General features: G+C 37.9%; 2 protein-coding genes across 2 annotated transcripts in view; both read right to left on the bottom strand.

Moving 5' to 3' along the window:
• Positions 1–3257: 3257 nt before the first annotated feature.
• Positions 3258–29527, bottom strand: LOC142833298 (putative selection and upkeep of intraepithelial T-cells protein 1 homolog). Its single transcript, XM_075944594.1, has 7 exons — positions 29449–29527; positions 25914–26261; positions 25174–25455; positions 22505–22612; positions 18908–19015; positions 12187–12309; positions 3258–3444 (listed from the first exon to the last, which is right to left on the bottom strand). The coding sequence occupies exons 1-7, from the start codon at positions 29525–29527 to the stop codon at positions 3383–3385; spliced, it is 1110 nt and encodes a 369-aa protein (XP_075800709.1). The 3' UTR covers positions 3258–3382.
• Positions 29528–52541: 23014 nt separating this feature from the next.
• The window catches only part of LOC142833297 (selection and upkeep of intraepithelial T-cells protein 2-like), a 20053-nt gene continuing 18125 nt past the window's right edge, over positions 52542–54469 (bottom strand). The window contains exons 7-8 of the mRNA XM_075944593.1: positions 54021–54143; positions 52542–52627 (exon numbers count right to left, since the gene is read on the bottom strand). Of these exons, the coding sequence (XP_075800708.1) occupies positions 52542–52627; positions 54021–54143 (209 nt within the window). The remainder of the gene's footprint in view (positions 52628–54020; positions 54144–54469) is intronic.

Genomic DNA, 54469 nt, shown 5'->3' with positions numbered 1-54469 from the left:
GCAATGAAATCTTAAATCTTCTTTAGCCCTTAAGATCAGATTGCAGTCTCAGCTGGGGAAGGATACAGATTTGAACTAATACACACACACACACACACACACACACACACACACAATTGAGGGGTTCTTTTGATCAAATTTTGTTCTGTCTAAAAAGTGCAGATTTTTAAAAATACATTTTTAAATCAACATGGAATTACATTGCTTCCCTCTTTTTTCTTCCCTAGCTCTTTTCATGTACCCTCCTTCCAACCCATCCCAAGCCACCCCCTCAAATTGATAGACTCTTTTTCTTTTTTATTATGTTAAACACTCACAGATGTGTATATGTATGTGCAAATATATAAATACAACATGCTGAGACTGTTTTTGTTTTTGTGTATATATATAGTTTCAGGGCAAAAATATTGATTTTGATTTTGAGCTTTGTCACAATATAGGTACCAATGAGTGTCCATTTGGTCTGTGGTCCATATGCTCCTCCACATCTTAAACTCGGTAAGGATGGAATCAATATAGATTTGTTGAAAATAATTTTTTGACAAATTTTCTTCAAATGTGAACATAGGATTTTATTTTTGAAGAAAGGATGATTGAAGGCAATAAAAGCAATGATACAAACTTTAGGGAAAAGTATTTTAGAACAAATAATGTACTTTTGTGTATAGTTAATGTTTAGCAGCAAAATAAAATGCTTTCTTAATTATTACAAATTATAAAATTATATTACCTATGTATTATTTTTGAAATTTTCATAAAATGGTATCAAAGTAAATATAATAGCACCATAAATAATAACTATCAGATTTATAGAAAGGCAATTAGTAAACATAAAATGAATCACAAAGTCTATATATTTCCTGAATGAATTAAAATATATCAATGAGAATGGCTGAAGAGATGGCCCAATAGTTGAGTATTTGTTGCTCTTCCAGAGGATCAGAGTTTGGTTCCCAGTACCCATGTTAGATGGTCCATAACCGTGTAAACTCCAGTTCCAGAGAATTCAAAACCCTCTCCAAGATTCTTTTTCAATATGCACTCACATGCACATACCCGCACACAGTCATGGACAAAATATACACACAATTAAAAGTGAAAAAAATCCTTAAAACACATCAATCAGAAATATAAATGGACCCAAATATAGTATTCAAGATGATGCTGAAACTAAATGAAATAAAAAATAGGTGCTTGGCTATTTTAGAATATATCCTTAAACAACGATAAAAAATAGTTTCAATGTAAAGAGATAGTAAAGCAATCAGTAAACGTGAGCCGTAGTCTTTAATGACCAAGCCGTCTTTTCAGCTCAGATCTGAAAGCTAGCTTCCATGTTAGCTAGCTTTCATAGTTCTGGAACGTACCATGTATGCTACCAGAGAGTAAAAGCAATCATTAATTATACCTAGCTGCAAACCCTGCAGGCCTGCTGCTGTAACAATGGCACAAACATCAAAAGATTAAGCAACCACTTATTCATTGGATTTAAGTTTCCAATCCACAAGATGAATGGCATATCTGGCTCCATTATCAGGCAAAGAACCTGTGATTAAACAGGATGTAGACTTCAGGGGTGGGGGAAATCTACTACCATAATACTGATAGATGGACGTTGCGTTAAACCAATACTTAATGATTTGTTATTATAGATCACTGCATCTCTGAAAACTCACCTGAGAAGCTCAGATTTGTAGTAGACAATAAATAGCACAGAGATTCACAACTGGACAAGGTAGAGGCAATAAACAACTACGGAATGGTCAGCCTTAAAGGGTTGTATACTCCAATTCCCTCTCAGGGATCAAGGAATGGTCAGCCTTAAAGGGTTGTATACTCCAATTCCCTCTCAGAGATCAAGGATCACTATAGAGGCATGTAAGAGCCAGAAGTGGTGAATAACTGCAAGGAAACCGTATATTCTGATACAGCAGGTTAGTTACATACACTAACTCACAAAAATTTTAACAGCCTGACAAAGACCTATGCAAGCCTAAACCAGACCAAACCCCAGCAAGTAATGGGGACTGGACATGAAATTTTATCTTTAGTTTTGGAGTTACTGGCAATTGTTAGCTTCTGGGAAAAGGAGAGATAGATTTCTAAAATTATGACCCCTTGAAATTTCCTATACCAAAGAAATGAGTCCATTACTTCTAAGTTCAGCCTTATGAAAATTAGCAGGATGTGGACAGAAGATAGCCAGACTTTATGCCAAAATGTTCTGTGAATGGCCTTTAGCCCAGTTGTCTTCAGAGACTTTATTTCCCTTGGAAGCTGTTGAGCTGGGCCTATTTCAAACACACTTACCTTAGCACTGTCTTCCAGGCTCCTAGTAGAGTGGCCTGCTAAGTTCTTTCTATAGGGTTCATTTACTTTTCTAGTCCAAAGTTCCAAAGTCTTTCACATTTCTCCAAACCCCAGCAGGGTAGGATTCTTCACAGCAATACCCAACTCTTTGGTAATTTGGTAATCAACACCTTTATTAGTTACTTTTGATTACTGTGGTAAAATGCCACAATCTAAAGTGACTTACAAAAGAAGCTTTATTTTTGATTATGGTTTCAGGGATGTGTGGGGTCCTTGATGTATAGACAGAGAAGTAATATAGCAGGTGACTGGGTCAGGAAACTTGAGAGATCCCACCTGGACAATACAGAGGGTCGCAAAGTCTGTGGTGCTGGTAATGATGTTGACATTCAGCAGTAGACATAGGAAGGAGGCTTTTTATCTGAGATTGTAGCTATGCCTCCTTCATTCCTACCACACCCTTGCTACAATAGTTTTGGGAGACTCTAGAATATACAAGAAAGGAAAATTTAACTGAATAGGGGCTACTTAATACAACATTCATGAGGTTGTCATTAATGGAATTTGCTGTGATGAAGCTGCTCAGGGACCACCCATGGACTTGTGAGCAGCCTACTACTCATGTTCCTCAAGTACCAATAATCTCAGTGCCTCACCATGTTGGACTTGGGTGGAATTTTTATTTGGCCTGTGCCTGATGCTCAATATGGAGTGAATAGATGTTCACATCTTCGTAGGAAAACTTAATGTAACAGTGCCCCAAATAGCATCACATGTGTGGCACCAAAGAATGTTGCAAGCTCAAATAATAAGTACACCGTCTTGTATAATGTCTGCAGAGGTCTCTGTATGCCTGGACTAAAGGAAGTAAGGATATTTATTCTTATGTCCCTGGGTTCACAGGTTGCCCTGAAGATTTCTTCTAAAACACTTCTGTGAGTTAATACCCTCAGTCGGTGATGTGTGGGGTGTGGCCTATTTCTGAGATGCATTCAAGGTAATTCTCCATCGTCTAATGACCCCAGCATCTTCAGGGCCATGGTTTCCTTGGCCAAAACTTCAAGTTCCATTCTTATTTGCACAAACTGCAATTTTTCAAAAATAAACTTGCTCTGCTTTCTTTCATATGTCTACCTGTAAATGACAAAAGGCAGACGTTAGTTCATGACACAGTAAAGCACGGCAGTAACATTTCTTCTGCAAAATTAATTAGTTCGCCAGTAGTACATTCACAAAATGTCAACAATGACAGATTGTAACATGACTTCTCTCTGGTCCTGATATCAAAAAGTTCCTTTTCTCCCCAAACACCTATGAGCACAGTCTTTACTATCCACATTGCAATAAGAATCCCAGATCCCACCTGAATCACCCTAGAAATGTTTTAGAGATTTTTGAACTAGAATCTCCAAACTTTTCCAAATTGCACTCAGAAACCAGTTCCACAGCATGCCACGGTACTCACTGTTGTTACAACACTGATCCCACTTTTCTGTCAGTGAGCTTCCCGTCATTGTAAGAAATACCCAAGTTAATCAATTTAACGGAGAAATGTTTTACAGGTGATTTTGGAGAGTTTACTACGTGGCCATCTGCATGCATTGTCTGGATAAAGTGAGGATGTTTCTTGTGGGCCCATATTTCGATATGGCACAAAAGCCATTAGCCCGGTCCAAGCTGACCACGTAGCTCTGCAGACAAACTGTCTCTGCCCTTAACAAAGGCCAGGATGCCTGCTCCTAGCTTCTTTTGTTAAGATGTGGATTACCTGAGAAGAGATGTTTGACTGAAGCTGATGACTTCAGAGTTCAGATATTTGGTGCTTCTTTCCTTTTGTAATTTGGAAGGATGTCTTATAGAGATGCTAATTCAGGGCCTACCTGACTGCTAGATGCGGATGTGATTTGAGTCCAGGCACTTGGCTGCCTAAGGAATGGCGTAATGTGTTTTCCCCCTTCCCCGCTCAATTTGGTGTGGGTATATAAAATGTTTGGAGAATAAACGGCGAGCTGGCCATTTTCCATGATGACGGTGTAAGCTGTGTCGGTTCTTTTCCTCGCGACTCCGTTCCAGCTGGTTTGAGGAATTAGGGAATTTATGTTGGACCCTCACGGGCCACGACATAATTGGCACCCGATAACGTGGGGCTAACCACTGAACCCCAAGATTAAAGACAACTGGAGCTGACTACTGAACCCCTAGACGAAGGCCGGAGGAAAAAGTAAGAAAAAGGAACACAATGCCGAACGCCATGACCCCAGAGAAGATACAACACGAGAGAGATGGTGAATGCTGTCTACTAAACCCCAAGAGAAACCGGAGAATGGACAGAGGAAAACGTGAGGCTTATCGGTGCTCCCCAAAAAGCAAGAAAGAGGTGACCAGACGTGAGGAACCCGCGAGAAAAAAAAATCGGTAGATGCGTGAGTAGTGAGCACTCAGAACTAGAGATGTAAGATAGAGAAAGAAATGTAGAAAAGTGGGACAAAATTTAAATTGGGAGTAAAAATTTGTAAATAAGTTAGGTGTGGGATAAGGAAAAATTATTCAGTTATATATTTTTTGGTAACTAAGTTAAAGTGGAGCAGAACAATGGCAGAGTTATTGAGAATCTGCAAGCATGATAGACCCAGAATTGTAACTTTTATTGATGGCTAAATGAGTAGGAAAGGTAAAGGAAAAACGACTTTTGGCCCAAGAATCACGAAGTTACCGCTGAGATTGAGGTGCCACGTGTTCACAGTAGCCAGTTAATCTAACCCACCTGTAAGTAAAAGGCAAGGAGGAGCAAAAGTAAGTTTAGAGAGCAAATTTAATCTCACACAGTCTATAGAACAGAGGAGAGGATTCAGAAATTCTTAATTTTATGATTTACAAGTTAAAAAAAATAGTTAAATCCACCCACCAGAGCTCAAAAAGGCAGTCTAACAAAGTGAGCCTGTGTCCTACCCCCTGCCATACAGCGCAGCTTCAACTGAAAGGAAAAAGCCAGGTTTAAATTAAGGTAGCCTCTGAGATAAGCAGGTTAAAATGCTTTTTCATTTCACAATTTTGCCTTTTTGTCAAAAGTCTGCTGTTTGTAGGCAAATGAATTTGTATCCAAGGTGGATTGATTTCAGTACTGTGGCTATAGTAAAGTTTAAAGTCAGAGATTGTGATGCATTCAAAAATTCTTTGATTGTACAGGATTTAAAGATTGTTCAGGCTAGCCTGAGTTTTTGTCTTTTCTCACAAGGTTGAGGATTGTTTTTTCAAAGTCTGAAGAATTTTGTTACAAGTTTAATGGTCATTTGCATTAGATCTGTAGATTGCTTTCAGTAACATTGTCAATTTTGCTACGTTGGTGCTATCTTTACAAGAGAATAGGAGATCTTTACATTTTCTAATGGCTTAAATCTCTTCCTTCAGAGATTTAAAGTTCTTGTTGTACAGGTTTTCAATTTGTATAGTCAGAGTTACTCAAAAATATTAATGGTATTTGTGGCTATCTCATGATATGTGTAGAGGAGATACATTTGAGTTGTTTCCAGATTCTGTGTATGATAAAGTAATTCTGCTGTGAACATGGTTAAGCACATGTCCTTGTTGTATGGTTGAGCATCTTTTGTCTATAGGCCCAGAGAAAGTATAGCTGAGTTTTAAAGTAGTTTAATGCCTAATTTTCTGAGAATTCAACAGCAATGGAAGAGTTTCTCTTAAACATAAGTTGTGAGTAGTGAATTTTTGATCTTGGTCATGTTACAGAGATAAGATGGAGTCTCAGAGTTGTTTAGATTTACAGTTTTCCAATGGTTATTGATGTTTGAGTAGTTTTTAAATGTCTTTCAATCATTTTAAGTTCATCTGTTGAGTTTTCAGTTTAGGTCTGTTGCATATATTTTTAGTGGATTAATTATTCTTTTGGTGACTAATTTCCAGAGTTCTTTGAAGTGGATTAATGATTGGTGAGGATATTTTCATGTTGTATAGGCAATTACATCTTGTTGATTATATCTGTTGCTATACAGAAGCTTCTCAGTTCAAGGGATCTTATTATGTCTAAATGTGTATGCCACTGAGGTTGTGTTAGAGTTGTGCCAGTGCATTTAAGTGTTAATTCTAAAATTTTTTTCTTATGAGGTTAAGTATTGTTGGTTTTATGTGGAGGTCTTAAAAATAAAAGAGAGGAGAAGATAGATTTGGTTCATCTGATGCATTTTGGGTACAGACCATAGGTCCTCAGAGACCAGAACTCACTTTATTTATAAATGGAAAAAGATTTTCTGGTCTCCTGGACACTGGTGCGGATACTTCCGTCATAACTGCCAGTCAGTGGCCTTCTAAGTGGCCAAAAACGGAGACTATTACACAGTTACAAGGAATTGGTCAGACTAGAAATCCTGAGCAAAGTAGCAATGAACTGCATTGGAAAGATGAGGAAGGACATGAAGGAACCTTTAAGCCGTATATTATTCCTCATTTACCTGTGAACTTATGGGGCAGAGATATCATGTCTAGAATGGGAGTATATTTATATTCTCCCAGCACGGCTCTTACTAATCAGATGTTTCAACAAGGATTATTACCTAATCAAGGTCTAGGAAGAGAGAATAAGGGAAAGATTGATCCTGTCGTATCAGACAGTAGACCTTCTAGAGCAGGATTAGGGTATTTTTAGGAGAGGTCACTGAAAGACCTGCACTCCATGCAGACCCTATAATATGGAAAAGTGATGACCCTGTATGGGTGAGTCAGTGGCCTCTAACACAAGAAAAATTGCAAGCTGCCCAGCGGTTAGTGCAGGAACAGCTGGATAGTGGACATATTTCATCATCTAATTCTCCATGGAACTCTCCAATTTTTGTTATTAAAAAGAAATCGGGAAAGTGGAGATTGATTCAGGATTTAAGAGAGGTTAATGCAACCATGCAGGCAATGGGAGCATTGCAACCAGGATTGCCATCCCTGGCAGCCATTCCAAAAAGGCACACATAAGATTATCTTAGACTTGAAAGATTGTTTTTATACAATTCCTTTAGTGCCACAAGACTGTCAAAGATTTGCTTTTAGCATTCCTTCAGTTAATTTTAAAGAGCCAATGAGGAGGTATCAATGGAATGTCTTACCCCAGGGTATGTTAAATAGTGCTACATTATGCCAAAAATTCGTAGCCCAAGCAATACAGGAAGTTAGAAATCAATTTCCGCAGGTGTACGCAATTCATTACACAGACGACATCTTGTTGGCTCATAGAAATGAAGATACTTTACTAGAGACATGGATTATTACAGCAGTGTCTAAGCCAAGCAGGTTTGGTTATCGCTCCTGAGAAAGTACAGAGGCACCCGCCTTTTCAATATCTAGGTCATATGTTATACCCCAAAGAAATTAAGCCTCAAAAGATAGAAATCAGGAAGGATGACTTAAAGACTCTTAATGACTTTCAAAGGCTATTAGGAAATATACAATGGCTAAGACCTTATTTGAGGTTTCCTACAGGAGACCTTGAGCCTTTAAGTGAGATACTTAAAGGAGACAGTGATCCAAATTCTAGCAGGCAACTTTCAGAAGCTGCCAGGCAGACTCTCTCACAGAGCGGGCTATACAGGAACAGCAGGTGTGCTATATTGATTACAGCAAGACATGGCAAGCGTGTATTTTACCTACAAGGCTGACTCCTACAGCAGTCTTATGGCAGAACGGACCACTCTTATGGATGCATCTGCCTGTATCACCAGCAAAAGTATTAAATCCTTATTTTGAAGCAGTAGCATGCTTAGCACAGAAGAGCAGAATGGAATCTAGAAAATACTTTGGCAAAGAACCAGCTGTAATCAATGTTCCTTACACTAAGCAGCAAATTGAATGGTTATTTCAAAATAGTGACTCATGGGCAATTGCGTTTGCTCAATTTCAAGGTCAGATTAATAATCTTTTCCCAGCTGACCAGTTACTGCAGTTTGCACAATAGCATTCATTCATTTTTTCCTAAAATAGTAGCAAAGAATCCCTTAAAGGATGCTTTGTTGATTTTTACTGATGGCTCATCTAATGAAAAAGCTGCTTATGTTGTCAATGGCAAAGGACATGTGGTACAGACAGAACCAGCTTCAGCTCAAATAGTTGAACTGCGGGCTGTAGCTCTGGTATTTAAGAATTTTGATAATAAGGCCTTTAATTTATATACTGATAGCCGGTATATTTATGAAGCATTAGGAATCCTCAACAGTGTCATATATAGCAACTAGCAATGGACAAGTTAAAATATTGTTTCAGCAGATTCAGAATGCCATACAATGTAGAAAGTTACCATGTTTTGTGGGACATATCAGAGCACATTCAAGTCTTCTGGGTCCGTTAGCTGAAGGTAATGCTCTAGCTGACGAACTTACAAAAGTAATTGCTGTATCTCAAGTTGAACTTGCACAGCAGTCACATGCTTTGCATCATCAAAACAGCTTAAGTTTAAGAAAACAGTTTAAGCTGACCAGAGAAGCTGCTCGGCAAATTGTTAAGCAATATGAAAGATGCCCACAATATCTACCTGTGCCTCATTTGGGGGTAAATCCTCGAGGGCTCCTTCCAAATCATATATGGCAAATGGATGTAACTCACATTACTGAGTTTGGAAAATTGAGATATGTGCATGTGACAATTGATACTTACTCAGGATTCATAATGGCCACAGCACAAACTGGAGAAGCTTCCAAGCATGTAATAACTCATTGCTTAAAATGCTTTTCATGCATGGGAACCCCAAAGGTAATAAAGACGGACAATGGATCCGGATATGTTAACAAAGCTTTTCAAAGATTCTGTACTCAATGGAATATTGTTCATAAGACTGGTATTCCATATAATCCTCAAGGACAAGGAATTGTGGAGCGGGCACACAGCTCCTGGAAAACACAACTCCAAAAAATAAAGACAGGGGAGTTGTATCCTCAGACGCCACACAATGCCTTAAATCATGCATTGTTTATGCTAAACTTTCTAAATACAGATGTCCATGAGCTATCAGCTGCGGACAGATTGTGGCATAATGGTACAAAAACCACATTTGCTAAAGCCAAATGGAAAGATCCTTGCAATGGGACTTGGAAGGGACCCGACCCCATTTTAATTTGGGGTCGAGGGCATGTCTGTGTTTTCTCACAGGATGAAAACCAAGCGAGATTGCTTCCAGAACATCTAATTCGATGCATTCAGCAGAAGGACAACGGACCTAAGGACAGCGTAGCTGACAACCGCGCAGCAGAAGGAACAGAAAGAAATCGGCTCCAGGAGGAATCCAGTAACTCAGCCCACAGAGAGGAGCCTGATCCGGACCTGCAACTCACAACGCTACAAAGAGACTTCGCACAAAGAGATCCTGCTGAGACGAGCTGACCGCTGTGTCTGCTGCTGGCGGTGGTGTGAAACCTGTTGCTTCAGAACTAAGATTCAAACTGAACATTTGAGTGTTCTCGGTTTATGGGACAAAACTCATTTTGAATAAGGTATTAAACCTAAGAACTAAGACCTAAGCTTTCCCCTCAGGGAAAGAAAGATGCAAAATAAAGTATGTCAAAACCCCCCCTTCACTTAACAAGGGGACAGACTGAGGTTTTAACAGCTACACAAAGACTGAAAATGAGATTTAATAACAGTGAATGGTATTATGCTCTTAACGGTAATGACCTGATATTTACAGCTGCATATAAGGTGATGGGAAAAATCTGGTAATAACCAATGGTGCTAAATACATCGGTAATGACCGAAAGGAATATGAATTTATGGTAAAGAAAATTATGAAATTATAAATAATTGGAGAGCTGGTACTGACCGGCTAAACATAAAGTTACGAATAATTTGGAGAGCTGGTACTGACCGGCTAAATATGAAATTATCAATAATTGAGAAAGCTGGTATTGACCGGCCAAACACGAAATTATGAAAATTGGGAGAGCTGGTTTTGACCTGCTAAACATGAAAATACGGTATTAGAAATTTAAAGATCGGTATTGACCGATGATGTGTCTAAAGATCGGTATTGACCGATGATGTGGAAAAATCATGATTGTAAGTTGCTGCGATTGACAGTTGGCTGAAAGAGAGGTTGTGACGATGAATGTTGAGAGTTGATACGCATGCTGAGAAAGTAAACTCTGAGTGATGTTCTGTACCAGCGGAAGAAACATTTTCGACTCAGGTGATTCTACTCTCCTTTAAGATAGGAGAATATAGTCTTTGGGAGCATAATTATACATAAAGCATTGTGATGCATCCTGACAAGATATGGCTGATACACAGGGCCTAAAAAGAATATTTCTCTCCACTAAACTCTTCTCTTTACAGAGGTCGGCAGTCAATGACGGGTTTGAAGCTTCTTCTCCCCAGATGCCTAAGACAGGGGCTTGCATAAAAGATGCCTGTTCCAATGACGGGAAAATTTGGGTAAATGAAGAGGACTTTCCCCAAGTCAGGCGCGACGTATCTGTCCTGTTGTAGAAGCACAGGAGTTATTAAAATTAATAAGAGAGAGTGGATTGTGGGCCCATATTTCGATATGGCACAAAAGCCATTAGCCCGGTCCAAGCTGACCTCGTAGCTCTGCAGACAAACTGTCTCTGCCCTTAACAAAGGCCAGGATGCCTGCTCCTAGCTTCTTTTGTTAAGATGTGGATTACCTGAGAAGAGATGTTTGACTGAAGCTGATGACTTCAGAGTTCAGATATTTGGTGCTTCTTTCCTTTTGTAATTTGGAAGGATGTCTTATAGAGATGCTAATTCAGGGCCTACCTGACTGCTAGATGCGGATGTGATTTGAGTCCAGGCACTTGGCTGCCTAAGGAATGGCGTAATGTGTTTTCCCCCTTCCCCGCTCAATTTGGTGTGGGTATATAAAATGTTTGGAGAATAAACGGCGAGCTGGCCATTTTCCATGATGATGGTGTAAGCTGTGTCGGTTCTTTTCCTCGCGACTCCGTTCCAGCCGGTTTGAGGAATTAGGGAATTTATGTTGGACCCTCACGGGCCACGACAGTTTCTGATAGAATAGTGCAAACTTTGAAACCACATGTGAAGAAATTATGTAAATATGGCAAAGAGCCCAGTATCCAGAAGCTCCAGAGAATGAATGGATGAAACCATAGTGGGCTTTCCATGTTTATCAGGGACAGTTGTCCTAATGTACTGTCAGAGCAATATGTCCTTGGCATTGAAAGAATTAATACTGGGGCTAATAGAGGCTCCAGGAGTGCCAAGAAGGTTCTGATTTAGAATTCTTTAAATAACTCTTGTTGTCTTTCTTAATCCAGCTATTAAAACATAAGGAACACTGGAGCATTGGACTGAGCTCCCAAGGTCCCAATCAGGAGCGGAAGGAGGGAGAAGATGAGCAAGAAAGTCAGGACCACGAGGGGTGCACCCACCCACTAAGACAGTGGGGCTGATCTATTGGGAGCTCACCAAGGCCAGCTGGACTATGACTGAAAAAGCATGGGATAAAACCGGACTCCCTGAACATGGCGAACAATGAGGGCTGATGAGAAGCCAAGAACAATGGCACTGGGGTTTTGATCCTACTGCCTTTTCTGGCTTTGTGGGAGCCTAGCCAGTTTGGATGTTCACCTTCCTAGACATGGACGGAGGGGGGAGGACCTTGGACTTTCCACAGGGCAGGGAACCCTGACTGCTCTTTGGACTGGAGAGGGAGGGGGAGAGGAGAGGGGGAGGGGGAGAAGGGTGGGAAGAGGGGGAGGGAAATGGGAGGCTGGGAGGAGGGGGAAACTTTTTTTCCTTTTCTCAATAAAAAAAATAAAATAAAAAAAGTTAAAACATAAGGAACAGAAAGTCAATTTCCTGGATATCTAGACAGCTATCATTTGAGCTCCCCACCTTCCCCACGACATTTACCTCTTAGTATGAAGTAGAGAGAGAAAATAAGCATGATGGCAAACACCATCAGCATGCTCAGGATCGTAGTCATGTCATCCAACCACATAGCATCCAAGTCAAACTGCGCATCTGAAACAAAGACTGGGTGGAGATGCAAGAATTAGGAAGTTCAAAGCATAGAAAGGAAGGCTGCATTACATATTTAGATCGATTCACCTTTCTGGTGCCAATTGTTCTGTATTTCTGAATATATGAAGTTGGGGAAGAAATAGTTTGAGTCACATGGATTAATCTAAAAATGAATGCTCTTGGGCTAAACCTGGAGGAATTTATAAGAAAACAGATGTACATTATACTATTCAAAGGAGCTTGACACATGTTCTGACTGGCCAGAGTCTGAAGTGGTGAGAGAACCCAAGAATCCAGGGTCTTCTAAAGGGTATGGTAAAATAGTGTGCACTTAGAATGAAAAGACTCTCTGAAGTTGAAGGTATAACTTTCAAAAGTAGTATGCTCATGTATAGCATAAACATCCATGAAAAATATATTTTCTAGTTAAAGTGGAAAACCTCAGATCTTCAAATTTATCATTATTCTCTGTAATGGTAGTACCCCATGTCAAAAATTAGGGGTAATTGTTTCATTGCTGCATAATTATGTTGATTAGAATCTACATTCCTGGGTGAGCCAGCTCCCACATTGCAAGCATGAAAGAGGTGTCCCCATTACCCATCTGTCTTGTGGATGTATGGTTGGGTGAGAGTTACCTGTCACCCCACCCTCAGCAATTACCCATCAAAGTCTGGGGCAGGTGAGAGAGCTGTCCCTGTGGTCATAAGAGCAGGAAAACCAACATTGTTAGCTTAGGTGTGGGTGAGTCAGTACCAAATTGTAAGCGTGGGAGAACTGTCCCCATTTCTCATCTGGCGGACCAACCCTACAGATGCCCAGGCCCAAATACATGTTTGTGACTTGGCCTGCCCCATCATCCACCCCATCTATGACCATCTGGAGATGTGAAGAGAAATGGTCCACAGACTCAAAACTGCAGGATCTCCATAACACAGGACAACATATAGGAAGAGTCCTAGTGAGAGCCCAGCATCAACAGTGTAGTAGAAACCAGAGGCCTTGAACCAGACCAATGTCTTTGCAATGAACACTTACAAGTAGAGATACATGGACAAAGAGGTTTACTGCATGACTCACTATCACACTGCAGCTTCCATGATGAGATTTAAATTTTTTTTCCTTTAATATCATTTCCTAGTTCTTATTTTAAATTTTCTTTTACTGGGGACTCTGGGGGTATAGTGGGAGAGGGTGGATGTGAGGAGATGGGAAAATGGATGGGATCAAGATACATGATGTAAAAGACAGATAGAAATAATTTTTAAAAAACCTACTTTCCGTAGACGGAGGCTGCATTTTTTTGTTTCCCCACCACCCAGACCCAAATAATCACACAACACTATGTTAATTATAACAATGTTTTGCTTATTAGCTCAGGTTTCTTATTAACTAACTCTTATATCTTAAATTAACCCATTTCTATTAATCTATGTATCACCACAAGACTGAGGCCTACCATTAGGCTTCATCCCAGAGATGCAGGGATATTTCAACATATGAAATCTGTAAATGTAATCTATCATATAAACAAACTGAAAGAAAAACAATCTGATCATCTCATTAGATGCTAAAAAAGTCCTTTGACAAAATCCAACATCCCTTCATGAGAAAGCTCTTGGAGAAATCACAAATACAAGGAACATACCTAAATGTAACAAAAGCAGTATGCAGCAAACTTACAACCAATACCAAACTAAATGAAGAGAAACTCAAATGATTCCACTAAATTCAGGAACAAGACAAGGTTATCCAGTCTCTCCATATCTATTCAATAAAGTACTCGAAGTTCTAGTTAGAGCATTAAGAAAACAAAGAAGATTAAAGGGTTACAAATTGGAAAGGAACTGGTACATTTACACAATGGAGTACTACACAGCAGAAAAAAATATCGACATCTTGAATTTGGATGGAGCTAGAAAATAGCATTTTGAGTGAGGTAACCCAGACACAGAAAGACATTTTTCACATGTACTCATTAATAAGTAGCTTTTAAACATAAAAGCTACCAGCCTACAAAGCACAATTCCAGAGAACTTAGACAACAATGAGGACACAAAAGAGACAAACATAGGTCTAATCTACATGGGAAGTAGAAAAAGACAAGAGTAAATTGGGAGCATGAAGACATTGAAAGAGGGTTGGAGGAGAGGAAAGAGGCAGGGAGGGGAGCAGAGAAAAATGTAGAGCTCAATAAAATCAATAAAAAATTGGAAAGGAAGAAACCAAACTTTCACTATTTGCAGGTAATATGATAGTATGTATTTATATATAAGTGACTCCAAAAATTCTACCAGGAAACTCCTCTACCTGATAAATACCTTCAGTGATATGCCATGATACAAGACTAACTAAAAAAAAAAAAAGTAGTCCTCCTATATACAAGTGACAAATGTGTTGAGAAAGAAATCACAAAACATTATCCTTTATAGTAGCCACATATATTACAAAATACTTTGGTGATCAGTCTAAGCAAACAGTTGAAAGACCTGTATGATAAAAACTTTAAGTCTTTGAAGAAAGAAATTGAAGAAGATATCAGAAAATGAAAAGATTTCCCATGCTTTTGGATAGGTAAGATTAACACAGTAAAAATGACAATCTTATTAAAGGCAATCTATAAATTCAATGAAATTTCCATCAAAATCCCAACACAATTTTTCACAGACCTTGACAGAACAGCATTCAACTTCATGTGGAAAAACAAAAAACCCAGAATAGGCAAAACAATACCGTACAGGATCGCAACTCAAACTGCAATCTCAAAATGACTTTGAGATATCATCCTATGCATGTCAGAATGGCTAAGATCATAAACACTGGTGACACCTTATGGTGGAAAGGATGTGGATTAAGATGGAAGTGCACACCTGTACAGCTTCTTTGGAAATTTGTATGGCGGTTTTTCGGAAAACTGAGAATCAATCTACCTTAAGACCCAGCAACACCACTCTTGGGCATATTCCCAAAGGATGATCAATTATACCACAAAGATATTTGCTCAACTATGTTCACAGCTGCATTATTTGTAATAGCTAGAACCTGGATACAACCTAGATGCCTCTCAACCAAAGAATGAATAAAGAAAATGTGGTCCATTTACATAACAGACTACTGATTTTTTGAGTTAAACCTGGTATGTACTCACTTATAAGGGGCTACTAGATGTAAAGAAAAGAATAACCAGACTACAACCCACAGTTCTTGAGAAGCTAGATGACAAGGAGGACCCTAAGAGAAATGCATGGATTGCCCCAGAAAGGAGTATTAGATGAGATCTCTTGGGTAACCTGGGGGCAAGGGAGGTGGTAGAGGAAAGGGGATAGGGGATGAGAACATGAAGGAACAAGGTGGTCCAGTTGGGTAGGGATGGAGTGGGAGAGCAATAAAAAAGAGCTGTCTTGATAGAAGGAGACATATGGTATTAGGGGGAAACTGGGTGCTAGGGAAAATCTCAGAAATCCACAAGGACCACTCCAGATAAGACCCCTAGTAATAGTGGACGGGGTGCCTGAATTGGCCTTCCTCCCTAAACTGATTGGTGCCTACCCTAACTGTCATAATACAGCCTTCATCCAGTAACTAATGGAACCAGATGCAGAGATCCGCAACAAAGCACCAGGCTGAGCCCCAGCAAAAATTCTGAAGAGAGGGAGGAGGGCTTATATGAGCAAGGAAGGTCAAGATCATGGCTGGAAAATCTACAGAGACAGCTGAACCAAGTTCTGGGGAATTCATGAACTCTAGACCAACAGCTGCAGAGCCCTAATAGGACCAAACTAGGCCCTCAGCATGTGGGAGACAGCTGTGCAGCTTGGTCATTCCAAAGGGCTCCTGTCAGTGGAAGCAGGATCTATCCTTGGTGCATGGTCTAGCTTTTTGGAGTCCATTCCCTAAGGTGAGATGGAGTGCTTGTGCTCATCCTTTGGTGCGGGAGAATTGTCTGTATTCTGTCAATCATTTTTTTAAAAGATTTATTTATTTATTATGTATACAACATTCCTTCCATGTATGTTTGTATGCCAGAAGAGGGCACCAGATCTCATTATAGATGGTTGTGAGCCTCCATGTGGTTGCTGGGAATTGAACTCAGGACCTCTGGAAGAGCAATCAGTGCTCTTAACCTCTGAGCCATCTCTCCAGCTCCCTGTTAATCATTTTTTAAATAAACGCTGATTGGCCAGGCAGGAAGTATAGGCGGGAAAACCAGACAGGAAGTAGAAATGATGCAAAGTAAACAGAAGAATTCTGGGAAGGAGGAAGTTGATTACTCCCACTCCCGCCTAGATCACGGAAGTAGCAGGATGTGATCTGCCCCACTGAAAAAGGTACTGAGCCACATGGCTAACATAGATCAGAAAAATGGGTTAATCAAGATGTGAGAGTTAGCCAATGAGAGGCTATAGCTAATGGGCCAATCAGCTTATAATTTATGGAGACTTATGTGTGATTTTCTTTGGGGCTAAACAGTTGTGGGGTACCAGGTGGAAACCCTAAACAACAAGCAGGCCCTTCATGAGCCCCCATTCATATTACAATCCTTGATGCGGGAGGAAGGGACTTGATCCTACCTTAACTTAATGGGCCAGACTTTGTTGACTCTCCATGGGAGGTCTTACCCTTTGGGTGGAGTGGATGGGATGTGTGCTAGCAGGAGGAGACAAAGGGAGCCTGGAAGAGGGGTGGGAGGGAGAACTGTACTTGGAATGTAACATGAAATTTAAAAATTAAATAAAAAATATTCAAAAAAGAAGCTGGGGCACTTATACACTATTGAATTGTGGGACTGTCAAACACTGTGGAAAATGGAATAATAATTCATTAAATGTGTGCAAACAGAGGTATCATAGTATTCTGAAGTTCCTCTTCTTAGTGTACAGCTTCAAAGAATTAAAATCAGAATCTAGAAGAAATACTTGTGTCTTTATCTTCATAGTAGCATTATGCATAATGTTAGTGTGCAACATGCACTTCAACCACTCGGGGCTGTGTTTCATCAATATAAATATACAGTCTTTGATAAAATAGTAGAAAATTTAACAGAAGCTTAATCTTAACTTTCTAGTGAAAAATAAATGTTTTACATACAAATTATTTGTTAATTTTTTCTAAAATACTTTGCAGCAATCAATGACTTATTTTAATTTTTAAATGATTTTAACACTAAATTTATTTGTTATGCTAAAATGGACATACATCAGTTTTACTATGCTAGCAATTTTTAACTTCTCTATTTGAATAGTGAATGTGTTTATATTTTTATGTGACCACTAGTACCATCTATTTCCAGAATTCTTTTTAATCTCACAAACTGAAACATTAATCTGTCAAACAGCTTTTCTACTTGCAACTCTAGCAACCACAACTCTATTTTATACCTGCATGGTGTTGATAACCAGAAAAATATTTTTAAAAAGCTGGAACACTTGTTCACTATTGAATAGTGGGAATATAACGATAAAAATGGAATGGTAAAATACTTGTCTTTTATGACTAATTAATCACAATGTCTTAGATATTTGCCTATGTGTGGATGTAGTAGACCCACAGTGTAAGATGTCTGCAAAATTCTCTTTCAGCTTAATTTTATTTAAGGCAATTTGTGTCTTTAATCCATCTAACGAATATAAAAATGTCCTCTAATTTAAGACTTCTGCAGTGGGGCTTTTCATGCATAGTTGCACTTATTTTAATTAAATGCTTTATCATGCAAATTAAAGGTAAAGTAGAGTACACATTTTAATAAGTTACATCCAGCTATCTCTAAAGATTCACAATTGCCATTTCAACTTCTTTCTCAAAGAGAAGAGGAGTCCATTATGGGTGTTAATGTCCATCATGATCGGGAACTCACCAAGGCCAGCTGGCCTGGGTCTGAAAAAGCCTGGGATAAATCCGGACTTGCTGAACATAGCGGACAATGAGGACTACTGAGAACTCAAGAACAATGGCACTGGGTTTTGATCCTACTGCACGTACTGGCTTTGTGGGAGCCTAGGCAGTTTGGACGCTTACCTTACTAGACCTGGATGGAGGTGGGCGGTCCTTGGACTTCCCACAGGTCAGGGAACCCTGATTACTCTTAGAGCTGATGAGGGAGGAGGACTTGATCAGGGGAGTGGGAGGGAAATGGGAGGCGGTGGCGGGGAGGAGGCAGAAATCCTTAATAAATAAATAAATTAAAAAAAAGAAATTGAGAAAAAAAATCTGAGAAAATGTGAATAATTTTGAGGAGCAGGTCATTTTTTGGACATCAGTTGCAAGAAGAAATCTGTCATTTAAGACATTTAAGCTCTGTTGGATTATTATCTCCTCCTGTTGGATATTATATATCTATCCTAAAGATATGGGATGATCAAATTAATTTATTAAGTAAAGTGGTGATGTCAAAAATAATATTACCAAACTGAAGAAAACTGTTCAGGAGCAGATGTACCATTACTTTGTGTCTTTAAACCAATAAAACCCCAGAGACTTGAATCCAAACATCATGTGTTCCAGAACCTATCGTCTTTCAATTCAAACTGATATGTCTCTATTGACTAAGCTGTGACTAGGCATTTGGGGAAAAAGATTTATAGAAATATACCATCTTCTTTACATCACATACCTCTATTTTTTTTGTACAAACTGAAGAAGAGTAATTCAAGTGCAACAACAGAAAAAACGGTTATCATCATGGCCACAGAGCATGGGGAGCGGCATGTGCAACAGTGACCTAAAGAAAGAGAGTGTTAAAATCACTGGTTATTTGTTGGTGGGAACTTTAAATTAAGGAAAAAGGGCAAGGTCTACATTTTAATGTCATCTTTCTATATTTCAAATAATGTTAATGCCAAAAAGTAAAAGATCAGAGAACTGTTGGTTATAGGAACAAAAAGCACAGTTGATTTTAGGATGGAAATGGTTTGGGGTGGAGGATAAACATACTTAGAAAAGACAGATCATGTTTGTCTTTCTCTCATCTATCCATCAGTGGGGTAGAGAACAGAATATAATGTTCATGGTTGTCATTGTCATTTTATCTGATCCTGAAAGATGCTGGGAATTGGATAATTCTGAAGAACTGTTAACTGCCTGAGATCTGAACCCTTTGGATATAAGAATTTCATCAGGAGGCCTGAAGATGGTCCTTGCCATTCAGACACAATCAGCCTGGCTCTCCAGGAGATAATCTAGGAAAAATAGAAAGACTGTGATCTGAAGGGTGCTGGATACAGGTGGGCAATAAGGGCTTGGCCAGGGAGACAACAGTAATAAAAAAGTAAGGAAACATTCTCCACTTGTCACAGGATGCTTGAACACTGACAATCAATAAAGCAGAAGCAAGATGCCATTTCAAAAAGACTTTTGCTTATCATGGTGGTTCAGTAGCTCAAGACCCTAGGTGAATCATGCTAAAGTGATATAGAACTATACACCAAAATCCATAAACAGAACACTAATGAGATTATAAAAAAAGTGGACCATGAATCAGGCCTGAATATTATTCATTGAGCTGAAAATCTGGAGAGATGAATCTTTACACAGATTCCAAGTAATGTTCAGGAACTGCATGAAAATGAAGCTAACATTCACAATTGAATTTGGAAGGATTTTTCACAGGTGTGACCAGATTTGAATTCCACCTGTGAAGCACTGAAGATAGTCTTAGGAAAGTATCAGTAATGTAGTCAACCAAAGAAACACTCAGCAATGAGAACAGGACTAACCCTAATGGTGGAACTCCCAGGAGTGGGGAAAGAACATGAACAAGTCTGGATGAAAACCAGCATGAGGTCTGTCAATTTTCAGGTTCCATTTGATTTTTATGAATAGATCAGATCCTTTGAGCAGGACATCTCAGCCCTGTTCTGCTCTGCTCTTGTCTACATCACTTTCCCCTATTTCACCTTTTTAGACATCTGTCTTAATAACTTTTGTTAGCTTTTTCTTCTCCTAAAAGACCTAACCCCCACACGCTTATGAGTGGCTGACTGCTGGTAGTTGCTAGAGAAGGGTAAATAACTTTCTTCAGTGATGTAGCCACTGTTAAGTTTCCCATGCTTCAGGAAATAACGTCTCATAAATTAAAGTCAATGGATTTCAAAACCCAACAAAACAAAACAAAAATGTAACATAAAAGTAGCTGGGGTATTTCCTGTGAAGAAGATATTCAGTGGGATTATGAGGGATGTCAAAGGGTTAATGAGAGTGAAAATGCCCCAAAACACAATATTCAATCTAGTAACTTGTCAAATAAAAGGCTTTAAATAATGAAGAATTTTACTGATGAAAGGACCTTTAAAATATTTTTTAGTGTATATCATAGTGGAAGAATTCAGCTTGTCTTCTCTTCATGAAAGTGTTCCACATCTGGGGAACCTGTGTTAGACCAAACTAGTGCTCTGAATGTGGGTGACAGTTATGTGCATTTACCTGTTGGTGGCAGCCCGGGCAGTGGGACCAGGACTTATCCTGGGTGCATGAACTGGCTTTTTGGAACCCCTTCCCTATGGTGGGATATCTTGCTCAACCTTGATACTTTTTTGACTCTCCAAGGGAGGTCTTACCTCCTCTGAGGAGTGGATGGGGGTATGAAGGGAGGAGGTGGGGTGGAAAGGGAGGAAGTGGGGTGCAGGAGAAAAGGAGGAAGGGGGAACTTTTGTTAGCATATAAAATGAAAAAAGTTTTTTAAATAAAAAAATTATAAAACAAGAAAGTGTTTCACAATTAGGCAGTATTCATTCCTCTGCAAGGAAATTATAGGCACAGTCAAATCTAAATAAATATAGTATAAGATATGAGTATTTGTGTGACTTATATTGTCTTTTACCTAGCATTAGTATCCATATGATTTAGGTTCAAAATTTAATTTTGCTATTTTAATATTTAACCTTTACATTTAATAAATCTTATATTTGTTCATAATTTTAATAGATAATTCCTTAGTAATAATATTTAGTTAAATATATACAACACAGTTTATAATACTTACTACTTGTAAGACTTTTGGAGTAAGGTTTGTCAATAGTTAAGCCTCAATTATTGCTAGCATCTTACGATGATATGACTAAGTTCTACTATAAGATCAACTCTGCATCTTTTAGAATGACCTAAGAAGCACTTTGAAGACAAGATGAGTAAAATGTTGCTGGCTCAACATGCACCAGAGATAAAGCCTTTATAATTGGATGGGATTTGGGTGGTGAAATTCTACTTAGAAGAGTCTCTAACTACAAGTCTCTCAAGAGGGGTCTGAGATTCTGAAGAAGGACATGCAGTGGTGCAGGGAAACAACAACAAAGCCCTACTTCTTTAAAAAAAACTAGATAGTGTCAAGAAGTGAACAAGTTAAGTGTGAGTTTACTTTTGCCAAACAGCAATAAAGAAGAATAAGTGTAGCAAGTCTGGCTTTGTGCTGCAAGAGTTAGATGCACTTTGGGAGAATGCCAGGTGTTTTACTTCAGATAGTAGAGCTCAGGGAGGGGGTTCAGCTGGGAATAAAATGGGAAGTCAAGGAATAGGAGAGAAACACAGAAGTGCTGACACCCAAATTCTTAACTAACAACTAAGCTGCATGTGGAAGAATTTCCAAAGATCTTGAATATGCACCGCAAAGATAGAGCTGCTTATAAGGGAATCTGTCAGTTCAAGGTTATTAAAATTAGCACATCTTTAAAACCTGAACATCTGTATATGTGTATTTTAATTTTTTTGTGACTTTACAAGTTCACTTCCTCCAAGTATAACACTGTTGAAAAGGAATGCATTTTTTTTCCTCCTGGGAAAACAGATCATCTGATAGTTCAACTGGTATACCTCTCCCTATAGGTTCAGTTTCCCTGGGGTTGTATTGAATAAAAACTATGCAGCCATTTCTGCAATGTTAAGTTTAGATCTTTACTTTCTGCCCTCAATGAGCTCAATGGAACTTCGAAGAAGTCAAAAGAGAAGGATGTACAAATGTTGAATATTAAGAAACTTTCCAATTTTTTGTATCTATCATCATAGGAATAGGAAGTTTCATTTTGACTGATGCAAATAAATTGAGGCATTCACAAAAATCTTTTATCAGCAAGAGAGGGACTTTTATGGACAAATATATATGTCTAATGTATGACCCATGATAATATTCTTGCAGACACTCTTCCAAATAAAATGTCATACAGTGTTAGTTTTCTCTTCCTATCCCATTTTGATTCTCTCTTCCTGAAAACATACTTACCTTCCATGATATGTAGTTTACAACTGTGACTTATGATGAAGACTGCCATCATAATCAGAATTACAGTCACAATCAACCTCCAAATACGATTCCAAGAAAATATTTCGTCTGAAATAGAAAACCACAAATTTTACAACCCAGATAATTCAGAATGTTTGGATCAACCCAAACAGGAGAGCCATATCCAAGTCTTCTCCAATCCTATAATCTTGGAATGGTAAATTTAGGCCAGTTTGGAGAGGCATATATAAACTGTATGAAAAGTATCATATGTGCAAATTTCTATGAGGTCGGTGCAAAGACTAAAAGCCATTCTCTCTAGTTTTTCCATCATTTTTGTCTCATGAAATCCCCAACTATAATGTAAGAGGGAAATCAAAATTCTTTCCCCACAGGGATGTCACAGGTTTCCAGGGAGCTAATACAGTCATTTCCAAATCTGTGCTTCAGTTCTATCTGAACTCTTAGGACACATGCAATCACAATGTTCTTATTGAATGATGGTAAAATTACAAGCACAGAGAGCAGAAGCAATGAAAAGGCAGGTGTGCTGGTTAGTTCTTATGTCAACTTGACACAAACTACAGTAATCTTGGAGGAAAGGATATTGTTGAGTGATGGAGGAGGGTCATTTGTCTATGTGTTACTTTCATTGGTTAATAAAGAAACTGCCTTGGCTTTTGATGGGACAGAAAATTAGATAGGCGGAGTAGGCAGAACAGAATGCTGGGAGAAAGAAGCAGATTCAGGCAGTCGCTATGCCTCTCCTCTCTGAGACAGATGCAGGTTAAGATCTTTCCTGGCAAGCCATCACCTCGTGGTGCTACACAGATTATAAATATGGGTTAAAGCAAGATGTGAGAATTAGCCAATAAGAGACTAGAGCGAATGGGCCAAGCAGTATTTAAAGAATACAATTTGTGTGTTGTTATTTTGTGTGTAAAGCTAGCTGTGCAGGAGCTGGGCGGGAACGCAGGCCGCCTCTCCATACTACAGTTTGAGGAACTGCCTTCATCAGACTGACTCATGGACCTATCTCTGAGACATTTTATTGATTAATGACTCATGTAGGAGAGAGAAAATGATTGATGAGGAATAACCTAGAACAGTGCCAACTCTGGGCATCTGGTCCTGGGTTTAATAAGAAAAAAAGAATGCCCAGAACTCAGGAAGCAGATGCAGAGGCAGGTAAAGCTCTGTGAGTAGAGGCCAGCCTGATCTACAGAGTGAGTTTCAGGACAGCCAGGGCTACAGAGAGAAACCCTGTTTTGAGAAAAGAAAGAAAGAAAGAACGAACAAACGAAAGAAAGAGAGAAAGAAAGGAAACTGATTAAGTCATGGAGAACAATCTAGTAATCAGCTTTCTTTTATGGTTTCTGCCTCTATTTCTAGTTGAGTTCTTGCTCTGACTTCTCTTAATGATGGACTATGACCTGGGAGTGTAAATCCAATCAAACTTTCACCCCAAGTTGCTTTCTGTCATGTGTTTATCACAGTCATAGAAAGCAAACTAGGACAGCGTGGATGCTTATATTGGAAGAGGGAGATTCAATAAAAACTTATAAGATTAAGAATATCTCTTTATCTCTATTAAAATATATTATATTGTATATGGATAAAGGGAACAGTGCATCAAGAAGATGTATTGCACCATATATTGATGTAATTTCTTTTTAACATTGGTTAAATTCATGGCATTTAGATCCAGATTTCATAATTTGACAATTTCATAATCACAGGCTTTATATTTCCCTCCCTTCCTCTTCTCTCACCATTCCTTTCAATACTCTTAGTCCTTCTCCCATTATCCCCTCTGTTTTTATTTATGTGTGTGTTTCTACAAATGACAGCAAATGTGGTATTTGTCCTGAATTTGCCTTATTTCACTTTATGTGATCACTAGCTGCATGTTTCCCAGCAAGTGATGCAATTACATTCTTCTTTAATTAATTTTTATTAATAGTTGAATAATATTCCATTGTGTAAATACATTTCAAAATCCAGGTTGTTTCCATTTCCTAACTATTGTGGACAAAACAATAATGAGTATGGGTAAGCAAGTGTCTTTATAATGGTATTTATAGAGTCTTTGAAGTATCCATGAAAATAACATAGGTAGATCTGGTTTTAGCTTTTTGAGGAATCTCTACACTGGTTCCCATAGTGGTTTTGCCAGTTTCGATCCTACCACCAGCAATTAAGCTTCCCCCTTCCTCCATATCCATGCTAGCATTTGTCATTCTTATTTTTAACATTAGCATTCTGACTGGGATGAGATCTCAAAGAAGCTTTAATCTACATTTACCTGATGCATAAGGATGTTGAATATTTTTAATTGTTTCTCAGCATTTATATTCTTTACAATGAACAATGTTGATAAAACATTTTAAGAAATGAGTAGCAATTTAGCCAATCATCAAAAATATCAAACAACACTTTACTCTTAGGACAACACAAAACAAAACAGGGTCTCACATACTAAAATCTCCAGTGTTAGGAAAATGGTGAAAGAAATGAATTTAGCAGGGGAAATCAATCAGACAACAGATCAGACGATAAATAAAATTAAGGGAAAGTAATGAACTGAAACCAAGTGAAAAAACACACAACTTTTGTTTCAAGCACAAATTATGCAAAACTTATTTCAAGAGTGATTACACGAATTTTACCTGGTAGAACAATGCTTGTGCTTTCCTCTTGGCCTATTAGAGGGCTCCAAATGCAACAAGTGATGTTCCTGAGGGATCTGTCTTGAAGGAGAAGGGTCATCTTCATATTGAACAATTTGTCTTCATTCCGTGAATAGGATTTTGATTTAGCTGGAACGGTCTCTCCTCTGCTATCTCTCCATTCCAAGTGAGGCCGTGGGAACCAACCTTTGGAGTGACACTCCACTATCACACCTTTGGTAGTAGGAGGATGGACAAGAATCTGAATCTGGTAGCTCCTAGCTGGTTATAAACAAAGGGAAATCAGTAGTGTATAGTGGCTGGAAAGAGAAAACGAATACCACTCTTCCTCCTTGTTAAATCCAGTGTCTGTAGATATAAGCATAGTCAAAACTCTACAAGGCTTTAATTGTTATAATCAATGAAAAGAGACAGCACCAGATGTAAACATGGAGCGATCATAATACACAATTATCAACTATTGTTCTAATAAGCAGACTTATTGTTCTAAAGAAGTCTGGTGATGATAGGTTTCTTTGTTTTGTTAAGTTTTTCTCTCAGTAAAATATCTGCTATTCATTAAATCAAAACAACTGTGTTAAGTTTTTAGATTATGAAAAATCAACAAAACCATCCAAGGTTCAATTTATAAGTGAATCTTGCATAATTTATAAGTGGACATTTTTTATGTAAATAACTTAATGAAGTTAGAAATTAGTTTCAGAGAAATCCGTGCTTACCTATGACCTTGACTTCTGTGATGTGCTCTTCGTAGAACTTGCCATCTTTGAAGAAGCAGTGGTACTGCCCGTCATCATCAGGATTGACATTGAAGATCCTAAGGGTTACTTTCCCTTCTCTAATGGCATCTTTCAGCAGCTCTGTTCTTTCCACATATTTGGGAATAATTTCTCCAAACAGGTCTTTGCCGTTCTCGTATTGGTAAATAGGCTGTGTATAGTGGGTTCTGAACCAACGGATCTCCATGTGCTGAGCATTCTGTGGTGGTGACAACTGACAGCTGAGCTCAAGAACTGTCCCAAATGGAGCCAAGACTGGACCCTCCAATCCAGTCACTGTGAATCGTTCTGGGAAGAGAAACAAGAACTAGAACGTAAAAGCTTTAATCAACACACAAACACGCTTTTGTTGTGGGTCGTTTTCCCTCAGCATACCTGAAAAAAAATCTTTAATTTTACATATTTTTAATGGTGGCTCATCAAACTATTTCCCTTATGAAATGTGTATAATTTCTATTGCTGTTATATGACTTCCTAAGATAATTTATATCAGCTCAGTAGTTGACTTTTCTTTCTTTCAATTTCATTCTTTCTCTGAGTGATTCTATGATTTATTATTTTGTAATTGTCATGAGCTCTTGTGTGTGTTTGTTTTTATGCTTAAGTTTCACAATCTTGAATTATTTTTAACTTTTTTATTTTGAAAAATTCTTATCTACTGCCTGTTCAAATTTGTTTTTAACAACCCACTACTGCCATTTTCCTAAACTAGTATAATTTCTAACTGTATTCTAAAAGACATATCCTCATATCTCTATATAAGTGTAGTTTTCTCCTATTATACAAAACTTTTTGTGGCAAGAACTCTGCTGATTGAGTCATTTCTGTTTGACTTTTTTTTAAAAGAGAGAGAGAGAGAGAGAGAGAGAGAGAGAGAGAGAGAGAGAGAGAGAAGAGAATGATGCAGGTAGGTAAAGGATGTATGGGAATTTGGGAGGAGTTGGGAGGGAGAATAATATGATCAAATATACTGAATATAAAGGCAAAACTTCCTTTTAAAGCATTTGAAACTACTACTGAAATTCTCAATTTGTCAAAATGCAAAGAACAACTAACTATGGGGTGCACAGCGCCAATGAATACATCTACAAAATAACACCTACACACATGGCTTAAGGGACATCACAGAATGTGGGTGGTATCACTGTAGAACTAGGATGTTCGCTGTGAGATGGTGTTTTCCTTATGAGAGGGTAACTGTGTCCATGAAACCTCAACAATGTGGTCAATTAAACAGGACCCATGTAATGGCAATGCAGGTTGGCATGCTATTGTGGAAGCGAGGAATCACATTAGGTTTCATTCACCCTTAGATAAAGAGTTACAAAAAAAAAAATCAGTGGTGGTCAAGAAAGTGAAGAACCAGTCTTCTCCATGAATCAGCCCCTCATAGGCTATTCATTCCCAAGTGGTCAGTTTAAATACCCATACATATGAGCAACACTAAATGTACTCAGTAGGGTGTGTGTGCGTGCATGTTCATGTGTGTATGTATGCATGCGTGTGTGTGTGTGTGTGTGTGTATGTGTAATACAGAAGAGGCTGTGTGTTTCAGAAGGATAGGAAAAGCTGTATAGTGAAAGAGAGTGGTAGAAATGATGTAAATATGGTATGTATAAAGAAAAAAATTAATTTAAATTTTTTTGTTTCCTATATTCTCTAAGTTTTTTATTTATTATGGAACTGTTTAACTCTTTTTTTTTTAGTTTTTTTAGTATACACACACACAGTATATCTATGAACTTCTTAGGGAAATCTCTGCTTTCACACCCCCAGTTAAGTATAGAATATCTCTACAAGATCTTAAAATTTATTGTATATATTCAGTGAATTTTCTTATAATCTCAAATTGGTCCTTAAGAAGAGATCTCAATGGAACAGTTTAGAGACACAAATAATAGGTAAATTTGACTTGTGACAAGGATGATGTGATGTGTGGAGAAATACTTTTCTCTCTCTTCTCCTCCTGCTGTTGTTGACTTCTATTTTCATGCTATAAATATACAAAAACATCTTTTTATATCTATCTAAAATGCAGAACTTGAAGCACAACTAATAAAATCATAGAGAAATTGAAGTTCAACCTGAAGATTCAAAAAGCAAAACAGCCGGCCCCTGGCTCTTACCTCAATCTCATTCTGAAATGGTGGTCTTGAATCCAGGAATCTCAGAATGAGACTGAGATGGAGAACTGTCTCCTCCTGTTTTATAATCCTCTCTAGTTCTGGGATTAAAGGTGTGTTTTATTGGAGCCTGGGCTGTAAGGCTGACTAGTGTGGCTGTTTTGCTCTCTGAAATTCAGGAAAGCTTTATTTATTAAAATAAAATTGAAATGCCACTATAAGGACTCATGAATTAAAGATACATGCAGTATTTGTCTTTCTTTGTCTGAACTAATTTGCTTAAAATGTATTGTCTGCATCAATGTATTGAATCTATTTTCCTTCAAATGATATTTTGTTCTATTATATAGTTGAATATCCTTTTCTTCATGTATTTTTCTATTGATGGACACAAAGGTCAGCTCCATAGCTACTGTGGATAGTGGTGCAGTGAACATGGGTGTACAAGTAACAATGCAGTATGTTAATTTAGAATCCTTTAAATAAATATGCAAGGGTGGTACCACTCAATAATATCATTGATGAACTTTAGTTTTGATTTGTTTTAGAACCTACATGTTGATATCGATGGTGTCTAAACTAATTTAGATTGTGACCAGTACTGTATAACACACTTTTTTCTACACTTTGCTAACATTCATTTGTTTTCTTAATGACTGGCATTCTAACAATGGTAAATAAAATCATATTGTAATTTAATTTGCTTTTCTCTGATGATCATGTTGAAATTTTTCGTAACTTTGTTGGTTATTTATACTTTATTTACAGAACTTTCTATTTAATTAGACTGTTTATTGATTGGATTTTTTGATTTCTTGATATATAGTTTTACGAGTTCTTTATGTATTCTATATATTATCCACTGTCAAATGTAGAGTTAGAAAATATTTTCTTTTATACTGTATGAATTCATTAAATTGATGTTTTCTTTCCTGTATAGAGACATTTTAATTTCATACAACCCTGGCATTATTTCCTGAACTGTTGGAGATCTATTCAGAAAGTCATTGCCTGTGTTTAAATCTAAAAATCTGTTTCTGAGTTTTAGATCTTAAATTAAAACATTTTCTATAATTGGAACTGGTTTTATAAATGACCAAAGATGGAATGAGTGCTTGTATTCATTCCTTTTCATACAATCCAGCATCCCATCCCAGAGAACTGAACCACTCATAGTAGAAGGGTCTTCCCACCTCAGTTTACCTACTTAATATAATCTCCTATGGGTGTACCAGAGGCTTGTCCCCAAGTTATTATAGATTTCATCAAGTTGGCAAAAGAGCCTGTAACATTTTCTTTCTTTACAAACTTGGTATTGATAAGGTCCATGAAGGGAAGTGTGAGATTCATACCTGCCCGCAGTGTTATGATATGAAGGAGGCATATGAACACAACACCGAGTCTGTAAATGAGTAGTCTTTCTTCATCCATTACACCTGCATAAATGAAGCAAATTCAGAACCAGTAAAAATGTGAGTGGGAAATTACAGAAATCAGATAGATCTACATTTGTCTAAAGCAACTGTCTTCCAGCTGCAATGGTCATCCATCATCTTTTAACCCTAAGCAAACAATAAATGCATTTTAGGGGAAGCATTTACTTTGTATTATGTAGCATTCTGAGATGATTTTATTAGCAAATCTGACTTTTATGCTAAGAATGCTCAATATAATGATGATATCTTCCCAGAGATTTATTTATTTTTGCAGGATTGTCTTCTCTAAGGCTTGATTTGATATTATTTTCTATTTTTTGCAAATTCCATCTGGTTGCTTTCTTCTCCAAAGTTTAGGGAAATGGAGAAGAATAGTTCCAGATTTCCAAAGCCTCCATTAGTGGAATCATTTGATGTATTTATTAATAGCTACACAGAGAAAAAGTTAAAGATAGATTAATTTTCCTTATATGGTAGAAACAAAATAACCATTTTATAAAGAGGAAGTAACTTTCTTTCATATTTTAAGAAGTCCACTGAATTTTCTTAGTTAACATTTTCACTTGCTTTGAAGAGACTCTGTGGCCACAGCAACTCTCATGAAGTACAACATTTAATTAGTTATGACTTACAGTTTCAGAGGTTTAGTGGTGTGGGAGAATGGCCTGTATTATGTCAATTATATTTTAAATAAACGCTGATTGGCCAGTAGCCAGGCAGGAAGTATAGGTGGGACAACCAGACAGGAAGTAGAGGCGGGTCAAGGAGAATAGGAGAATTCTGGGAAGGAGGAAGCCCATTCCTCTGCAGTCCCAACCCAGACACAGAAGAAGCAAGATGTGACTGCCTTGCTGAAAAAAGTACCGAGCCATGTGGTTAACATAGACAAGAATAATGAGTTAATATAAGTTATAAGAGTTAATAAGAAGCCTGAGCTAATGGGACAATCTGTTTATAACTAATGTAGACCTCTGCATGATTTCTTTGGGACTTAACAATTGTAGGAACTTGGCAAGACAAAGAAAACCTCAGTCAACAATTTAGTTCATTGTCATCATATTAGGAAAAATGGTGGCATGCAAGTAGACATGGTGCTGGAGAAGGAGCTGAGAGTTCTACAGCTTATCTGAAGGCAGCAGAAGTGAATGTTAACCTAGGCCTTGCTTGAGCATCTGCACCCTCAAAGCTCACCCTAGAGTGATACACTTTTTCCAACAAGGCCACCTGTATTCCAACAGGGTCACATCTCCTAATAGTGCCACTCCCTATGGGCCAAGCATTTAAACACATGAATCTATTGGGGCCATTCCTATTCTAACCACCGAAGAGATATTTGTGGCCCTTACTCTTCAGTGCAAAGTCAAGGGTAATATGAAGTTGTATATTCTCAGATAAATATAAAGGGATTTTATAAGTTCTATTTAATGTGTAGCTCTGGAAACAGATGTAGGAGTTCTCTGCTTCTGTACTCAAAGAGATACTTACAAAGTACTGTAATATAGGAAAACAAACAGTTAAATAGTGACAACAATATAAAAATACTGTAAGACCTTGTTTACATGGGCAAATTTAGTAGTAATCTCTGCCTTATCTAGATTCTCAAATTACTAAAATGGTATAACTACATTGTGAATAATGACCTGGATTTCTCTAAAATCATAAAGGTAATAAGGACATATATCAGATATCATATGCAGAATTGCTGTTGAGCAATAAAGAGTTGAGGAAAACAGTATTATTGAACAGTGAAGCCAAGGGAATTTTATAACAACTTCACATGCTATATTAACCCAAGTTTTACCTAAAGATAAGCAAAGTATAAAGTGAAAAAGTGGTAGCATGCATAGTAGCTAACTCAGGGTCCCAGATTAATATCACATAAGTTGAAATTCTGACTTTATCATTTATCTGAATAGGCCTAAGCAAGTTACTAGAACTCTATCACTTCAGGTTTTTAACCATAGGAGGTATTTTTTCATCCTTGCATTTATTATTAGAATTTGTGGTGGTTTGAATTAAAAAAATGACCCCATAGGTTCATAGGGAGAGGCACTATTAGGAGGCATGGCCTGAGGACATGTGACTTGAGGGAGGAGGTGTGTCACTAGGTGGTGGGCTTTGAGATTGCAGAAACTCAAGCCTGTTTATTGTGTCACAGTCACTTCTGCTGCCTTAAGATCAAGATTCAGTTCTTTTCTAGTGCCATGTCTGCCTTCATGCCACCATGAGAATATGAACTAAAACTGAACTGAAAGGAAGCCCCAAAAGAAATGTTTTCCTTTATAAGTGTCAGCATGGTGTCTCCTCACAGCAGCAAATATTCTAACGAAGGCAGAAGTTGGTACCAGGGGCTGTTGTATTGCTCTGATAGGCTTGATCACATTTTTCTTTGGAAGAATCTTGATTTTGGGACTTTGTATTAGAAAATCAGTGATTTTGGGACTTTGTATTAGAAAATCAGTTGAACAGTTGAACAGTTTAATGGGCTATACTGGTAGAAGCATGGAAGGGTGATTTGAACTGTAGAAATCTGGCTCAAGATGTTTCAGATGGGTAGAATTTCAGTATGTGGCCTAGAGACTGTTCTTGTGATATTTTGCCAAAGAATATGTCTGTTTTTTGCACTTTTCCAAAAAGTCTGCCTGGGGCTAAAATGAAGAAATTTAAATTTATTGTATTGGCAGAGTGTGGTATCTTGAAAGCTGTTGGCTCTCATAAGCTCATATAGAATAACATTATTTGGAGGTGTGGCTTTGTTGGAGTAGGTATAACCTTGTTTTAGGAGTGTACTATTGTGGAGGTGGGCTTTGAGGTCTCATATATGCTCAAGCTCCATCCAGTGTCTCAGATCACTTCCTGCTGCCTGCAAGTCAAGACATAAGAGACTTGGCTACTTCATCAAAACCATATCTGCCTTTATACCACCATGTCACACCATGATAATAATAGACTAATCTTCCGATAATGTAAGCCACCCCTAATAACTATTGCTGTGGTCACAGTGTCTTTCACAGCAATATAAATCCTGACAAAGATAGAAGTTAGTACAAGGGAATGGGGTATTGCTGTATTAGGCCTGACCATATTTTTTGTTTGGAGGAATTTTACTTTGGATTAGGAAAGCTATAGATTGCTTAGTGGGCCATATAGTAGGAACATGGAGGACAATTGTGCTGAGAATGATTTTTAACTGTGGGGGATTTTTACTATGTTGGACAGAGATCATTCTTGCAGTATTTTGGCAAAAATATGGTTGCCTTTTGCCCTTGTCCAAAGAGTCTACCTGATGCCCTGATGCTAAAATGAAAAAATTTGGATTACCTATACTGGCAGAGGAGATATCAAAAAATCTATCTATCTATCTATCTATCTATCTATCTATCTATCTATCTATCTATCTATCTATCTATCTATCTATCTATCTAATTTCCCATTACTGGTGTTCATGCATATAAAGATCTATAGGGAAAAGGAGCAAACTGAGGAGAAAAGGAGCACCAGGAAGTGGAATGGAGCTAAGTCCTGTGCTTAAGGAGATAAATTGATTAAAAGGTGGGATAAAGGGAATTGTGACCTCAGGACAAGATTCTACCTGGCTAAGTTTCCCACTTGTGAAAAAGCATTAAGGAAAAGCTTAGGGATGGATATGATGGTGCACACCTTTAATCTCAGCACTCCGGAGCCAGAGGTTGATAGACTCTGAATTTGAGGCCCACCTGGTCTGTAGAGAATGTTTCAGGACAGTCAAGCTTAGGCAGTGAAGAAAACCATTTAACTCAGAAAGCAGGTAAAGATGTAACTGAATGAGAGGGGCATGTGCCAGCCCTAGCAAGCAGTAAAACTTGGCAGTTTGGCCACATGATTCTGACATTTAGAGTCAAGGATATAAGAAAATATGTGATCTGCTTTTAATTTTGATTTTACAGAGGACTATAGTTGAGAGATTCCTACGAGTCTCAGAAGAGATTTTAGACCTTGACTTTTAAACAAGCATGAGACTGTTTTAGACTATGGAAACTTTTGAAGTTGGGCTGAATGCATTTTGCATTATGATAAGCCTTTAAGCATGTGGGGGCCGGGGAATAGAATGTGGTGGTATTAATAAAAATGGCTCCCATGGGCCACTATTAGGAGGTATGGCCTTGCTGGAGTAGGTGTGTCCTTATTGAATGAGGTGTGTCTCTAGGAGATTGGTCTTGTGGTCTCAGAAACAAAAGTCTGGCTAATGTGTCAAGTCACTTCTGCCTACAGATCAAGATGTAGAACTCACAACTTCTTCTTCAGAACCATGACTGTCCGCTCTGCAGTTTACAATTGTGATCAAAAAAGATTACAGGTACACAATAAATACAGATTCAGACAGAATAACCCTCTGAATGTGTCACAGTGTATTTAAAAATGCATGTAGGCTTTAGATAAAAAAGAAAATGGGTATGGACAGTTAAAGAAACAAATAGGGAGAACATGAGCAAAGAAGTCGGGACCACGAGGGGTGCACCCACCCACTGAGACAATGGAGCTAATCTATTGGGAGCTCACCAAGGCCAGCTAGACTGTGACTGAAAAAGCATGGGATAAAACCGGACTCCCTGAACATGGCGAACAATGAGGGCTGATGAGAAGCCAAGGACAATGGCATGGGGTTTTGATCCTACTTAATGTGCTGGCTTTGTGGGAGCCTAGCCAGTTTGTTCACCTTCCTAGATATGGTCGGAGGGTGGAGGACCTAGGACTTACCACAGGGCAGGGAACCCTGACCTCTCTTTGGACTGGAGAGGGAGGGGGAGAGGAGGGGGGGAGGGGGAGAAGGGTGGGAGGAGGGGGAGAAGGGTAGAATGAGTGGGAGGGAAATGGGAGGCTGGGAGGAGGCGGAAACTTGTTTTTTTTCCTTTTCTCAATAAAAAAAAATAAATCCCATATAAGAAAAATAAAAGTAATATGAAGAAGCCTTATAAAGATGGAAAATACATAGAGAGTCTGGATTATGTATGTTATTGTGTTTATTTTGAATTTTTAGTCTGTTAATGAGCTAACTGTAGAGAGACATTTGATTGTGAGGGCTGCTAAGCTAAACCAACATGTATATTTAAAAGGTATACTGAAAATTTGAGTTTAAGGATATGTTGCTTTGGAAAAGAGGTTCTGCTTTGTTTCCACATGGATGAGAACCTGCGGATTCCTTCCAGGCTAATGTGGTTTGATGGAAAAAGACCCCAAAAGATAAACACTAAACATTCTTTGCCCAACAAACAGTAGGTAGCAGTTTGGAGAAAACAATGCCCAAGTTTCCTATATTTATTGCTTATAAATGTTAGTTTTCATTGAAAGGGGATAAATTATAAGTGGTTAATGGTTACAGTCAATCTGTTTCTAAAAAAGTAGGGGGATATTATATAGAAATGAATATATTGGTGTAGACTTTGATTTATTACACATTTAAGGTTGATTTTGTTACACTGTATATATATTTCTACTCTTTTTAGGGTATTATGGTCATACAGCTCATTTAAAAATGTAATGTAAAGTTAATAAATACAGATTAATAGTCATCTATAATAATCAAACTTTTACTTATGTTAGGTTTTCTAGATATTTCAATTATATAGATAATCTTCAACACTTTAAAGACCTACAGAATATGCCATTTAAAATGTTTTAAGAACTTAGACTTTTCTCGACAATGGCACATGTCTGCTTCTGGTAGTACCAACTATTTAGAGAGGCTGAGGGGCACTGAAGAAATTTGTTATGGAATTTGCCTTCAATTTAACAAGATTAGCCATTTGGGCAAGAAACTACTTTTGCCTGAACTGCTTGATGGTATACTGTATAAACTACTCATGCAGGACCCATAGAAAAGTGAATGCTGTACTTTTCAAAAGATGGCATAGTCTTTCAGGGTTCCAGATTCACAGAAGAAATTGCCAGACTTTCTACAGGACACAAAAGAAAGCAACTAATGAACTTTGCTAACACAATGCAGAATAGATCTTCAAAATTCTTGCTTCACTGAAGCCTGCCAGATATTATAGGCCTAAAGGATGAAGAAGGGTGCCCCAACATTATGAAAAAAACTATGGGTGACTGTCCAGGCAGCAAGATGTCTCTGTTATTTCTAGAACTTTATAAGTTGCTTACAATGCACGTCCTGTTTACTTAGGTAATATATCCTTCTGTAGTCTTCAATGGAGTTGAGGAGAGATAGTTATAGTTTTCCTTAGTTATGAATAAAAGATGAATTACATATTAAACTTTAGATTCACAAAGAAATATTATAACTGTAATTCTTGCTTGATATGTATTTTGTTATATTTAATTTTCTATATTAAAGTTATAACCTTTTTTAGACAGAAAAGGGGAGATGATGTGTAATTCCCATTATTATGCTATGAATGTATTTTATTAACATTGGTTAATAAAGAAGCTGCTTTGGCCTATAGCAGGATAGAATACAGATAGGTGAGAAACCTAACTCTACAGAATGTTATTCAGATGTAAAGGAAAAATTAAACCATGACTTTCAAGTATACTGAAGGAGGTAACACAGACACAGAAAGACAAATGCCCACATATTCTCTGTCATCTGTGGTTCCTAGCTGTACATCTTCAGATGTGAGTCTATAACCTAGAGTAACTTCAGAAACGAGAAAAAAACACATGGCAGGGAATAGAAGTATACAAGTAATATGAAAGTGGAAATGAGAAAACAGGGATGGGCATTTATAGAGGAAACAGAGAGTAAGGTCAATAAAGATGAGTCAGTAATAAGGGATAAATAACACAGATGTTTGAAAAAACAATATAGGTTACTGCTATTTTCCTTGGTTTTCTCCCAGAAGTTTGAGGTAAGTCCCTATTTCTGAAGACCTCATATACTTTGGACATGTGATTCAGAAGATTTGAGTTGGGTCCAATTTGAAAGCCTTCACCTGAAGACTAACTTTAAGAGTGCCAGAAGATTCTATGCAAGCTGCCAAAGGAGAAAACAATCAATGCTCTTATTTAGCCATGATACCAATAAACTATAATCATGACTCACATGGAAAAATATCTCAAAATGTGCAATAGTGGTACTCATACCTTTGCAGCAATCAGTAGCTCTCTAATTAGATCTAAGGTGCATTCACCAATAGGAAAATCATACCTGGTACAGAAATAGAGCCAACTGCCCAGGGCTAGTGAGGTCATGGATCTTAGAGGATAAATTTCCACTGTTATTTTACTAGACCAGTATACTTCCTAACCACATTCTAATTATGTATTCCTATACTCAGAATCTTTTCTTTGCTGCCGAGGGAGACTAATACAGGAAAACCATAACTGTTCAAAATTCATAGAATAACTGTAGATACATCTATAACACAATCTCTATACTCAATGATCATGAAAATTGTAGAAGACGGAGTGGGAAGATTGTAAGATCCAGAGGATCTGCTGTAAGAGTGTGTCTCCTAGAAATAACAGAAAAGCTATACATCTATCCTATTACATTATGGCTACCTAAACAAGACCAGAACATGATGACACCAATGGACATGCTGTTGTGGAAGGGGAAATCTCACAAGGCTCCATCTCTAGACAGAGAACTGCAGGCAACTAATGACTATTGAGAAAAAAAGAATTAGTCTTCTTTGGGGGTGAGATCCCTAATTGGTTACCCAATACCAAGTGGTCTGTTCTTAAATCATATACACAAAGCAACACTAAATGAACTCCATAGATCATGTATTTATATATATATATGCATATATCTATGCATATATGTATATGCACATACATACAAGAAAAGAAAAAGAGGCCATTATTTTGAGAGGGAATAGGGGGTGAGACATAGGAGGGATTAGAAGAAAGAGGAGAGAGGATGTCATGTGATCATGCTTTAACTAAAACCCCTTTATCTTGAGTTTTAATAAAAATTCAAAAATATGTCATAAACAGTTTGGTTGAGCTCAAACAGTTATAAGCGAAGGGATGAGTCAGCACTGTTTCTGTAGTTATCATGAGGAATGTTAGGGTGCTGCTGGACTTAAAGCCAGGCACCCCTGTAAACACATGCAAACAAGCTTTACTGTTTTGATTGGCTGACTATGATTTGTATTATTTTTTATTCTCTCTAAATTTTATATTTTTTTTGTTTTAACATTTCAAAATTTCTTCAGTAAAAATAAATATATAAGTATAGCATTTTGTGTCATCCAGGGAGTTATTTTATTTTAAAAATATTTACATATATATATATATATATATATATATATATATATATATATCTCCACAGTTAGTATGCACATGTGCAATTGTGTATCCATGGAGGCTGGAAAACTAGAGTTACAAGGGGCCGCAAATCAGGTATGGGTGTGGAGAAGCAAGTTTCTGTCCTCTATTAAGCAGCAAGCACTCCTAACTGTTGAGCCATCTCTTCAGCACGATAATTTAATGTGCAATGCTCAAGTCAGAGTAGTAGCAGTTTTATTTCCTTAAATATTACTGGATACTTTCAAACTTTGCCCTTTCAGTTATTTGTAAAGCATAATAAATTACTTTAATGGGTAACTCACACTAATAGAGCCCATTGTTTCTTAACAATTATCTTTGATACCTGTAATTATAGGTATCAAATTAGCCTCCCTCTAACTTCCCATGCCACTTTCTCTTTTCAGCTTTTAGTGACAACTGTTCTACTTTCTCCTATAAAATTAATCTCAAAACTTTCATAGAAGAATAAGAATCAGCGGATCTTTTCTTTCTTTGATGGCCTATTTAGGAAAGAAAAAAATTCAGTCGTATTTTTAAAAATTTCACTACGAACATTGTACAACAATGCATTTCTCTTTCACTCTCTGATTCTCTTGGTCATAATTGTCTACAATAATAAGGTTGTACTTGTTGCAAAGAAAATTATGGGGATGTAAGCAGTCTTGTGTCTGTGAGACTGAGGAACTAACAGAAGAATAAGTATATTTTTTCTTGTTACAAACCTTTCATTCCAGAAGTTGAACCAACATTTGCCGAGTTTTTATGCAGCAGAAGAAATGCATAAGGAAAAAACGAGAAAGACTTTCTAGATATTACTAAGATCTCCTCCTTCTGAACTTCCAGATCTCAGAAGCCTTCAAGCACAGGTCCACAGCCTCCCTAAAGATGTAAGGACAAGAATTTTCCCAGAGGCAAAAGCAACAGAAAATAATAGAGGAGACCTTTCATGAGTAGACGCTAAGTACATAACCTTACCGAATTCTGATACTTACATGAACTTGATGGTTGCAAGTCAGCACTCTGCTGTTCTAATAGACAATCCCAGTTGGTTCATATTTCTGATATTGGTCAGGTGTTTTTCAGTATCCAGGGAAAGATGATCGAGAGTCAGATAAGGACCAGGCAATCTTGACCATCAAGCCTTCTTTCTTCTCAAATTCTGGCTGTATGATTCTGCCTGCCTGACAACTTTCTCTCTCTCTCTCTCTCTCTCTCTCTCTCTCTCTCTCTCTCTCTCTCTCTCTCTCGCAGAGAAATTTCTAATGATCTGGTTGCAGCAACAGACAAGTGAAACCAGCTTGCAACTGATATAGCTTAAGTAGTAACAAGGCTTCCGTCACCTAGGGAAGGAACAAACAAAATCTGACTCATACCTGTCATGCACAGAGTACTGCCCAAAAAAGATATGATTAATTTATTGGGCATGGCAGAAGACTCGGTTTATAAAAATACAAGCAATAGACTCTCAATTCAACTTTCAGAGAGCAGACAATGGCTAGCAAGATGTCTGAAACAAATTAACCAGCTAACCCATGAAGTTAAGGAGCCCAACAATTTTCCAGGGTGATAGAATAAGTTGATGATGATAACAGCAAAATGTGAAAGAATCAGAACACACCAGTAGTTTAAGACGACTAGAGTAGAGGAGAGACTGAGGAGGCATAATAAGAGATGAACTGCCGGGCGGTGGTGGCACACGCCTTTAATCCCAGCACTCGGGAGGCAGAGGCAGGCGGATCTCTGTGAGTTCGAGACCAGCCTGCTCCAGGACAGGCTCCAAAGCCACAGAGAAACCCTGTCTCGAAAAAACAAAAAACAAAACAACAACAACAACAACAACAAAAAAGAGATGAACTACTGAAAGTAAAAGGATAAACTTATGAAAAGGACAATTTAAAAAGCACACACACACACATATATATATATACACAAGCATATATACACACACACATAAGGTGTATTAGTTATTTTTCTCATTGCTGTGACCAAATAACTGTTAGAAGAAACTTTAGAGTGTGAGGATTTATTGCCCATAATGTTATAACTGTACTTTAAAAATAATTATGCATATTTGTGTATATTTATAAAAATAATCACACATTTATGCATGTATATTCTCATATATAGAAGTATAAGAAAATGAATGTGTTTCTATGCATATATGAAACGATGCATATAAACACACTTTCAATTTTGAAAGTAAACTTAGTATGTGTGCTAGTGATGATACAAGCATATGTGTGTACTTTTTGTGTAAACAGTATAGTATCTTTACATAATACATATGTATTAGTTACTATCCAAGGTGATGTGACCAAATACCTGGAAAAAACAACTTGCAGGGATGATTTATTTGGCTAATAGTTCAAAAGAAAGTACATCATGGTGTGGCAAATCCTGCTGGTCACATTGTGGTCAAAGTCATCACGCAATGTTCAATGAATGCTGGTACTCAGTTTGTTTTCTCATTTGTAATATTTTTAAAATCTTTTCAAAATTATACTTTTATTTATTGTTTGAAAACTGCATACAATATACTTTGATCATATTCATTTCCATCCCTTAACTCCTCCCAGATGCCCTCATCTCTCCCTATCCCCCACCAAACTTCTTGTGGTTTTGTTCTAAAATGGAAAAAAAAATATAAAAACAGAGTTCACTGTTCTACTGTCGTGAAGAAACACCATGACCAAGGCAATCTTATAAAAGAAAGCATTTAACTGGGGGCTTGCTTACAGTTTCAGAGGTTTAGACCATTAGCGGCATAGTGGAGAACATGGCAGAAGGCATGACAGGCATGGTGCTGGAGAAGTAGTTGAGAGCTCCATTCTGATCTGCAGGCAGAAAAGAGGCTTTTGAAAGCTCAAAGCCTAAGGCCGTGATACCTGTCCTCCAACAAGGTCACACCTCCTAATCTCCAATCCTTTCAAACAGTTCAATTTTCTGGTGACCAAACATTTAAATATATGAGCCTATAAAGACAATTCTTATTCAAACCACCACAGTCATCATAGTTTACAGGGTTTATATCTGGATGAGATTGATTATTACTTTCTCTTCTGCTAGCATATAGAGCACCTTCCATCCATATGAATGCTAGCCAATACGAATTAAGACTTCTAGTAGAGTAGCAGTAGATTTCTTCATAATCTATGACACAAATACATAATGTCTTCAGCAATAGGGTCTTACTTTCAAGTTCCAGAGGATAACCACCAACAATGACTATACTTTCAATGTTGGAAGTTCTATGGACCTTATTGACCAAAAATATAAATGATACTATATCTATATTTATCTATCTATATCTATTAGAAAGCTTCTATGATATAGTAGGTTTCTATATGTTTTTTTTCAAAAGTACTTTAGTGTTTCTCCCCTTTGGCATTGTCATTCACTCCATGCAGTGAATTGGTAAAAAACTGCAATATATAAGAAACATGGGGTTTTGGAGGATGGTCCTAAGGTTCCAGACATTTGCTAAGGTTGGAAAAAGTATATCAGTGTTAGTGGTTTTACAATGAAACTCTAAAAGGCCATTTTGAGACTGTGAATGTGAAGTAAAAGAGATCATGGAAGTTGGAGATACCAGGGTTGTTCAACCTACGCCCAGAAAAGCTGTGCACATGAAAAGGCATAAGTCCAAGGGAGAGGCTCACTTGCCTCATGTGGAATAACTGGTAGAACATTGATTATATCATGAGGGGCAGATGCTGACATGAAGCAACAGGTTTTAGGTTTTCCCCTGCTGGGCTCCAGCCTTGCTTTGGCACAGTATTTCCTTACTATGGTTCAATTTCCTACATATTGAATGAGAATATTTATTTTTGACATTGAGTATTTAAAGTATATAACACATCTGATTTGATAGTATCTCACAGTTAAAGTTTGCTTTGAGTCTCAGAGGAGTTGTTATTTTATTTTTTATTTTAGGCATTTGAACAGTGTTAAAATTGTTGGATTTAAAAGACTCCTAACACAATAAATCCATTTTACATTATGAGATTGCCATGGGCTTTTGAGTACCAGGGAGGAAATTCATGACTTAAAAGTAATGTTTTGGTATTTCAAATTGAAAAGGGGTAGACATATGATAGTTAATTTTTGTTATCAATCTTACATAATTTAAAAAAGGGACAAACCTCTAGATTTTTTCCCTTGAGGAATTTTCAAAAAGGCATAACTAAGTGGAAAAACTTACTCAGAATGTGGGCAGAACCCTTCCACTGACTGTGATCCTGGGTTGAATAAAAAAGCGTAAGTATATGGATCATCATTTTTCATCTCTCTGCTTTATGACCCCATATATAATATGACCAGCTACTGCCAAAATGGAACAAAAATAGCTAAATCCAGTAGTGTTTCTTTGTCCTGAAGTAAGTATCATCCTCTTCACCAAGGGCTTCTTGTAATGTTCTGTTGACCCAGGAGTCTGAAATGTCATAAAAATATTTCCCATACTATATAGCCAAGCAGGATGGTTACAAAAGCAAATACCAAAGAGATCTGGAGAAACTATGAAACATGGCCATCACTTTGTTCTTTGCAAGACCACTTCATGAATAAAAAGAAAAGTTCATTGGGAAATCCAAATGCTGAGACAGTCCCAGGAGGGGTCAGGGAGAAGAGCAAAATCATGCGCAAGCAGATATTGGGGTTCAAGGTGAAGATCAGAAAAGCAAAACAGCCAAACCACTAGAGACATCAAGTCTCTACCACTATCAAGGCTGGGTGACTATAGACTGAACCCTGAGACACTATTTCCTCCCATCATATATTCCCCTCTAGTGCTTCGATGAAAGGCTTGTGACTCCCTAGTACTGAGATTAATGGTGTGAGCCACCACCATCTGGATTTCTTTCTGCATTGATCTTGTATAACCCAGGTTGGCCTTGAATTCACAGAGATCCATCTGCCTCTGTCTCCTAAATCCTGGGATTAAAGGTGTGTGACACCACTTCCTGACCTCTTGTGGCTTAGTTTTACCCTTTGATCTTCAGGCAAGCTAAATTTATTAAAATATAAAAAAATCATTATAGTGAACCATTATGTGATTGCTGGGAATTGAAATCAGGACCTTTGGAAGAGCTGACAGTGTTCATCACTGAACCATTTCTCCATCCCAGAAGAAAGCAGATTTTATATAACAGTCAGCAAGAAGAGTATCTAAGATGATATAGGCTGTCTGGATTAATCAGAAATTAGGATCCCTTAACCAATATAGTTGATCTTTTTGACACGGTTAAGGGAGGTTCCTATTTTGTAATATTAGTTTAAGATATGTTTCATTCATTTATGCTGTGGAATATTTGCTTATTGTTAAGAGACATGGGCTTGAAAGAGGGACTGCTAAAGTAAACCAGCCTAGCTATCTTTATATTTATTTATTTAAAAAGAAAAGAAACTATCCTTTTTCACTATACACACCAATCCAAGTTCCTGCTCCCTCCACTTTTCCCACTCCCTCCACTTACCCTCCCACCCCATGCACTTCCAATCCTCAGAGGGGGCAAGTCACACTGCCCTGTGGAAGGTCCAAGGCCCTCTCTTCTATTTTCAGGCCAAGCAAGGAATCCAACCAAAGAGAATAGATTCCCAAAAATCCAGTACATTCAGTAGGAATAAATCCTGGTGACACTGCCAGTGGCCCCTCAGTCTGCCCCAGCCATGCAACTGTCAACCACACGCAGAGGGACCAGTTTGTTCACATGCTTGTCCCTTCCCAGTTTGGCTGGAGTTGGTGAGATCCCACTAGCTCAAGAAGACTGTTTCTGTGGGTGAACCCATCATGGTCTTGACCTCTTTGCTCATATTCTCATTTCTCCCACTCTTCAACTGGACTTTGGAAGCTCAGTCTAGTGCTGTAATGTGGGTCTTTGCCTCTGTTTCCATGAGTAGCTGGATGAAGGTTCTATGGTGATATTTAAGACATTCATTAGTCTGACTACAGGGCAAGTCAAGATCAGACCCCCTCTCCTCTATTGCTTAAGGTCCTAGCTGGGGTCATTCCTGTGGATTCCTGGGAATTTCTCTAGAGCCAGGTTTCTGCTAACTCTATAATGGCTCCTTCAAACAATTTATCTCTTTCCTTGTTCTCATCTCCATCCTTCCTCCATCTCGACTATCCCATTCCCTCAAGTTCTCTCACCACTCCCCTTCTCCCCTCTTCTTCCCCTTTCACCCTTCTTTCTCCCCCGCCCCACTTTCATGCTCCCAGTTTTGGCAGGCGATCTTGTCTGTTTCCAATTTCCAGGTGGATATATATTTGCTTTTTCTTTGGGTTCACCTTATTTCTTAGCTTCTCTAGGCTCATGAACTATAGGCTCATACCCTTTGTTGATAGCTAATGTCCACTTATGGGTGAGTACATACCATATTCATTCTGTTGGGTCTGGGTTATCTCACTTAGGATAGTGTTTTTTAGTTCCATCCATTTGCATGCAAAATTTAAGATGCCATTGTTTTTCTGCTGAGTAGTACTCTCATGTGTAAATGTGCCACACCCCATTTTTTTTTATCCATTCTTTGGTTGAGGGGCATCTAGGATTTTTTTCAGGTTCTGGCTATTAAAATAAATAAAACAAATATGCTACTGTGAACATAGTTGAACAAATGCCTTTGTAGTATGATTGAGCATCTTTTGGGTATCTTTTAGACATTTGAGATTCTTCTGTTGAGAATTCTCTGTTTAGTTCAGTACCCCATTTTTTATTGGGTTATTTAGAATTTTAATGTCTAATTTCTTGAGTCCTTTATATATTCTGGAGATCAGTCCTTTGTCTGATGTGGGGTTGGTGAAGATCTTTTCCCATTCAGTAGGTTGCTTTTTTGTTTTTTTGACTGTTGCAAGGAGGAATGGGCTGTATCCTAGCTGCCCAGCTAACTTACACCCGAAATAATCACACAGAAACTGTATTCATTAAAACACTGCCTGGCCCATTAGCTCTAACTTCTTATTGGCTAATTCTTACATCTTAATTTAACCCATTTCTTTTAATCTGTGTATTGCCACATGAATGTAGCTTACTGGCAAGATTCTAACCAGCATCTGTCTCAGGCAGGAGATCCATGCGTCTCTCCCTCTGCCCTTCTTCCCAGCATTCAGTTCTGTCTTCTCCGCCTACCTAAGTTCTGCCCTATCAGGCCCAAAGCAGTTTCTTTATTCCTTAGCCAATGAAAGCAAGACATAAACAGAACCTCCTACACCAATTGACTGTGTCCTTTGCTTTACAGAGCTTCTTAGTTTCAGGAGGCCCATTTACTTATTGTTGCTCTCAGTGTCTGTGTTACTGATATTATATTTAGAAAGTGGTTTCCTATGCCCATGCATTGAAAATCACTACTCACTTTCTCTTCTATCAGGTTCAATGTGGTCGGATTTATATTGAGGTCTTTAATCCATTTGGACTGGAGTTTTGTGCAAGGGGATAGATATGGATCTATTTTCATTCTTCTACATGTTGACATCCAGTTATGCTAGCACCATTTGTTGAAGATTCTTTCTTTTTTCCATTGTATAATTTTAGCTTCTTTATCAAAAATCAGGTGTTCATAGGTATGTGGATTAATATCTGGGTCTTCAATTTGATTCCATTAGTCAACCTCTCTGTTTCTATGCTAGTACCAAGCTGTTTTTATGACTGCTGCTCTGTAATATATATTGATGTCAGAGATGGTGATGCCTCCAGAAGTTCCTTTATTGTACAGGATTGTTTTGGCTATCCTGGGTTTTTTGTTTTTCCATATGAAGTTGATTATTGTTCTTTCAAGGTCTGTGAAGAAGTTTGTTGGGATTTTGATGGGGATTGCACTGAATCTATAGATTGCATCTGGTAGGATTGCCATTTTTACTATGTTGATTCTTCCTATCCAAGAGCATGGGAGATCTTTCCATTTTCTGGTATCTTCTTTAGTTTCTTTCTTCAAGGACTTAAAGTTCTTGTCAAATAAGTCTTTCACTTCTTTGGTTAGTGTTACCCTAAGATATTTTATGCTTTTTGTGACTATTGTAAAAGGTGATGTTTCTCTGATTTCCCTCTCAGCTTTTTTATGATTTGTATATAAGAAGACTACTGATCTTTTTTTGAGTTGATCTTGTATCCTGCCATATCACTGAAGGTATTTATCAGTTGTATGAGTTCTCTGGTAGAGTTTTTGGGGTTACTTATATTTACTATCATATCATCTGCAAATAGCAAAAGTTTGGCTTCTTTCTTTCCAATTGGAATCCCCTTGATTTTTTGTCTTGTTTTGTTGCTATTGCCAAAACTTCAAGAACTATGTTGAAGAGATATGGAGATACTGGACAGCCTTGTCTTGTTCCTGATTTCAGTGGAATCTCTTTGAGTTTCTCTTCATTTAATTTGATGTTGGCTGTCGTCTTGCTGTATATTGCCATTTATTATAATTTAGATATGTTCCATTCCTTTATCCCTGATCTTTCCAAAACCTTTATCATGAAGGGGTATTGGATTTTGTTAAATGCTTTTTCAGCATATAATGAAATGATCATGTGTTTTTTCTTTCAGTTTATTTATATGATGGATTACATTGATAGATTTTTGTATTTTGAACCAGCCCCACATCTCTGGGATGAAACCAACCTGATCATGGTGGATGATTTTTTTTATGTGTTTTTGGATTCAGTTTGCCAGTATTTTTTGAGTATTTTTGCATCCATGTTCATGAGTGAGATTGGTTTTTAATTCTCTTTCTTGGTTGAGTCTTTGTGTGGTTTTGGTATCAGGGTAACTGTAGCCTCATAAAAAGAGTTTGGCAATGTTCTTTCTGTTTCTATTATGTGGATCACTTTGAGTAGTATAGGTTTGGATAAGGGGTTGTCAATCTTGTTGATTTTGTCAAAGAACCAGTTCTTTGTTTCATTGATTCTTTGTATTGTTTTCTTTGTTTCTATTTTATTGATTATTTCTTGTCTTCCCCTCCTCTTGGGTGAATTTGCTTCTTTTTGTTCTAGAGCTTTCAGGTGTGCTATTATCACTTATGTGAGGTTTCTCCATTTTCATTATGTGGGCACTTAGTTCTATGAACTTTCCTTTTAGCACTGCTTTCATAGTGTCTCATAGGTTTTGTTCTGGCAAAACTAGTAGCTAAAGGCATGCCAGAAGGTAGTGGGTTGGGAGATATTTAGAGCTAGTCCTCCAAACAGTCTGGAAATGGGGTGTGCAGCATCCCAAAGAATGAAGCACTAAATGCTCTTGTTACTGTGAGAGCCAAAGTTATATTTTAAGTTTTAATTACTGTGCTTAAGAGATCCATAAAACAAAAATACCTCCAACCTTCAAGTCCCTTGCCCAAGTACAGATTCTTCCTGAAATTCTGGAGAGTATTTTTTATGCAAGATAGCAAGTCATATATTTTTCTCCCCTAAACAAGTTTGTTTGACTCACCTGCTGTGGATATGCTTTCACCACATGTAGGCAGAAGGTATGTGGGGAGGATTACGTCAGTGTATTTGCTTGGCCATGATTAGACTTGCCTTAGTAAGCCTCTGAAAGATGTGACTTGTGGTCATTTTTTGGGAACTCTGTAATGAACCTGGCCAGAGTCCATCACCTTGGCCAGTATTAAATAAAGCTTGCTTTATCTTTGCCTCAAAATTGTGGTAGTGGTCTTATTCTTAAATTATGCGATTAACATTTTTTTTTGGCTCCAGCAAGATTCAGGCCACCTGAGGGGCTATCTAACAGGCCCAAGCTTGGCAAACATGGCACCAACAGGTTTTGCCTTTTGTCTTTCTCTCCTTTGCTAAAACCATTAGATCACATTCATAAAGCTAGCCCTCAAGTGCTATCCCTACATTTGGCCACTGACTCATTCCTGAGACATTAAGGTCTTACAATCAAAATCTTGTTGAAAGGTTCTTGATTTCTCCTTGGACCCACTGTGTCCATCTTTTTGTGATGTAGTTTAGCCACATGAAGTCCAGGGAACACCCTCATCTTTTGCCCCAGCCACCTCTAGCAAAGGGAATCTTCTCCCTCCATTCCAAATCAAAACTTTAATACACACCCAATGTTACTGATGCATCCTAACACTCAAAAATACTTTATCCTCTCTAAAAAAAACTAAGCAAAATGTCAATCTTTATAATTATATGAGCGCAAGGATCGAAGGAAGGATTGTTTCCTCCTCACTTCCCACCTCCCCTTTCACCTGTCTCTCCTTGCTTCTTATTTCTGGCTATCCAACCTACTTCTCTGCCTGCTTCTAATTGCCTCTCCAAGATTTCCCTTGCATTCTTCTTTCTCTCTGTTTAGGTTTCTGTGGTATTTTGAATGTAATTGTTCCCCATAAATTTATAGGAAGTGGCACTATTAAGAAGTCTGGCTTTGTTGGAGTAGGTATGGCTTTGTTGGAGGAAGTTTGTCAAGTGGGATTGGGTTTTGAGGTCTCATGTATGCTCAAGTCTTGTCCAGTGTCTAAGTCCACTTCTTGTTACTTCTAATCAAATTGTAGCCAGCACCAAGTCTCCCTGCAAGCTGCCATGTTCCATACCATGATGATAATGGACTGAACCTCTGAACTGTAAACTGCCCCATCAATTAAATAATTTTCTTTTTAAGAGTTTCTGTGGTAATGGTGTCTCTTCACAGCAACGGAAACCTTGACTAAGAGTTTCTTTCCCCAGGAACAGCAATATGTTTTATGTCCCTGTCATCTCTTATCTTCGTTGCCTTCTCCCTCCTCATCAGCCACTTTCTTAACATTTTCCTTTGCCCTGAAACTAGATGTCCATCTACAGACTATGTTATGTCTTATCTCTCACCTGCAGTCTCAAGGCTTCTGAACTCCCTCTTCAGCTTGCACAAACACAGATTGCCCCAAATCTCATATCCTATACTTCCAAAAGTTTATCCCCACTTTCCTTCAGAGTAACTCTCTCTCTCTCTCTCTCTCTCTCTCTCTCTCTCTCTCTCTCTCCCCCCCCCCTTGGACTATACACACATACATAAACACACACACACACACACACACACACACACACACACACACACACACACACCCCTGCCCTCAGATGGTCCTACAGAATCTGGATAATGACTGACATAGTCTCTTATTCCAGACCAACATTACAGCTTCCTTGATTCTCCAACAAAAATACCCTAAGGTCAGTAGGAAGCATCCAGAGATAATAATGTCCACATAATTAATGGATAGCAAGCAAATAATAAAACAAAAATGTGGGAATGAGGCATAAACATTGCAAACAAGTGTTTAGGTATATGAAAGTCTGAAGACGTGAAAAGCTAAGAAAGTTCTGAGGGTCAAAGAAAATGACTTAAGGTATGTAAATACAAGTACTCAAAATATAAGAACGATATTTAAGGCATATGAAAAATGGGAATCATTTCAGAATTCTTTCATCTTTTATTATGTTGTTATGTTAAGACCCCGAAAGTTCAGAGTTTTAGAATTGATCAGTAGAGTTCTGATGAGCTAGTAGAGCACTGACTATGATTCATTCACAAGTTCAAGATTTAAATTTTTTTTTATAAGTATAGACGTAAAGGTGATTCTCATCAGGTTAAAAACATCTCTGCCCAATCTATATACTTTCTAACCCCAAGCCATAGCTTTTGCTATAACTTGAAGGCATGAGTTTGCTCCAGCTGTTTTACAGACACCTGATAGCTGCCTTTTCTACAATGTGAATTTCAGTACAGATTACGAGTAGTGGTAATGCTAATATATGTAGTGACATTTCAAATGTATTTTAATAAATAAAGACCTTCATTAATAAATGAAGATCTGAGAGTGAAACAGTCCCACTGGTCAGCCTTACAGACCAGATTACAGTAAGACACACCTTTAATCCCAGTAGCCCCCCTGGTTGCCATAGAAATAGGGTGGTGCATGCCTTTAGTCCTAGTGGTGCATGCCTGGAGAGGAACATAGGACAGGGTGAGATAGCTCCCAGAGGCAGTCTCCTTCTGAGATTCTAAGAGGTAGGATCACCATTTCAGGCTGAGGTCAAGGTAAGAGCCATTGGCTGACTGTTTTGCTTTTCAGATCTTCAGGTTGAACCCCAATTTCTGACCCTGAATTTTTATTAATTGTGCTTCAAATATATTTAAAACTTTTGTAAACTAAGTATTCATATAAGCATCAGGGTGTTGGAGGAGTCATAAGACTTGGATTTACCTGTTACAGGACAAATGGACTCCAGATATGTACAATCTAAGCTTACCACCTATTATTAATCATCACGTCTCCTAGCTTTCAGGGTGGAAAACAAGTAATACACATCTGTCTTTGAAGAGACAACCTTGCGTATTTAATATTCATGGTTTCCTAGTGCTTATCTGTTAGCACAAGTACCTACATCTCCTCTGTTTTGTTTGTATGAAGGGAAAATACTGGCTGTAATAGAGGCCAAAGTTAAATGCTCGCATGCATGGCCATTCTAACTAACATAGGCAGTCATAAGCGAATTATAAGAATAGTTAACAGAGGGCCAAGAAATAAGGAAAGCCATATTATTGTGTCCTCATTGTTTCTCCAAGTTCTCGGCTTGATAAGTTAAAGTCTGGTTGTCTCCCCAAAGTTATTGGCTTCATCTTCCTCTTGAAACATTTCCTCCAATGAATTAACTGTCCATGTTCAGATGCTCTGGGATGTCGTCCACATTGGATGTGTTGAAACAGGAAACATTGGGAACTTTATTCACTTTCTGGAAAGAAACAAACATAACTTTACCCTGATGTTACAAAAACATCAGGCCCTTTCCACTGATTAGTTTTTAGATCTTTTCATTTACCATGCACTTTAGGTTGCATTTTCTTTAGGGAAAAATTCTTTTAGGCAGCAGAAAAAGTATTATCCTTTAAAGTGAAAACAATTAAAGATAGCATAGCAAAATGTATCATAGTATTAGGGATTTAGGTGCATGTATATAACATCTCTTTATTTTTAAAATCTGTAATTTAAATATTTGTTGGTGTCATTCCACAATAGCTTGATCCTGTGGACTATAGGGGGTTTCAGTAACATAATTAATATCTTACAAACTACAAAATATTTAAAGCATTTTTTAGTACAATCCGGATCATTGTCAGTTGGTGTGGACAATAGTCTGTATTATGTAAATTATATTTTAAATAATTGCTGATTGGCCAGTAGCCAGGCAGGAAGTATAGGTGGGACAACCAGACAGGAAGTAGAGGCAGATCAAGGAGAACAGGAGAATTCTGGGAAGAGGAGAGCTTGGTATGCTGTCATGATCTGGCCACAAGGCAAACAAGATATGACTGCCTTGCTAAATAGGGTACTGAGCCAGGTGGCTAACATAGACAAGAATAGTGGGGCTAATATATGTTATATGAATTAATAAGAACCCCGAGCTAATGGTTCAATCAGTTTATAACTAATGTAGACCTCTGTGTGATTTTTTTTTTTGGATCTAATGACTGTGGGAACTGGGAAGGACAGAAACCTTGACAACAGTCAATATTTAGTTGTAATTGGAATCCAAAAAAAAAAAGTTTAAAATTTGACAAATTCGAGTTTCACATGAGACACTATGGTATTTTCCTAGAGCTCCCAGGACCCCATGCCAGGTCTGCGGCAGTGTTCTGCAGCAGACTAACTTAGAAGTGGCACTGTGCATGCCTGTACTGCACTCCAAGCATGGGTCACTACACACGTTAACAGTAGAGAAGTCACAGACACAGACAGCCCTAGGTACAGATACTATGTTGATGTGAGAACCACCCACTAATTATGCATTAGAAGCTTCGAATACTGTGTGAAATAAGCCTTCAGTACAGAAAAGGCGCTCATAAATTTCCTCCAACTTTCTCTCTTATCAGATTCTGATTTTTCATGTCAGAGCAAAGGAAAACACAAAACTAAAACAACAAATAAAACCCACTTAATTAACAATGGAAACTAATTTTTAAAGGTTTAAGTTTAAGGCATTAAATAATACTTAGGATTTTTGAATTTTAGAACAATTTTAATTTTGAGTTCAAGAAGACTCTCCTACCAGGTAAAAGTATATTCAGAAGTATGTGAGAAATAACGACAGATTTTTTTTTACCTACTTATGAATTACAAAAATAGGGAGAATTTTAAGGACTGGCTGTAGGTTCTATATGTCCTAGTTACAATTGTTCCTCAGTAGATGTTGGGACTCTTTTAACTTTTCTCCATGAAGGGGCTGTTGATCAACCTATACTGTGTTATTCCTGCTGTGTGGGAAAACAAAAAGCTAAGCACTGAGAAAGCTGAGCCTTGGAGCACAGGTGGGGCTTATGGAGCCTCGCCTGCCCCTCCATGGGACTCAGGGTTCTTTACAGACCTCGTCTGTCTGAACCTGAGCATTGGAAAGGATGCCCAGTCAGGACTTGCCAAGATATGTCCCACAGAGAATTCTCTCTCTCAAAATGATCTTCCTGGGAGGGTCTGAGCATAAATTACTGTGCTCCATCTTGCAAAATAATTGACAGGAATTTTATCTCGCCTTTCATGGGCTCTCTTCACATTAGCTCCTATGTGCTTCAATTAACAAGACCTGTGGCCGCTTATTTAGGAAACCAAGAATTGAATTTCACAAAGTTGCAGAAATGTTGTTTTGATTATTTTGCTCTTCTGGATCTTAACAAATACTTCAGTAATTGTTTAAAATGCTTTTTCTCAATGGTGTGAGAAGAAACCATTTTACTCTCTTGTGACTGCAAACCCTTGGGGGAGAGAACCAAACTCCTACTCCCTGCTTCTATGTAAGAAAAAAATTCTTAACTCTTCTGAGGGTTGAGTTCCTCACTTTGCACATCAGTTTTTGGGGAGGTATCTCTAACATCATGGCATGTAGAGTGATGATCTGGGTGAGAAAAGAAGGTAGTTTGACTCAACAAGACTCAGTAGTGGGTATTGTTTGAAACTTCAAGAGTCTAAGAACAGAGTTTATTTCAGGCGTGTGTAAGGAAAGCAAAAATTTTTAAAAAGTTTCCCAGTGATAATTAACTCAGTTCCATGTGCACACTGAGCATTAAAGACACAATTGCATGAAAATTATTGTAAACTACAAATGACATCTTTCATAAAGATAGTTTCTATATATTAATTAATGAAGTAGGTTCAAGGTAAACAAAGCTCAAGGTAAGGGTCTAGGAAAGACAGCACTTTAAATTGACTGAGACAAATAGGCTCAAGATAAGGATCTTGGGGCAGCTGCTCTAACTGGGCCACCCAGCAGAGGTCACCAGGCTAACTGAGTTAATCACCTCAGTTCCCACACTTTTAGGCAGAAAACAGATAATACTTTTGAAGAGACAAGACTGTGTGTTTAACATTCCTGGTTTTCCTAGTACTCTTGACTGCTAATTCAACTCTCCAGCCCCATGTGCATACACTTTTACTGAAATATTTTAGGACTGTATCTTATTGACAAGTCACAAAAATCTATTGTTGAAGCTTTTCTTCTTGGGTTATCAGTTCTGTACTCTCATCCTTGTCCATATAGAAAATATGTTTTTATAATAAACACATGGCTTTTAGCTTTAGACATGAGCTAGATGCTTCAAATATTTAACTTTCATGAGCAGTTTATAAATGTTGCTGGTCTGGTTCTTAGTGGCATTTACATGGTCTTAAAAAACTATTAAAGGCCCTGGAGAGATGGCTTGGGGCTGGAGAGATGGCTCAGAGGTTAAGAGCACTGACTGCTCTTCCAGAGGTCCTGAGTTCAATTCCCAGCAACCACATGGTGGCTCACAGCCATCTGTAGTGAGATCTGGTGCCCTCTTCTGGCCAGCAAGCATACAGATAGACAGAACACTGTATACATAATAAATAAAAAAATCTTTAAAAAACTATTAAAATTTAAATGAATGTGTGTTTAATTTACCCATTAAATTTTCAGTTCAATATGTCAAAGATTAAATTTTAAAAACTCATGCATCTCTTGAAAAGAATTCAGGTAAACAGAGGATTTGCAGAATGTGTTAATTTAATAACTGCCTTCCCAACAGTACCAGGAAGCTTTATTATAATTGTTCAGTAAGAGCTTGGACAGACATTAATGCGTGCGGCACCAATACTCATAGAAGGGAAAACACAGTAGTCCCAAGAAGGAGGCTATAATATATCAGCCTTTCTTTGGGATTTTCTTATAGTTACTAAGACAGAAGGACCAGAAAGGTCACCTTTTAGACATCTGAGATAAGCCACATGAACTAGATCTTCTGAGTTGCCACCATTCCCAGGATATTTACCTTCCAATCTGAAGTAAATAAATGAAACGAGCTTGAAGATGAACACTATCATCACGCACAGGACGACACTAATATCTTCTAACCACAAAGTGTCCAATTCAAAATGTGGGTCTGAAACTTGGACTGGAAAAAGAGAAAAGGGTCAGGACAGTTGCAACCAAGAGAAAGGCTGGATCACACATTAAAGGCAGCTTTACTCTTCAGGTTCCTGTTGCTCCATGCTTCATATATGTGTAAGAACAATACAGGAGAAATTTGACATACTTGATTTTGGAGATGAACATGCTTTTGTTAATCCTGGAAGAGGTTATGAGGAGACAGGCACCCATTTTCCTCAAGCACGTGACTTTTGTCTTTACAATTCTGTCTGAAGAGCATATGAATTGATTAGGTTTCTATCTGTTTTATTTAGGGCTGATTATCCTCAAGAGTTCTGGCCCATATAGAGT

The sequence above is a fragment of the Microtus pennsylvanicus genome, chromosome 13 (assembly GCF_037038515.1).
Source record: "Microtus pennsylvanicus isolate mMicPen1 chromosome 13, mMicPen1.hap1, whole genome shotgun sequence".
NCBI classification, from domain to species: domain Eukaryota; kingdom Metazoa; phylum Chordata; class Mammalia; order Rodentia; family Cricetidae; genus Microtus; species Microtus pennsylvanicus.
Note: the sequence above shows the minus strand (reverse complement) of the source record. Positions and strands in the feature narration are given on the sequence as shown.

Bases quoted from the DNA above. Each gene is read 5' to 3' on its own strand.
- LOC142833298 (XM_075944594.1), bottom strand. From the start codon at position 29,527: ATGGATGAAGAAAGACTACTCATTTACAGACTCGGTGTTGTGTTCATA. The intron at 25,456-25,913 runs GTAAGCACGGAT...GTTTATAACCAG, and splicing joins CACAGAAGTCAAGGTCATAG to CTAGGAGCTACCAGATTCAG. The intron at 12,310-18,907 runs GTATGTGATGTA...ATCTCCACCCAG, and splicing joins TTTGTACAAAAAAAATAGAG to TCTTTGTTTCAGATGCGCAG.